This window comes from Zea mays, chromosome 5 (genome assembly GCF_902167145.1).
Source record: "Zea mays cultivar B73 chromosome 5, Zm-B73-REFERENCE-NAM-5.0, whole genome shotgun sequence".
NCBI classification, from domain to species: domain Eukaryota; kingdom Viridiplantae; phylum Streptophyta; class Magnoliopsida; order Poales; family Poaceae; genus Zea; species Zea mays.
Genome location: NC_050100.1, coordinates 54,905,984 through 54,967,358, shown reverse-complemented (window position 1 = coordinate 54,967,358; position 61,375 = coordinate 54,905,984). Strand labels below are relative to the sequence as shown.

Here is a 61,375-nt window from a genome sequence, read left to right as displayed (position 1 = left end):
GTAGACCAAACCGGGTCGGGCTAGGCTTGCTTGAAATCATGCTAGGCATCAACAGGCTTGGGTCGGACCGGTCCATTTGAACATCTATAGTTAGCTATGGTAGCGTGTCAGGTCTTCTTCAAAACCGCTCTAAGTTACCAGGCAGATAAAGAAACAGGGTCGTCCTTCAGCAAAACTTATACTAGTTCCGTAATTAGTTGCTTACCATGTCTGTCGTCCAGCAGGAAATCTAGTACTTCGGCATCACGTTGCCAAATGACACATGCCTGGTGACGACGATATGCGTTAGTTATGTTATACCTATCATGTACTAGGTGTCCAGGTCATGTTTGCCCACAGTAAGCAACCAAGGATTTGTTGTTACGAAACAAATCTTGGAGGCTATTTTGAAGAAAACTGGTTTATGATGAGGTCCTGCAGAGTGCAGACTGCAGTTTCCTCAATCCTGCTGCTAGCCTCTCTTGCCTTTAGTAAATTGTATCAGAATTTAAATGGATCGGAGAAATATAATTGTTGGACACCAAAATTAGCGGACGGTCCGGCCCTTGGGCCCGGACAGTCCGTGTGTCCCGAGATTAGATTAACTCAGATGTTTATCCTTATCTCGTGTGTGGTTATCCATCTAATCACGTGGAAGTTGTTGGCTATCTCTTAGGAACAGGTCCAAACCTACTCCCCTATAAATATAAAGGGGTACGACCGATTGAGAACCACCGAACACATCCCAATCGAACCAATTACTTTATTTACTTTTCCTGCCCTAGGAGTAGATGTAGCGTAGTTCTAGTTGTAGTCTTCCTCATATCCACCTCCACCTTTATTCGACTCTACGTCGTCTAGATCCGTCTTGGGTGGCCTGCCGACCCCAAGACGACCCTAGGATTTTACCCCTCCCGAGGGTAAGATCTATTTGTCCACTCAAGACCTCTTCCTCGAATTGATCTCTTAATTCCTAGGCGACTCCATGTCGTCTGGGGACGCCCCAGGTGACCTGTTGACCCGAAGCACCCTAAGATCTCTTTCCCGAGTGGACGAGATCTAGATTCCAACAAGGAGGAGGAAGACGACCCTGTCGCCAGGTCGCGGACCGTTCGGCCCAGAGCTGCGGACCGTCCGGTGTGACGCAGGGAAGGCACCGCTCCTGCGCCTAGGTCGTGGACCATCCGACCTAGAGCCGTGGACCGTCCGCGCCGCCGCAGAGGGCTAGCGGTACACCACCTAGTGATTGGCGCCCAAAAAAGGCACCAACACATTTTTGGCAACTAAGCTGGGGAAGAGGTTGCCGATCTACAAAATCAGGCTTACATGGCCGATTTTAAAGATATCAACAGTGCTTCTCCAAACAACAACACAAGGCTTACTAATTTATCGACCACTGAGCATAAAAGATTAGAAGATGACATGAAAAAATAGACGAGGAGGTCCAGCGACAAAAAGATTAGGTGCTTAAGGTGGCGGATAAGTGGTTCCTCTCGCACTTCAGGGTAGATTGCCACTAGAAGACCGTCCAAGAGAGGGAGATAAACGCCGAGTATATGTCAGCCGTGCTGCAACAGCTCCCCACGATAGGTGATGCCAGGTCAGCCGATGATATTCCATCTATTAAAATTTCTTTTGATAATCGGATTAAAAGTATCACAGAGGATATAGAGAAGATGGCGCATGCATTAGGAAAAACTCACATGCCTAATTTTTTATCACATAAATTAGGCGCCGAAACAATTGCGCCAAACACATCGGCAATAAATGGGTTTCCCCAGCCATATTCTGGTATGCCAATGGACTCATATCCAAGACGACCTTCGCAGCCATCTCCGCTAGATGGTAGGTCAACTCTGAGCATGGTCGGACCGTTCGCCAACGATCTCAGACCGTCCGGCACCCTACGCCGGTGTCGGTGTTTTGGGTCCGACCGCACACCCGGGGTTGCCCCTCTAGGTGCTTTTAGGAGTAGGACGGTGTCGACGACTGTAGCAAAATGGTTCGTGCCGATCGCACGAGAGACAATGGACAAGGTTTGCAGGTTCGGGCCGCTTAGAAGTGCGTAACACCCTACGTCCTGGTGAGTATATGAGCGTGGTTACGAGAGGATTCTCTGGGTAGAAGGCACAGAGAATGTTTGTGGGTGGCTAAGTAGAATAGGGTCGATCGTTCTGAAGGGGTGCCCCCTAGGCCTTATATACTCGGCCGTGGAGCATTACATGTGATACGATAACAACAAGTAGCGGAAAGATAGTAAACCTCTTGAGTTTATCCTTACGTAACCTCCGCCGACTTATCCTCGCATGGCTCCGTTGCATGGGGGCTTCAGCGCGGGAAAGTCGGGTCTCTGTTTGTGATTCATTCGTTTGATGTTGTGGGCCGCCTGTGTTTGCACTAATCAGTCCCACGTCTTCTTTATTGGTTGTCTTTCCCTAGGCCCACGAAAGAATGACCTCACGAATTATTTGGGCCCTTGGGCTTTTCGTGAGGCCTTTTACTTCTTTAGTGGACCCAGGGGATATCTATCCCCCACAAGCCCCCGATCTTTGAGTTAATTTAGAGGTAATCAACTCAAAGATCCAAGGTCCGGAAAATGACTTCCTGCTGTTTTCTCTGACTCTGATCACTCGTTCGACCAAAGTTTGGTTTTGTGCTTGTGCCTTAGAGGTCGGCATTTTGGATTGTAAGACTCTAGACTTCATTGGGTGCACCGGAGGTGCACCCAATGGGTGTAGCCCCCGACCTTTGAGTAGATTTTACAAGATAATCTACTCAAAGGTCTTCTCCAAAGATTATCTCCATTCGCGTTCCTGTATCTCAGTTGAGGATTGACCTTTCCAATCTTGTTCTATGCCTTAGAGGTCGGCACTATATTGATTTAGAATGATAATCCATGGGGTGCACCGAAGGTGCACCCAATGGGTGTAGCCCCCGACCTTCAAGTGGATTTTTGAGGATAATCCACTCGAAGGTCTTCCTTCTGTGTCCTTTTGCTGAGAATTATCCATTCTGCTTGTAAAAAATTGGCATGATGTCATCCGCGCTATGTCATCAGTTTTTATGCTTCAGAGGTCAGCATGTTTTCTGTCTTTTGCAGCCGAGTTCGCAATCCATCCATATCTCGCTAGGTAGTGTAATTTATTTGCTCTGTGACTGATTGGACATTTGATGGACGCTCTCTGTCTAGTCTTCAAGTCATTTCTGTCGACCATATTTTGCACTCCACTGGCTATATTTGGCTTCCCTCTAACTCTTGTTGATATCTCATTTTTGTCTTGAGGTATTCACTGCACGCCCTGCACGGATGTGACCGTTTGAAAAATATACTGATAATTCCTGGGCGTCCCCCCCCAATGGGTGTGGGCAAGAGATGGCTTGGTACGCTGAGTGTTTTAGCCTGGTTGCCTCTGAGTAGTAATGCGATGGGACGGCTAGTGTAATCATATCCTTTGCGCTGTTGACTGGAGTCCCAATGGGTGTAGTGTTGCATGAAACGGCGTCCGCCGCCTGACGTGTCTTCGGGTGGGTGGAAGTGCTTATTGAATGCCTTGCGACTGTTCAGTGACCGCGGTTAGAAGTGAGCGGTTGCCTTTCCCTTCTATAAATAACCCTTTTGCTCCTCTGGTTTCTTCGCATCTCTTCGTTGCTTCTTACTGCCTCTTCTCCTTCTTCTCTCCCAAAGCTCTCAACCATGGGCAAGAACAACAAGCGTAAGCGTGAGCCGACTCCTCCATCAGAGGAGTTTGGCGACTCGGAGTACTCGGAGGAGGAGTTCTCCTCCGAGCCCGAGGGGTCTCCGGCTCCCGTCTCTCCCCCGGCGTCGTCCGATGACTCGGACGACTCCCAGGGGATAGCCGCGGAGGTCTGGACATACATCCGGGCCGTCGAGCGCTCCGGGCTCGAAGGCTCGGATGAGTCGGAGTACTCCTCGGATGAGGAGGACTCGGACGGCGGCGAGGAGGGTGAAGACGACGACGACGACGACGACGACGATGACGACGACGGCGGCAGCGGTGGCGGGGGCGACGGCGACGGCAGAGGCGGCACCAAGGGCGGCAGCGGCGGCAGCGGAGACAGCACCAGGGGCAGCAGTAGGGGCAGCACCCAGGGCGGCGGCGGCGGCAGGGGCAGGGCCAGTGGCTAGGTGCCACTGGTCTTTTTAGATTTTAGTATAGTTTAGTATATAATGTAGTAGTAATTAGTGTAATTTAGTAGTAGTAGTAGTATAATGTAGTTCAGTAGTAGTAGTAGTGTAGAGTAGAATTAGGGAAGTATCAACTCATAAAGAGTTGGTTTGTAACTTGTTAACTTCCCTTCAATGAAAGTTGTCGTTTATTTCCTCTTTTTGATGACTCTTCACTGGTTTTGCTAAATGTTGAATCGATTCTTTTGATGTAGTAGAAATAACGCCGAGCAGTTGTGAAGATTGACACCAGCGTTTTAGAAGTAACACTGAGCAATCGAACACAAGACCAGCATTTTAGAAATAACGCCGAGTGATAGAATACCGGCATCAGCATTTTAGAAGTAATGCTGGGCGTGTGAACACGTGGTCGGCGTTGTAGAGGCAGCGCCGAGTGATTGAATGTCGGCGTCGGCATTTTAGAAGCAATGCCGAGCGATTGAACACATGGTCGGCGTTTAGAGACAGCGCCGAGTGGTTGAAAGTCGGCGTCGGCATTTTAGAAGCAATGCCGAGCGATTGAACACGTGGTCGGCGTTTTAGAGGCAGCGCCGAGTGATTGAATGTCGGCGTCGGCATTTTAGAAGCAATGCCGAGCGATTGAACACATGGTCGGCGTTTTAGAGACAGCGCCGAGTGGTTGAAAGTCGGCGTCGGCATTTTAGAAGTAATGCCGAGCGATTGAACACGTGGTCGGCGTTTTAGAGGCAGCGCCGAGTGGTTGAAAGTCGGCGTCGGCATTTTAGAAGTAATGCCGAGCGATTGAACCCATGGTCGGCGTTTTAGAGGCAACGCCGAGTGATAGCCAGCTTCTTCAAGTTTCTTTGAGGAAAATGGCCGAGTGATGAGGTGGCACATCGGCTTTCTTGGAAATAACTGTTAGATATCCACGTGGCGTGCTGAGATTTCGGAGATGACCGCTGGGTGATGACTGGGCACTTTTTCAAAAGGTATCTGGCTCAAGAATATCCCTTGAGTGTCGCGCTTTCAGCCGCCTTTGCTTTCCGTGCCCTAGTTCTTGCATTTCCGCATCCGAATCTTCTCTGCCACTCGCCTCCCACTCTGTTTCGCTAGCGAGAAGCAAGAATGGCGCCCAAGAGGAAAACCACGAACTCGTCTGCTGCAGTGATCCCCGCCATCGATCCCAACAGTCAGTTACCCTTCGCAGGTAACCATATGTCTGTGATTTCTGAAGTTGAGCTTCTCCGCCTTGTTTCCGTCGGGGTTCTCCCTCCACGGGAACTCTGTTCTTGGCGTTCTTGCCATGGGACTACTGTCCCAACCGAAGATACCCACGAATCAGTGGTCTATACTCCTTTCCTTCTTCGCGGCCTCGGCCTTCCCATATCTCCTTTTTTCCGTGGAATCCTTGATTTTTATCACATCAACCTGACTCACTTAAACCCTAACTCCATTCTCCAAATCTCTATTTTCGTTCACCTTTGCGAAGCTTTTCTTGGCGTGCTGCCGCATTTTGGCTTATGGAAATATTTGTATCACTGCCGTCCTGGGATGGCCGGGGGGCAACATCAATTGGTCGGAGGTGCCAGTTTAGAGATGCGCCGGGGGCGGAAGACCGAGTATCTCGAGATACCCCTCAAGGATAGCATTAAAGGCTGGCGTCTGGAGTGGTTTATAATGGACAATTATGGAAACTCTCTTCCTCCTCGTTCAGGGAGACAGGCAGACGTTCGCACTCCGAGTTGGACTGAATCTCCCACGGACCAAGAAGTAGCCGAGGCGGGCGTGTTGCTTACTGAGGTTGGATTACTGAAAGAGAGAGGTCTGACTGCCGAAGCTGTGGTCACAGATTTTGTTTTCAAAAACATTCAGCCGCTGAAGGACAGGGCCTATCCAGCATATCTTTACCGAGGGCTGGCCGACCCAACTCGAGTTACTAATAGGAGAATTCCTTCTGTTGATTTGGTGAGCCGACTCGAGATGATTCTCAGGGGTAAGGTTTCAAACGTTGGAGCTCCAGTGGCATACTCGGCTTGGAATCTGCCTTCTCCCAAAGATTTCACTCTTTTTGTGTCCAATCCGCCCGCGACAGATAGCAATTTGGGTCTTAGAGTTCGACCTTCTGCTGAAGATGTCCGTTCCTTAGTTGCTTCGCTCGGGGAGATACCTGATGATGAGCGACAGATTTATTTTGAGGTGCCCCTGAACCCTAGTGACGCAGACATAAATGACATGCTCGATCTGCTAGCTGAGGATTCGTCTGATACTGTTCCTGATGGTACACTGGCAGTGGTGCCGCCTCCGGAGGTTGATGCGACCTTGGGTGTCTCGAAACCTGTCAATGCTCGCCCGAGGCGTCCTAGCCGAACCAGTCAGCCCGAGCCTTCTGCTGATGAGCAGAAAAGGAAAAGAAGACGCCTCCGGCGAGTGTCTAGCTTTGATGAGGACGCCAGCACCTTAGCTCCTACTGTTGAAGAAATGACTGCAACTGGTCTAGCTGACGTTGATCCCAATGGGTGTGCTCCGCCTGTTGCTGACCCTAATGAGGATGCTGTCTGCGCTGCTGCTGTGGAAGATGAGGAAGAAGAGAATGAAACTCCATTAATTCGGAAAAACAGTCGGCAGCTCGTCGCTAGCGGTGGTAGTAGTGGGGTTCCTTCTCCTGCCTTGTCTGCTCTTATTGGTCTGCAAGAACTGTCCATGACCAATTTTGATCAAGCTCTAGAGGATATGGTCCCTGAGAACTTGCTGTTGGAACCTGCAGACGTTGATGCAACAGAAATTTGCGCAGCCGTGCCAGATGCAGGGTTGAGGTCGTCCCGTGCCTCGTCGACCTTAGAGCGCGATCTTGAGGGCCGGGATAATGACTTGGACCGTCCTGATCCTGTGGAAACAGCTGAAGGTCCGTCGACCTTGGAGGTGGTCACGGCAGAGAGCTTGGATCCTTTGAATGGTGCTGACATGTGCCCAGCCCCCGAGGGTGTCGCCGGGGAGGACTCAACTCAGGTGAGGAGTGTAGGCCACTTCCCAGCCCCCGAGGGTGTCGCCGGGGGTAACCCGGCTCAAGTGGGCAGTGCCAACCTTGACCCAGCCCCCGAGGGTGTCCGAGTGGGGTCTCCCTCCTGCACTTCTATGGATGTTCATGTGGGTTCACCTCCACATTCTGGCGGCATGACGATGGCTCGAACTTCAGATCAGGAGGTCGCTTTGGAGGGCAACATCCCCACTGGTCTGAAGTTGAACTCTGCTGAATGTACTGAGCTTGTTCCTGCTGGCCTACTACGAGCTGCTTCGGGTGGTGGTCTGATACCTGATTACCAGCTGATTTCTCCTGACCTGGGGATCTCTTCGTTCTTTTCCAACCTCCAGGTGCTGTGCCGTGCTTTAATTTGATCTCTATGTTGCATGAATTGCTGTCATTATACTCATCTGTTCTTCTCGTCAGGCTTTGGTGAATGGATTGGTCAGTCAACTGAAATCACAGGGTGCTTCTACCCCAGAAGTGGCATCATCTCTCGAGTGTTGGAATCCAGTGTTGCTTCGCCGTCGTGTATCTGAGTTGGAGGCCATCAATGCTGGTCAGTGTCCTTTCTTCTTCTTCTTTACTCTTGTCCGTAGGTTGTTTTACCTTCTCATATCGCTTTGTTTGAATACTTCTTGATAGGGATGACTCGGCAGATCATAGTTCTTGAAGAAAAACATTCTCAAGATCAAGCCGAGATGACTCAACGATGCGCTGACTTCGAGGAGAAGTATTCTCAAAGTCAGATCGAGTTGAGTCAGGTCTCTGCGGCTTTGGATGACGCTAACGCTCTGAGTTCTTCTCTTCATGCTCAGCTTAACTCTGAGAAGGTAGCTTACGAACCTGTGCTTCGCCTTATCACGATCTTGGATTCTGAATGAGCTTGATTTTTGCTTGTAGGAAGAGAAACGTAGCCTTGCTGCTTCTCGCGACAACTTGGACAGACTGTACCGGGATTCCAGTAATTCGCTGACCATCTTGGAGAGGAGCCACCGCTTTACGATGGAGGAACTTGACAATCAGCGCCGTCAACTTCAAGAATCTTCGGACGAAGTGGCCCGCCTTACACAGTTGCTATCAGCAAAGGATGCCTCCATCAAGGAACTCCGAGCTTCCAAGAAAACCATTGCCCGGGAGTTGGAAACTGCTCAGCAGGCTGTTAAAGTTGCTGAAGAGGCTGCTGTCACTTTCAAAACCCAGCGCGATAAGGCCCTGGACAAGGCCATTCGGGCGGGACGAATCTTGATGAGAAGACCTGGCGTGGTTGTCCCCGAGGATATAAGAGCCGATGTGGTTGCTGCCCCTGATTCCTCGAATCGCCCTTCTTCGTCAGTCGTTCCTGAAAGAGACATTGGAAGATAAAGAAACAGTTCGCGTGCTCTGAGCACGCAGTTAGCATGAGCGAGTATTTATTTAGAGGACATCAGCTTATCACTCGAATGTTATGATTTCTTTCCTATCGTATCAGAATTTATTAGTTTGCAAATTTGTGGTATGCTACGTGATAATTATGAAGTCTGTTTGTGGGATATGGAGATCATCCCTTGAACTGCATAAGCGTGAGTATGTTATACTGGTTTAAACCATCAATTACTTTTAGCCGGTAACTTCCGTTAGTAGGGCATAGTGGTCACCCCTGAGTTAAGTAAGCGTGAGCGTGTTGCACCGCCTTAAGTCGTTGCCGACTTAAGCCGATTGCTCCGTTTGTAGGGCATAGTGGTCACCCTGAATTAAGTAAGCGTGAGCATGTTGCACCGCCTTAAGTCGTTGCCGACTTAAGCCGATTGCTCCGTTTGTAGGGCATAGTGGTCACCCCGAGTTAAGTAAGCGTGAGCATGTTGCACCGCCTTAAGTCGTTGTCGACTTAAGCCGATTGCTCCGTTTGTAGGGCATAGTGGTCACCCCGAGTTAAGTAAGCGTGAGCATGTTACACCGCCTTAAGTCGTTGCCGACTTAAGCCGATTGCTCCGTTTGTAGGGCATAGTGGTCACCCCGAGTTAAGTAAGCGTGAGCATGTTACACCGCCTTAAGTCGTTGCCGACTTAAGCCGATTGCTCCGTTTGTAGGGCATAGTGGTCACCCCGAGTTAAGTAAGCGTGAGCATGTTACACCGCCTTAAGTCGTTGCCGACTTAAGCCAATTGCTCCGTTTGCAGGGCATAGTGGTCACCCCGAGTTAAGTAAGAATGCAGGTCAATCATAAATGAATCAAGTATCTTTGAAATTTCCCTTTATTGATGACATATTTCCACTTTACAGAGTACATGGCCGCTCCGGCTGTTTTGAAGTACAGCTAGGGGTAAAACTTTCTGAGGTGTTCTATGTTCCAAGAGTTCCCGACTTCTGTACCATCCATCTGGGTGAGACGATACGATCCGGGTCGAGTGACCTCTGCCACTATGAAGGGTCCTTCCCATAAGGGTGATAGCTTGTGTCGTCCCTCCCCCGTTAGAATTCGGCGGAGGACGAGGTCCCCTACTGAAAAGAACCTTTGCCGCACAGCCTTATCGTGATAGCGCCTTAAAGTCTGCTGGTATCGCGCTGACTGTATTACTGCATTCAGTCGTTCTTCCTCAAGTATATCGATATCTTCCAGCCTGGTGGCCTCAGCTTCCGCTATGCTTTCGAAAATCAATCTTGGCGCCCCAAACTTGAGATCAGCGGGTAGCACTGCTTCTGATCCATAGACCATGAAAAAAGGAGTGTTTCCATGTAGGGCCCGGCTAGGTTGAGTTCTCAAGCTCCAAACAACATAAGGCAATTCTCTTATCCATTTTCCTGCGAATTTTTCATTTTTATCAAAGACCCTCTTTCTGAGTGCCTCCAATATCATTCCGTTGGCTCGCTCAACCTGCCCATTGGCTCTCGGATGGGCTACAGATGCATACTTGATCTGAATGCTTTTCTGCTCGCAGAAGTCAAAGAATTCTGAGCTGGTAAAGTTGGATCCCAAGTCAGTGATGATACTGTTTGGTATCCCAAATCTGAATATTATGCTCTGTATGAATTCCACGGCTTTAGCAGAGGTTAAAGAGGCAATGGGCTGAAACTCTATCCATTTAGTGAACTTGTCAATTGCCACCAATACATGGGTGTATCCTCCTTGAGCTTTCTTGAAAGGTCCAATCATATCCAATCCCCAGCATGCAAAAGGCCAAGTTACTGGTATGGTTTGCAGTTGCTGTGCTGGCAGGTGCTGTTGTTTTGACAGGTACTGGCAAGCTTCGCATCTCTGAACTAGCTCGGCTGCATCATTCTTCGCTGTTGGCCAATAGAATCCCGACCTGAAAACCTTCCCAACTAATGTTCTGGATGCTGCATGTATTCCGCACTGCCCTGCATGGACTTCCTCCAGAAGTTGCTTCCCGGTGGACGGGAGAACGCACTTCGTGAGGACGCCTGACGCGCCCCTCCGATATAATACCTCCCCAATGAGTGTGTAGTGAGCTGATTGTCTGGCAATGCGCTCTGCTGAGTTCTTGTCATCCGGCTCTTCTTCATTCTTTATATACTTAATAATCGGTTGCCTCCAGTCATCAGAGTCTGGCTCGGGTTGGTCTATGATGTTGCACTCTTCCCTTTGATCCATCGAGATGCTCGGCTGAAGGATTTCTTGCACGAAGACCCCGGGCGGGACTTGAGCTCGACCAGATCCGAGCTTTGACAGTATATCAGCCGCCGTGTTCCGATCTCTTTCTATATGATGAAACTCCAGACCTTCGAATTTATCTTCTAGCTTTCGGACGGCAGCGCAGTATCTCCCCATTGAATCATTCGAACAATCCCATTCCTTGTTTATCTGACTGATGACTACCAGAGAATCCCCATATACCATCAGTCTCTTGACACCCAGTGATATGGCGATGTTTAATCCGTGTATCAAGGCTTCATACTCGGCTGCGTTGTTAGAGGCCGGGAATAGCAATTGGAGAGCGTACTTGAGGTGTTCGCCTCCCGGTGCAGTGAAGAGAATTCCTGCTCCTGCTCCCTGCAGCTTCAGCGAGCCATCAAAATACATTCGCCATACTTCTGCGGTTTCTGGATTATCCGGCACTTGCTGTTCTGTCCATTCTGATACGAAGTCGACCAGTGCTTGAGTTTTGATGGCAGTGCGAGGTCGGAACTCGATATCATGGGACCCCAACTCGCAAGCCCATTTGGCTATTCGGCCAACGGCTTCCTTGTTGTGAAGAATGTCCCCTATTGGAAAACCAGTAACTACTATGACTTTGTGGTCGTCAAAGTAGTGACGCAACTTGCGGGCAGTTAGAAGTACTGCATACAATAGCTTCTGAACTTGAGGATACTTTTTCTTCGATGGGCCTAGAACCTCACTGATGAAATAGACGGGGTGTTGAACTGGGTAGGCATGCCCTTCTTCCACTCGCTCGACTACCAACGCAGTGCTTACCACGTGAGTCGTGCAAGAGATATATAACAGCAGATCTTCAGCCGGCTGAGTCGGCGTAGCTCGCCGGGGCGGTTTCAATACTGGCGGTGTTGTCAGGAATTTCTTCAGTGCGTCTAGAGCTTCTTGTGCTTCTGAAGTCCATTGAAACTTATCCACCTTTTTCAGCAGTTTATAAAATGGCAGACCTTTTTCTCCCAGTCTGGATATGAATCTGCTCAGGGCTGCCATACATCCGGTGAGTCGCTGAACCTTCTTCTGTGACCGAGGAGCTTCCATCTTCATGATAGCTTCGATCTTATCTGGATTAGCTTCAATTCCCCGGTGGCTGACAATAAATCCGAGTAACTTCCCTGCTGGTACCCCGAAGACACATTTTTCAGGATTGAGCTTCCATCTATATCTTCTCAAACTGTTGAAAACCAGCTGTAAGTCTTCAATGAAGTTTTCTGGATTCTCCGTTTTGATCACCACATCGTCCACGTAAGCTTCCACACGCTTGCCCCAGTGATCGGCTAAGCATGTTTGAATAGCTCTCTGATAAGTCGCTCCAGCGTTTTTGAGGCCAAACGGCATGGAGGTATAACAGAAAGCACCGAATGGGGTGATAAATGCCGTTTTTTTCCTCGTCTTCTTTTGCCAAACTGATCTGATGATACCCGGAATAGCAATCTAAGAAAGACAGCATCGAACATCCAGCGGTGGAATCCACCACTTGATCTATCCTTGGGAGCCCGAAGGGATCCTTCGGACAGTGTTTGTTGAGATCGGTATAGTCGACGCACATGCGCCAATCCACTTTATTCTTTTTGAGTACAAGAACAGGGTTGGCTAACCACTCGGGGTGTAATACTTCTCTAATAAATCCGGCCGTGACCAAGCGAGCTAACTCGGCACGAATAGCCTCTCTCTTGTCGGGCGTGAAACGACGCAGCTTTTGCCGAATTGGCCTCGCCTGGGGATAGACCTTCAATTTGTGCTCGGCCAGTTCTCTTGGGACTCCCGGCATATCCGCAGGTTGCCATGCGAATACGTCTCGGTTATCTTGCAGGAACTGGACGAGCGCGCTTTCCTATTTGTCACTCAAACTGGAGCTGATGATGGCCGTCTTGCGCTCATCAGTGAAACCCAGGTTGATCCGCTTGGTGTCTTCAGTCGGCCGCATAGAGGTCGCGGTCTGAGCTTCGTTTGCCGGCACGGCGAGGTCTTCGTCTGGCTTAGAGTTCGCCGGTGTAGAAGAAATCGCTGATGGCTTGGTGGTGAGGGCCGCCTGGATGGCCACTCGGAAACACTCTGCGGCGCCTTGGAAGTCGGCGCGTACAGTTATGATTCCTCGTGGTCCTGGCATCTTCAGTATCATGTACGTGTAGTGTGGAATGGCCATGAACTTGGCCAGCCCTGGCCTCCCGACGATGGCGTTGTACCCGCAGTCGAAGTTCGCCACCTCGAACCTCAGGAACTCGGTTCTGTAATTATCCGGAGTCCCGAAGGTGACCGGCATGTAGATGTGGCCCAGCGGATACTCCCCTTCCGTCGGCACGATGCCGAAGAAAGGAGTGTCTGACTCGTGGAGCTCTTTGAGGTGAACCCCCAAGCCTTGAAGTGTGCGGGGGAAGGTGACGTTGATGCTGCTCCCCCCGTCCACTAGCACCTTCTTCACCCGGCTCTCTCGGATCACCGGATCGACGAGGAGTGGGTATTTGCCTGGGTGGTCGAAGTTGAGCCATTGATCCTCCCGGGTGAACGTGATTGGGTGCTCCGACCACCGGTACGGGGCGGGAGGGCCGGTGGTCGCCACCAGTATCTGGCGGTCGTTGAGCTTTTGTTGTCTCTTGTTCTCCTGCGACCCATGTCCGCCGAAGATGACGTTGACCTCCCTGTCAACGCGCGGGAAAGCTCCGCCTCCCCCTTCCTCCGGCTGATGGGGTTGTCGTGGTTCGTCTGGTCCTCCCCTCGGAGGAGGAGGTGGTAGAGGTTGGAAGGGTCGACCATGCCCGACGGAGTGCTTGAAGTCCCGGCAGTTGCGGAGAGTGTGGCGCATATCCTTGTGGTACGGGCACTGGGCGTCGAGGATGTCGTCCAGCGTGCGTTCGCCTCCGCGAGGTCCTCCTCGGGCGCGAGAGGCGGGTGGTCCGGCGGCGTGTACCTCTTCGCGAGGCCTCTTCTCCCAGCGCTTGTCGGGCGGCTGGTTCGCGTCGCGTCGTGGTGCCGCTGGTACGGGTTTTGTTCCTCCGATGAGGTCCTGGGCCCGCTCGTCAGCGGTGATGTAGAGGTCGGCTTCCCGGAACAGCTCCTCGGAGGTGGTTGGCGCCTTTTGTAGTATGGTTCGGACGAAAGCCGAGTCATTAGATCCTCTGTAGAAGTCCTCGATCACGGCCGCCTCCGTGACCTCGGGGATGCGGTTTCTCATGGTCTGGAACCTTTTAAGGTATGACCGGAGAGTCTCATCCCCCCGGCGCTTGATGGATTTGAGGTCCCATGGTTGCGCCGGCTTGTCGGAGAGAGATTGGAAGTTGGCGATGAAACGTCGGCTGAAGTCTCCCCAGTCGTCGATGCAGTGTCGGGGTAGATGCCGTAGCCACTGCAGTGCGTCTTGCCCGAGGACAATGGGCAGATACGCAGTCATGACGTCCTCAGATGCCCCGGCAGCCCGAGCGGCGGTGGTGTAGACGGCTAACCAGCCCCCTGGGTCCTGCTTAGGTTCATATTTGTCGACGTTGGATACCTTGAAGTTTGGAGGCCATTGGATGGCCCTAAGGCGCGGAGTAAGAGCAGATACTCCGCACGTGTCCTCCTGTCGTCGAGGATGGCGCCTGTCCTGGGGAGGGGAGTGGTGGTGGCGGTTTCTCGACCGTTCCCGGGAGGTTCCACCGGTTGAAACCGTTGCTGACTCAGTTCGGGTGGCCTGGCTTTGAGTCGGGAAGCCATGATCTCGGTCATACTCCTCCCGGCGGCGAATTTCGTTCTCGTGCCGCCGTTCGCGCGAAGCATTGATAGAGCTTCGCGCGTCTCGGCGACTGTTGATGGCGTGTCGCAGATCGTTCGGCGGATGGGCGAGCGGTAGAAGATGATTGGCTGCCTGAGTGAACAGGTGCCGGTATCCCTCGGCGTCGGGGGTCCGAGGAAGTCCGTCAGCTATCCGGGCCAGAACGCCTCCGACTTTGCTCGGCGTATTCAGAGCTCGGGCGAAGTCGGGGTTCAGGTTGCGCCCGAAGAGCGGATTCTCGCGTCGTTGCCTCGCGTCTTGCTCGGCTTGCTCCTGAGTCCGACGGCGATCTCGTCGTCGGGAGTTCCTTCGTTCCCTAAAGACGCGTTCTTCCGGAGTTTCCCCCATCTCTGAGACCTCGTCTCGCGAGACAGGCTGCTCCGGATCCCGTTCTCCAGCTGCGTGATGTCGTCGGATGTTCCTGCGTCGGTTCCTTCGTCGGCGGGACTCTCGCTGAGGCGGTTCTTCTCCGGGTGCAGTCGGTTCATCGTCAGAGACGGCGAGCGATTCTGCCCTCCCAATGAAGAGGATGTCGGGGTAGAACGGCATTGTTGCCGCGGCGGATTTCTTTCCGTTCTCCTTTGAGGTTGGAGGAACGGGAAGAATGATTGGCCTCCCTCTGATCTCCTTCTTCCTTATGACTCGTGTCCATTCTTTCGTTGGGGAAGTAGACAGCGGAGTCTTCCGGGTCAGCGAGCTTCTAGCTCCAGCCTTCCCGGAGGCGATCTTGTTCCGAAGAGCCGGAGGTAGTGCTTTTCCAGCATCCTCGGAGTTTGTTGGAGGAGACTTCTGTTCCGGTAGATCCGCGAGGCGGTGTAGAATTCCTTCTTCGTCCGCCACGGATGAGATTGTTCCGAAGCAGAAGGTGGATCCGGGGCGCATGGTAATCTTGCTATGGAAGGTGACGGCCATTGAGCTAGCTTGGATCGTCGACACACCCCCTACCTGGCGCGCCAGCTGTCGGTGTTTTGGGTCCGACCGCACACCCGGGGTTGCCCCTCTAGGTGCTTTTAGGAGTAGGACGGTGTCGACGACTGTAGCAAAATGGTTCGTGCCGATCGCACGAGAGACAATGGACAAGGTTTGCAGGTTCGGGCCGCTTAGAAGTGCGTAACACCCTACGTCCTGGTGAGTATATGAGCGTGGTTACGAGAGGATTCTCTGGGTAGAAGGCACAGAGAATGTTTGTGGGTGGCTAAGTAGAATAGGGTCGATCGTTCTGAAGGGGTGCCCCCTAGGCCTTATATACTCGGCCGTGGAGCATTACATGTGATACGATAACAACAAGTAGCGGAAAGATAGTAAACCTCTTGAGTTTATCCTTACGTAACCTCCGCCGACTTATCCTCGCATGGCTCCGTTGCATGGGGGCTTCAGCGCGGGAAAGTCGGGTCTCTGTTTGTGATTCATTCGTTTGATGTTGTGGGCCGCCTGTGTTTGCACTAATCAGTCCCACGTCTTCTTTATTGGTTGTCTTTCCCTAGGCCCACGAAAGAATGACCTCACGAATTATTTGGGCCCTTGGGCTTTTCGTGAGGCCTTTTACTTCTTTAGTGGACCCAGGGGATATCTATCCCCCACAGCCGGACAGTCCGGAATCACACGGAGCCCACCGCAAGGGTCGCAGCCGTTGCCCGACACGGCCGGACAGTCCGGGAATAATACCGGACCGTCCGGTCCACTCGCAGACCGTCCGACTACATAGGTCGGACCGTCTGAAGCACCTGAAATCACCCGTGACCCCCCCTAGTGCGGAAGGCCAGTATAAAGATAGTCGGCCACCCAATCCCCAAGAGCCGAAAAAGTCATCTATCGCTGAGCTTGTTTGGCCTGCCAAGGCCAAATCTTCTGTTGCTCTCACCCGCACTCGACACAAAAGGAGAAAGTTGAGTTCACATTTAATATTGCTAAGTGTGATAAAATATTTGATGAGTTACTTAAGCATGGTAATATTAAATTATCACATATAATTCCTCCGGTTGAAGAATTAAAAAGGGCGTATATATTGTAAATGGCATGGCTCTTTTCTTCATAACACCAATGATTGTGCTGTCTTTCGTCGGCAAATACAATCGGCTATAAACGAAGGACGGTTGAGGTTTCAAAAGAAGGTGAGGATTGACAGGCCACCTGTCCCTGCCACCACATTAGAGCCGACGAGCAAAAAAGTCATAGTTCGGCCTTGTGCGGCCGATAAAAGCAAAGATAAAAATGTCTTCATTGGTGATCCCCGCACACCAAATATGTTACGCAGAGTGGTTACTCGAAAGGCTCCGGACAAAAGAAAGACCGGAGGCGCCGGGGGGCAAGCACGATCGGACACCCGATCACGGTCACCTGTCCTGCGTACACCGGACGGTCCAGGTACTAAGGTCAGACAGTCTGAGACAGGCGCGGACAGTCCGGCTATGATGGTCGGACGGTCCGCAGATGGTCAGAAGCAGCAACCTCATACCACAACGTTCCAGCACAAGTGTTAGGAAACAAAACACTACTAAGACGTTTGGACGACTTAGTAGAGTCGACCCTACTTTTGGACAGTTGCTTGCCAAATATATGAAGAAGGTCGTTCCACACAACCGGCCAATAAAACAAACGAAGTCAAAAGGGCGATCTGTGCGAAAGCAAAAGCCGACTAAACGGACCCAAAAGGTAGCACAACCAAGATCGCCTTGTCATCCTCCTCCAGGGATAGCGTGGTGCTTCCCGGTCTATCCATCGTCGATGTGTTGTCCTACTCATGCGTGGGGTGGTACGGCGATCAATTCGTATTACTGGCCCAATTCGTTTGCTTATTTGGGCTGGGGGCACCACAAGTTTTTGCCTATTGACAGGTTGATCAGGTAGACATGGTCGAAGAGGATGCAATCCGAAACGGCCTCTGTGCATTAAAGTTCCATCAAGTATTTATATTATCTGATCGCAAGAGCCGATGACTTGCATCGAGCTGAGTCCTTACTTCGGGAACAAAGTAGCTCATGAGGTCAATTGTTTCCGAAGTTTTCGCTTGTGCTTTTGGTTCGCCAAGCTCCACCAAAAGGCAGGGGCATATGTTGGACACCAAAATGAGCGGACGGTCCGGCCCTTGGGCCCGGACAGTCCGCGTGTCCTGAGATTAGATTAACTCGGATGTTTATCCTTATCTTGTGCATGGTTATCCATCTAATCACGTGGGAGTTGTTGGCTATCTCTTAGAAACAGGTCCAGACCTCCTCCCCTATAAATATAAAGGGGTACGTCCGAGTGAGAACACACGAACACATTCCAATCGAACCAATTACTTTATTTACTTTTCCTGCCCTAGGAGTAGATGTAGCGTAGTTCTAGTTGTAGCGTTCCGCATATCCACTTCCACCTCTATTCGACTCTACGTCGTCTAGATCCGTCTTGGGTGGCCTCCGACCCTAAGACGACCCTAGGATCTTACCCCTCCAGGGGGGCAAGATCTATTTGTCCACTCAAGACCTCTTCCTCGAATTGATCTCTTAATTCCTAGGCGACTCCATGTCGTCTGGGGACGCCCCGGGTGACCTGTCGACCCGAAGCACCCTAAGATCTCTTCCCCCAAGGGACAAGATCTAGATTCCAGTAAGGAGAAGGAAGACGACCCTGTCGCCAGGTCGCGGACCGTTCGGACCAGAGCCGCGGACCGTCCGGTGTGACACAGGGAAGGCACCGCTCCTGCGCCCAGGTCGCGGACCGTCCGGCCTAGAGCCGCGGACCGTCCGCGCCGCCGTAGAGGGCACCGCCACGCGGTACACCACCTAGTGATTGGCGCCAAAAAAGACACCAACAATAATCCATAAGTGCAAACAAGCCGATTCATCCTCTGGTTTGCAAATCTGGCAACATAGTTGATAGCCCTCGCATCGATGTGCCTTCGTACTGCATAGCGTACTCTGACGAATCACACTGAAGATCATCAGACGTTTCTTTTTCTTTTTTGCTCTGACAGAACATTCAGACTTTCAGAGTCGTCAGTTAGACCTCAGCTTATCTTTCTGAATGTAGAATCGCTCATCTCTCGTCACGCAGCGCAGGTATAATGTAGGAGAGAACCAAGAACCCACAGTTTTATCATCTCACGCCCAGGCCAGGCCATGAGCTGTGATCAGACATGGATATCAACATCAGTCCTCACACTGACCAATACCACACCTGGTATGGTAAACAAGAGGCAAATTTGTGAGAGCGCGGGGACGCCACACGCCACTTCTTGTCTTCTATATAAACCCACGCTGTCATCGTTTGCGAACCACCGCGAGCTCTTGCAGCCTAACGGCCTTAGCTAATTTAAGAGAGATTAGTAAACAAACAGCAGACTTAAGAGCGAGCCTAGCTAGCGGCAGTACCATGAGGCGCCTCCAGTTCCTGGCCGCCGCCGCCGCCGCCATCTTCCTCCTCGCGCTTCCGCTGATGGCGACGGCCCAGCCGAAGCTGAGGCCGGACTACTACGCCGGCGTCTGCCCGAACCTCGAGAGCATTGTCCGCGGCGCCGTGCGGCAGTCCGTGGCGCTCTCGCCGCTCGCCGCCCCGGCCACGCTCCGGCTCTTCTTCCACGACTGCGCGGTCAGGGTACGTGCGTGCGATTATAATACGGATGATGCCGATGAGAGAACTGATGCCGTGCCGGTGCCACCACTCTCTTGTGAATTTAAGGGCTGCGACGCGTCGGTGATGCTCATCGACCCGGCCGGCGGCGACGAGTGGCGGAGCCCCGACGGCGTGATGCTGAAGCCGGAAGGGTTCAGCACGGTGATGAGCGCCAAGGCGGCGGTGGACAGCGACCCGCAGTGCCGGAACATGGTGTCCTGCGCCGACATCTTGGCCCTCGCCGCCAGGGACTCCGTGTTCCTGGTAACTACGCGAATTTGCTCGGTCGCTTTCGTTGTCGAGTTGATCGTGTGACCGTCTCTCTCGTGCCATCGTGCGTCGTACGGCCCGCAGAGCGGAGGGCCAGACTACGAAGTGGAGCTGGGCAGGTTCGACGGCAGGGTGTCGAGTGGTGGCAGCGTCGTGGTTCCTCATGGCACGTTCGACCTCGACCAGCTCAACGCCTTCTTCTCCAGCCTCGGTCTCTCCCAGACCGACATGATCGCACTGTCAGGTACGTGTCAACGCGCGCGTGTCCATATATAAATGCGTCAGCTAGTAGAACACGCCAAGAGCATGCATACCGCTGCTACTGCTACTGCGAACGAACACCTGAAGTGCAGGTGCAGCCGTGAAGCCATGCCCGTCGCTAACGGCCGTTCTTGCGCGTGGCATGCACCACTGCGTGCAACTGTGCAAGCAGGGGGTCACACGATCGGCGCGGCGTCGTGCGGCTCCTTCGCGTACCGGGTGGGCGCGGATCCGGCCATGGACCCGGCGCTCGCGCAGCAGGTCCTGGCGCGCTGCCCGGGGGGCGGGCCAGCCGGGTTCGCGTTCCTGGACGCCACGACGCCGCTGCGGTTCGACAACGAGTACTACCGGAACCTGCTCGGCGGGATGGGGATCCTGGCCTCCGACCAGGTGCTGTACGCCGACCCGAGGTCCCGCGGCGCCGTCGAGCGCTACGCCGCGGACCAGGCCGCCTTCTTCGGGGACTTTGCCGCGGCAATGACGAGGCTCGGCAGGGTCGGGGTCCGCACGGCGGCCGACGGCGAGATACGCCGCGACTGCAGGTTCCCCAACCCCAACTGATGGGTTCGCCGGCTGGCTGTGGCTTGGCTTGTGGTTGCGCACTTGCGCTTGCGCGACGGTTTTGTGTTGCTTCTATCTTCTGTGACGTCACCCGTGGACGTGGCGCGAGTGGGTGTCTGTGTTGCGTTGTTGACTTGAGTGGACGTGCAGAAGGCCGCGTGTCTTTTGGACCAGGAAGGCTCTGGGCCTGGTGGGCTGTGTCCTGTGTGGCTCCAAGATGGGTGTCATATCTGTTGTGAAGGGAAATGAAATGTAAAGATTGGTGGTTGGCCTATACTGGTGTTCCAGCTGCATTTGACTCGAGGGTTTGTTTAGTTCAGGCGTAGATTTTTTGAAAATCTGATTTTAGATGTAAATAAGTTATGATAAATTTACTGTGAGCTAATAATTATGAAAAAAACTAAAATTTGTTTGGTTGAAACAACTATCAACTATAAGTGACTCGAGGGTTTGTTTAATTTAGTTGTAGAGTTTTTTTGAAAATCTGATTTTAGATGTAAATAAGCTATGATAAACTTGCAGTGAGCCAATAATTATGAAAAAACTGAAATTTGTTTGGTTTAAACAACTATCAACTATAAGTTCTATAGGAGCATGACATCTTGTAACATGGATGACAAGAATTTAAAAATCTAGGGTAGAAGGTGATTCTGAATTGAACTATAGGAATCTTTTCCATGGAACAAACACACCTGCAAGTAGCGTCAAAATCAAAAACCTTGTCTAGTCCAACAAACATTTGGCCTATTCTCAGCTTCTATCTCCTCATTGCTAATGTCAATGAAGTACTTTATGTTTGCATCATCCCACACAACCTTATAAACCACACTTAAATAAAAAATGTTCACAAACATCAATACATTTGCCATGAATTAGGAAATAACATTTTCAATGACTTGTGCAACCATTTAGGTACTAGAACACTGATGCATTCTCAATAAAATTTACCCCATATTGTATTCTAACGCAATTTAGGTACCATTTGGATCATGAATGCAACAATTTACCTATATGGAACAAATCAAAAAATGAAAGAAAGCCATATTGTTGTGCTCCTACCATGGAGGGATGCCTAGGGAGGGGCGAACAACCAAGGAAGCCGATCAGGGGACGATCGGTCTAGAGAGGTGTTTGGGAGAACACCACAGTGCAACAATCTTCCTCGAGAGGGGGGTCACGCCTAGGGATGCTAATAAGGTTACTGTGTAGGACATTAGTTTGGAGAGTTGGATCTAGCACTATGATGGCCGACAAACAGTGGTGGGAGGGCCAGCGGCCAAAACATAACTTTTCTCCGGGTTTTGTTCGATCATGCTCGATGTGTGGGGAGAGATAGAAGAGGTGGAAAAGGGAGGAGGAATGTGAAATAACGGTCTAGTACCTCTTAACCGATGGCAAGTGGGTAATTTCTTTGACTTTGTTCGCAGCCAATGTTGAAAAACCAGGGGTCTTCCTACTTCGTGAGTTGAACTATGAAAAATCATCTACGGTGTGAAACATAGGGGTTGGGTGGGAGCATTTGAGTTTATCTTTCTACTTTTTTGAAACAGAAGCAGGTTCAAAAAGCATAATAAAATGCACCCTTATACACTTTGCAATGTATCCTTTGGTTTTGCATTCTAACACATGTTCAAAGGTTTCTAATTAAAATCAAAGGTAAAAGTATTTTAATAATAGTTTCAAAGAATGCATATCAACTTGCAAAAGTGAAAGTCGCCTAGAGGAGGGGGGTGAATAGACAAATTTGAAATTTATAAACTTTAAGCACAATCTACAAGTCGGGTTAGCGTTAGAAATAAAAGCGAGTCCGAAAGAGAGGGCGAAAACAAATCAACCAAAGAAATAGAGCGGATGACACGTGTTTTACCGAGGTTCGGTTCTTGCAAACCTACTCCCCGTTGAGGTGGTCACAAAGACAGGGTCTCTTTCAACCCCTTCCCTCTCTCAAACGGTTACCTAGACCGAGTGAGCTTTTCTCCTTAATCAACGGGTCACTTAGACCCCTTATAAGGACCACCATAACTTGGTGTCTCCTACTTGATTACAAGTTGCTTGAGAATAAGAATGGAGGAAGAAGAAAAGCGATCCAAGCGACAAGAACTCAAATGAACACAAATATCTCTCTCTCACTAGTCACTAATTGTTTGGAGTGATTCCGGACTTGGGAGAGGATTTGATCTCTTGTTTGTCTCTTAGAGTGAAGTATAGAGCTCTTGTATTGAATGCAATGGCTGAAAACTTGGATGCCTTGAAGTGTGGTGGTTGGGGGGTATTTGTAGCCCCAACCACCAAAGTGGCCGTTTGGGAGGCTGTCTGACGATGGGCGCACCGGACAGTCCGGTGCGCCAGCCACGTCCCCCAACCGTTAGGTTTTGACCGTTGGAGCTCTGACAGGTGGGACCACCGGACAGTCCGGTGGTGCACCGGACAGTCACTGTTCACTGTCCGGTGCGCCTTCTGGCGCCTGCTCTGACTCTGCGCGCACTGTTCGCGCACTGTAGCGCTTTTACAGGTTTCCGTTGGAGTCGACCGTTGCGCTGTAGCCGTTGCTCCGCTGGCACACCAGACAGTCCGATGAATTATAGTGGAGTGGCTTTTCCAGAAACCCGAAGGTGGCGAGTTTGAGTTGATCCACCGTGGTGCACCGGACAGTCCGGTGCGCCAGACCAGGGCAGCCTTCGGTTTCTTTTGCTCCTTTCTTTTTGAACCCTATCTTGGACTTTTTATTGGTTTGTGTTGAACCTTTGGCACCTGTAGAACTTATAATCTAGAGCAAACTAGTTAGTCCAATTATTTGTGTTGGGCAATTCAACCACCAAAATCATTTGGGAAAAGGTTTGACCCTATTTCCCTTTCAAAAAGGCAACTTTAAACTACATTCCGAAGATTCAATTTCTACTCGAGTTAATTGACCATCACTCCCATAGCAAATGAGTTCAGAACACTTGGGCATAGGGCAGATGTTGAAGAATTCTCACATAATCTCTTGTGGTGTCTCCTCTCTAAGATCAAGATCATTATCACCGTGATATCGAGAGAAGGATTGAAGGGCCATTCAGAAAATATACTAGAAACAAAGGGCATCTATCAAATGGATTACTGATGGGGATATTTGTTCAAGATTTTTTCATGCACATGCAACGATAAAGCATAGGCGAAACACAATCGCCTCACTCACTGATGATAATGGGACAAGTTTCTCGGAGCATGATCAAAAGGCAAATCTTCCGTGGAATGCTTTCAAAACTCGTCTGGGCACTTCTGATTTCTTGGAGAATGTTTTTGATCTGTCAAATCTTATAAATATGCAGGATGGTTTACAATGGTTGGATTCGCCATTCACCAAGCAAGAAATCGATAGCATTATTGCAACACTACCCTCACATAAATCCCCGGGTCCTTATGGCTTCAACACCAATTTTATCAAAAAATGCCGGCATATCATTTCTCAGGATTTCTACGATTTATGTGAGTAGTTTTATCAAGAAGATGTTTGTCTACGAAGCATAAATGGGTCCTTTATCGTTCTGGTTCCGAAGAAGGAAAATCCACAAATGGTGGGAGATTTTAGGCCAATTTCGCTCCTAAATAATAGTGTGAAAATTATCACAAAGCTTCTGGCCAATCGCCTGCAGACAATGATGACCTCTTTAGTTCACAAGAATCAATATGGATTCATACAAGGAAGAACCATTCAAGACTGCTTGGCCTGGGCCTATGAATATATTCATTTATGCCATACTTCAAAAAAAGAAATTATTGTGCTTAAGCTTGACTTTGAAAAAGCTTTTGATACATTGGAGCATGAACTTATCCTTTAGGTGTTGTTTCATAGAGGATTTGGACCTAAATGGCTTAGCTGGACTCGAAATATCCTTCAAACTGGCACGTCATCGGTTTTACTTAATGGAGTACCAGGGAAAACCTTTCATTGCAAGCGAGGGGTCAGGTAGGGAGATATGCTCTCAGCTTTGTTGTTTGTCTTGGCGGCAGATCTACTTCAGAGTATTATCAATAAAGCAAGGCACCAAAATTTGCTTCAGTTACCTTTGACTGAAAATTGTGGTCAAGATTTTCCGATTGTTCAATATGCTGATGACACACTACTGACAATGGAAGCCTGCCCAAAACAATTATTTTTTTCTAAAAGCAGTTCTCAATTCCTTTGCAACTTCAACGAGGCTCAGGGTGAATTACAATAAATCAAGTATGTATCCGATCAATGTTAGCCCAGAGAAAATGAAGATTCTTTCAAGAACGTTTAACTGTCAGATAGGATCAATGCCTTTCACTTACCTTGGACTTCCTCTGGGATTATCAAAACCCCGAATTCAACATTTTTACCCCTTATCCAAAGAATTGAAAAGAGACTGTCCTGTACCTCTACTTTCCTTTCTCAAGCTGGGAGATTGGAGTTGGTTAACTCGGTTTTCTCAGCTTTACCAACATTTCTTATGTGCACGCTTAAAATCCCTGTTTCTATAATCAAGCAGATAGACTCATATAGAAAGCATCGCCTTTGGAGAGGAAATGACGTGAACTCAAAAAAACCGCCGCTGGCTGCATGGAACATGATTACTCAGCCAAAAAGTAGTGGGGGTCTCGGGGTGGTCAGATTGGAGACCCACAATGAAGCGTTACTCCTGAAATATTTGCACAAGTTCTTCAACAATTATGACTTACCTTGGGTGAATCTCATCTGGAATAATTAATACAAGACAGGCAGACTTCCTAGTTGTAGAAGAATTGGATCCTTTTGGTGGAGAAGTTTACTAAGCCTTTTACAAAATTTCAAGGGAATGGCATCTCCAACCATCGGCAATGGAAGAACCGTCCTTTTCTGGGACGATCTGTGGAATAGGGGCATTCTAGCACAACAATATCCTGAACTATTCTCCTTTGCTTGCAACACTAAACTTTCTATCAAAGAGGCTAAACAAAAAGAACACCTTTTTCACATTTTTCAGCTACCCCTGTCTGAACAAGCTTATGAGCAATATCTGGAGTTAAATGAAGCCTGGGAGCAAATTACTATAATCAATTCAAAGGACAAATGGAAATATATTTGGGGTTCAGAGATTTTCACTAAAAAAGACTTACAAGCATCTTATGGGACATACCCAGGCTCATCACATCTACAAATCGCTATGAAAAAATAAATGTCAACCAAAGCATAAAGTTTTCTTCTGGTTATGGCTGAAAAACAGACTGAACACAAGGAATATGCTGAGGAGGAAAACATGACACTTGAGTCATACTCGTGCGAAAACTATATCTGGCAAAAAGAGGAAACACTCTACCATCTTTTCCTCAGATGTAACTTTGCCAAGGCCTGCTGGAATTCCATTGGTATGACGCCTCCCAAAATTACTAATCCCGAGGAGGCTTCGGCAAATCTCAAACAGCAACTCAACGTTCCCTTCTCTATGGAGATAGTTATCCTCATGACATGGAACATATGGAAGTGTTGAAATGTATGGTTATTTGAGAACAAAGACCCAACGGTGCAGCAATGCAAGCATGACTTCACAAAGGAATTACTTTTGGTCATCCACAGAGCGCGGGGAAGATACGATTCCTCCATTCCTAACTGGCTTCAGCAATGGCAGCCTTAATTAGATATTTCTTGTGTAATTTGCTCATTGTATTTTTATGAACTGTAATTTTCCAGTAATAATAAAAAATCTACAGTAGGGGTTCCCCTCCTGATCTTTCAAAAACCGAGACCATCACTCATGACACCTATGATTAAGAGGAGAGTGATGAGTAAGAGAAGGAGAATGAAAAGAAGAACAATGTTACATTCAAGGATAAATCATTAAGATTAAGAAGAGGAGTGAAGAGGAGAGTATTGTGTTCTTCTTCTTCCTTGTTTCCATGTTCTCCTTCATGTCCATTGCCCTTATACATGTCCAATGGGTCGGGCCGGGCTGGCCCGGTACGAGAGGCACCATTCCAAGCCCGGCACGGTTCACCCATCGTGCCGGGTCGGGCTGGCCCGTGGGCTGTTGGGGTTGCCCAGACCCGACACGCTAGCTATTAGATGGGCCGGGCCAGGCTTAAAGCACGGTAGGCCCATCAGTTCGTGCCGGGCCCGTGCTAGAAATACATAGATCACATAAAAACATCTTGAATACACATATAGAGAATCTTATACATAGATCACAATTCACATAAAAACATATTCAAAACATCACAGAACTCAGAACATCACAGAACATAAGATAAATAGGTAATATAAAATTTAATCGGAGCCTTAGTGCAATGCCGCCTCATTAAAAACCTTCCTAGGTAAAAACTCACACCTCGTGAGAAAACCCTAGGAAGGAAAAGAGTACAGCCAGCTCCTTATAAAGTTTATAGTCTAGTTCATAGTCCATGTTTATTACAAAACAACATACATTGATACAAAACCAAAAGAATTTCAAGCTTTTTCCTTCCTTCTTGATCCTTTCTTGATCCTTTCTCTTGCTCCCAGGTGATAATTAATGCTCATCATCGAGATACATAGCTTCAAAAGCTGCCTCAAGGTCCTTGGTTTCCTTCTCCGCAGTATGTTGCATTATCAAGCACAATAGCAAAGATTTTATTAGTAATTCCATAATCAAGAGCAACCATTTCAACACGCTCAGCAATGTTAAGACCTGTATGAGCTACCTCAATTGGTCTAAGACCGAGCAACCTCTTTTCTAAACACCAATCAGAGTTCACAAAATGAGCAACAACACTGATGTAATCCTCTTTTGCCTTTCCAAACCAAATGTCTGATGTAAGTGCAACAGATGAAACAGATTTGAGTACATTAATAAGTTGTTCAGCATGATTATTAAAAAGCCTAATCAAGTCTCTAGCAGTGCTTTGCCTAGAGGACTTAACAAACCGAGGATTATGAGCACGAGTAATGTATTCTTGAAATGCTCTAGATTCACCAAAACAAAGAGGTAGGTCTAGTCTAGCAATCATACGACAAAGCTCAGTTCTTGCAACAGATGGAGAGTACTGCCAATGCATAACAGATCCATCATCGTTAAACTTAAGCAGGGATTGAGATCTACCAGTTCTTTCTTAGCAGGGCAAAGTTCTATGTGGTGGATCAAATGTCCAGTTCTAGAAGTAGATTTAGCAGACAGTGTGTGCTTGCAGTGAAGGCAAATGGCGGAAATCCTTACCTCCTTACCTCCCTGCTTCTCAGTAACTTCCTCAAAATGCAACCAAACCTTGGAGGTCGGTCCCCTCCTCCTGGAGCACTTACCAGAGGCAAGCGCAGATGTGCTAGCATCGGTCGTCGTCGTTGGGCTGGTGGATCCGGTGCGTGTATCTGCCATGCCCGTTGTTCCAGCAGCGGCACCGGTGCCATCAACCTCAATGGCAGCAGCTGAACTGCTACCAAGGAGGAAACATCGGGCATCATCTTGCTCATTCTAAGCTTCAAGTAGCCGTTCCTCAACCTCTGCGGCTTTAACAAACTCGTCATCCATGGAATTATCATCCATGGACATTGGAACACCCACGCAGTCGGCGTCTCCGGCTCCCTCACGGTAAGCGCTGACCTAAGATATTCATCTAAAAACAATGTATACAAATGAGAGGGACACCAGATCTACCTACTATGGTTCAGTGAATCGAATTATTACCACCTTACCTGCACTACCGGAGCACCAGATCCACCGACTGTGTGGTTGGGACTTGGGAGCAGCGAGCTTTAGCAACACGACATACCAGATCCACACCGGTACCGGAAGGCGAGGCGAAGGGGATCCAGAATGGGACGCCTGAAAGTCGCCTAGAGGGGGGTGAATAGGGCGAATCTGAAATTTACAAACTTAAGCACAACTACAAGCCGGGGTTAGCGTTAGAAATAAAAACGAGTCCGAGAGAGAGGGCGAAAAACAAATCGTGAGCAAACAAAGAGTGAGACACGATGATTTGTTTTACCGAGTTTCGGTTCTTGCAAACCTACTCCCCGTTGAGATGGTCACAAAGACCGGGTCTCTTTCAACCCTTTCCCTCTCTTAAACGATCACTTAGACCGAGTGAGCTTCTCTTCTCAATCAAACGGGACACTAAGTCCCCGCAAGGACCACCACACAATTGGTGTCTCTTGCCTCGGTTACAATTGAGTTGATCACAAGAAAGAATGAAGAAGAAAAGAAGCAATCCAAGCGCAAGAGCTCAAATGAACACAAGTCACTCTCTCACTAGTCACTAATTGATTGGGAATGATCTTTGGACTTGGGAGAGGATTTGATCTCTTTGGTGTGTCTTGTATTGAATGCTATAGCTCTTGTAAGGTGTAGAAAGTCTGAAAACTTGGATTCCATGAATGGTGGGTGGTTGGGGGTATTTATAGCCCCAACCACCAAACTAGCCGTTTGGTGAAGGCTGCTGTCGCATGGCGCACCGGACAGTCCGGTGCGCCACCGGACACTGTCCGGTGCGCCTGCCACGTCACCCGACCGTTAGATTCTGACCATTGGAGCTTCTGTCTTCTGGGCCACCGGACAGTCCGGTGGTGCACCGGACAGGTCCTGTAGACTGTCCGGTGCGCCTTCTGGCACGTGCCTGACTTATGTGCGCACTGTAGCGCATTTAATGCAGTTGCAGGCGACCGTTGGCGCTGAAGTAGCCGTTGCTCCGCTGGCACACCGGACAGTCCGGTGTGCCACCGGACACTGTCCGGTGAATTATAGCGGAGTGGCTCCCAGAATTCCCGAAGGTGAGCAGTTCGGAGTTGCAGTCCCTGGTGCACCGGACAGTCCGGTGCGCCAGACCAGGACACACTTCGGCTGACTTTTGCTCTCTATATTTGAATCCTTTCTCGGTCTTTTTATTGGTTTGTTGTGAACCTTCGGCACCTGTAGAACTCATAATCTAGAGCAAACTAGTTAGTCCAATTATTTGTGTTGGGCAATTCAACCACCAAAATTAACTAGGAAAATGTGTAAGCCTATTTCCCTTTCAATCTCCCCGTTTTTGGTGATTGATGCCAACACAAACCAAAGCAAATATAGAAGTGCATAATTGAACTAGTTTGCATAATGTAAGTGCAAAGGTTACTTAGAATTGAACCAATATCTTTTCATAAGATGTGCATGGATTGATTTCTTCATTTTTAATATTTTGGACCACGCTTGCACCACATGTTTTGTTTTTGCAAGTTCTTTTGTAAATTCTTTTCAAAGTCCTGCAAATGATCAAAGGTAAATGAGTAGGATTTTGAGAAGCATTTTCAAGATTTGAAAATTTTCTCCCCTTGTTTCAAATGCTTTTTCCTTTGACTAAACAAAACTCCCCCTTAATAAAATCCTCCTCTTAGTGTTCAAGAGGGTTTGAGATATTAGTTTTGAAAGGGTTGTAATAATTTGAAATTATATAAAAAATAAGGATACTAATTGGAAAATCACCATTTGAAAAATCTTTTCTTAACACAACTTTGAATTTTGAAATTGGTGGTGGTGCGGTCCTTTTGCTTTGGGCTAATACTTTCTCCCCCTTTGGCATAAATCGCCAAAAACGGATACTTGAGTGAAATATAAGCCCTTATTACTTTTTCTCCTTATGGTAAAAAACATATGAGTGAAGATTATACCAAAGTAGGAGAGTGGCGTGAAGTGACGGCGAAGGATAGAGTGGAGTGGAAGCCGTTGTCTTCGCCGAAGACTCCTTTTCCCTTTCAATCTATGACTTAGTTTGAAATACACTTGAAAACTCATTAGTCATAGCACATGAAAGAGATATGATCAAAGGTATATTAATGAGCTATGTGTGCAAAGCATCAAAACAAATTTCTAGAATCAAGAATATTTAGCTCATGCCTAAGTTTGGTAAATGTTTGTTCATCTAATGGCTTGGTAAAGATATCGGCTAATTGTTCTTTGGTGTTAATATATGAAATCTCGATATCCCCTTTCGTTGGTGATCCCTTAAGAAATGATACCGAATGACTATGTGTTTGGTGCGGCTATGCTCAACGGGATTATCCGCCATGCGGATTGCACTCTCATTATCACATAGAAGAGGAACTTTGGTTAATTTGTAACCATAGTCCCTAAGGGTTTGCCTCATCCAAAGCAATTGCGCGCAACAATGGCCTGTGGCAATATACTCGGCTTCGGTTGTAGAAAGAGCTACGGAATTTTGCTTCTTTGAAGCCCAAGACACCAGAGACCTTCCCAAGAACTGGCAAGTCCTCGATGTGCTCTTTCTATTAATTTTACACCCTGCCCAATCAGCATCGAAATAACCAATTAAATCAAATGTGGATCCCCTGGGGTACCAAAGGCCAAACTTAGAAGTATAAACTAAATATCTCAAGATTCGTTTTTCGGCCCTAAGGTGAACTTCCTTAGGATCGGCTTGGAATCTTGCACATATGTATACGGAAAGCATAATGTCCGGTCGAGATGCACATAAGTAGTGTAAGGAACCTATCATCGACCGGTATACCTTTTGATCTATGGATTTACCTCCCGTGTCGAGGTCGAGATGCCCATTGGTTCCCATGGGTGTCTTGATGGGCTTGGCATCCTTCATCCCAAACTTGTTGAGTATATCTTGAATGTACTTCGTTTGGCTAATGAAGGTGCCCTCTTGGAGTTGCTTCACTTGAAATCCTAAGAAGTACTTTAACTCCCCCATCATAGACATCTCAAATTTTTGTGTCATGATCCTACTAAACTCTTCACATGTAGATTCGTTAGTAGACCCAAAAATGATATCATCAACATAAATTTGGCATACAAACAAATCATTTTCAAGTGTTTTGGTAAAGAGTGTAGGATCGGCCTTTCCGACTTTGAAACCATTAGTGATAAGAAAATCTCTTAGGCATTCATACCATGCTCTTGGGGCTTGTTTGAGCCCATAAAGCGCCTTAGAGAGTTTGTAAACATGGTTAGGGTACTCACTATCTTCAAAGCCGAGAGGTTGCTCAACATAGACCTCTTCCTTGATTGGTCCATTGAGGAAGACACTTTTCACGTCCATTTGATAAAGCTTAAAGCCATGGTAAGTAGCATAGGCAAGTAAAATGCGAATTGACTCAAGCCTAGCTACGGGTGCATAGGTTTCACCGAAATCCAAACCTTCGACTTGTGAATATCCCTTGGCCACAAGTCGGGCTTTGTTCCTTGTCACCACACCATGCTCATCTTGCTTGTTGCGGAAGACCCACTTGGTTCCTACAAAATTTTGATTAGGACGTGGAACTAAATGCCATACCTCATTCCTAGTGAAGTTGTTGAGCTCCTCTTGCATCGCCACCACCCAATCCGAATCTTGAAGTGCTTCCTCTACCTTATGTGGCTCAATAGAGGAAACAAAAGAGTAATGTTCACAAAAATGAGCAACACGAGATCGAGTAGTTACCCCCTTTTGAATATCACCGAGGATGGTGTTCACGGGGTGATCTCGTTGAATTGCTCGGTGGACTCTTGGGTGTGGCGGTCTTTGATCTTGTTCATCTTCCTTGTCTTGATCATGGGCATCTCCCCCTTGATCATTGCCCTCCTCTTGAGGTGGCTCATCTTCTTGATCTTCTCCTTCAACATCTTGAGCATCATCCTCATCTTGAGTTGGTGGAGATGCTTGCATGGAGGAAGATGGTTGATCTTGTGCTTGTGGAGGCTCTTCGGATTCCTTAGGACACACATCCCCAATGGACATGTTCCTTAGCGCGACGCACGGGGCCTCTTCATCATCTAGCTCATCAAGATCAACTTGCTCTACTTGAGAGCCGTTAGTCTCATCAAACACAATGTCACAAGGAACTTCAACTAGTCCAGTGGAATTGTTAAAGACTCTATATGCCCTTGTGTTTGAATCATATCCTAGTAAAAAGCCTTCTACAGCCTTAGGAGCAAATTTAGATTTTCTACCTCTTTTAAGAAGAATAAAGCATTTGCTACCAAAGACTCTAAAATATGAAACATTTGGCTTTTTATCAGTTAGGAGTTCGTATGATGTCTTCTTGAGGATTCGGTGTAGATATAATCGGTTGATGGCGTAGCAGGCGGTGTTGACCGCCCCGGCCCAAAACCGATCCAAAGTCTTGTATTCATCAAGCATGGTTCTTGCCATGTCTAATAGAGTTTGATTCTTCCTCTCCACTACACCATTTTGTTGTGGCGTGTAGGGAGAAGAGAACTCATGCTTGATGCCCTCCTCCTCAAGGAAGCCTTCGATTTGTGAGTTCATGAACTCCGTCCCGTTATCGCTTCTAATCTTTTTGATCCTTAAGCCGAACTCATTTTAAGCCCGTCTCAAGAATCCCTTTAAGGTCTCTTGGGTATGAGATTTTTCCTGCAAAAAGAACACCCAAGTGAAGCGAGAATAGTCATCCACAATAACTAGGCAGTACTTACTCCCGCCGATGCTTATGTAAGCTATCGGGCCGAATAGGTCCATGTGTAGGAGCTCGAGTGGCCTGTCAGTCGTCATGATGTTCTTGTGTGGATGATGAACGCCGACTTGTTTCCCTGCCTGACATGCGCTACAAACCCTGTTTTTCTCAAAATGAACATTTGTTAGTCCCAAAATGTGTTCTCCCTTTAGAAGCTTGTGAAGATTCTTCATTCCAACATGTGCTAGTCGGCGATGCCAGAGCCAGCCCATGTTAGTCTTAGCAATTAAGCAAGTGTCGAGTTCAGCTCTATCAAAATCTACTAAGTATAGCTGACCCTCTAACACTCCCTTAAATGCTACTGAATCATCACTTCTTCTAAAGACAGTAACACCTACATCAGTAAAAAGACAGTTGTAGCCCATTTTGCATAATTGAGAAATGGAAAGCAAATTGTAATCTAAAGGATCTACAAGAAAAACATTGGAAATGGAATGGTCAGGAGATATAGCAATTTTACCCAATCCTTTGACCAACCCTTGGTTTCCATCCCCGAATGTGATAGCTCGTTGGGGATCTTGGTTTTTCTCGTAGGAGGAGAACATCTTCTTCTCCCCTGTCATTTGGTTTGTGCACCCACTGTCGATGATCCAACTTGAGCCCCGGATGCATAAACCTACAAAACAAATTTAGTTCTTGATTTTAGGTACCCAAACGGTTTTGGGTCCTTTGACATTAGATACAAGAACTTTGGGTACCCAAACACAAGTCTTTGACCCCTTGTGTTTGCCCCCAACATATTTGGCAACTACTTTGCCGGATTTGTTAGTCAAAACATAAGATGCATCAAAAGTCTTAAATGAAATGTTAGGTTCATTTGATGCAATAGGAGTTATCCTTTTAGGCAATTTAGCACGGGTTGATTGCCTAGAACTGGATGCCTCACTCTTATACATAAATGCATGATTAGAACCAGAGTGAGACTTCCTAGAGTGAATTCTCCTAATCTTGTGCTCGGGATAACCGTCAGGGTACAAAATGTAACCCTCGTTATCCTGAGGCATGGGAGCCTTGCCCTTAACAAAGTTAGACAATCTTTTAGGAGGGGCATTAAGTTTGACATTGCCTCCCTGTTGGAAGCCAATGCCATCCTTGATGCCAGAGCGTCTCCCACTATAAAGCATGCTACGAGCAAATTTAAATTTTTCATTTTCTAATTCATGCTCGGCAATTTTAGCATCCAACTTTGCTATATGATCATTTTGTTGTTTAATCATAGCCATGTGATCATGAATAGCATCAATGTTAACATCTCTACATCTAGTGCAAATTGTAACATGCTCAACAGTAGATGTAGAGGGTTTGCAAGATTTTAGTTCAACAATCTTAGCATGTAAAATGTCATTTTCACTTCTAAGATTGGAAATGGAAGCATTGCAAACATCTAAGTCTTTAGCCTTAGCAATCAATTTTTTATTTTCAATCCTAAGGCTAGCAAGAGAAGCATTCAGTTTTTCAATCTTAGCAAGTAAACTAGCATTATCATCTCTAAGATTGGAAATTGAATCATCACATACATTTGAATCAACCTTAGCAATTAATCTAGCATTCTCATTTCTAAGGTTGACAATAACATCATGGCAGGTGCTTAGCTCACTAGATAATTTTTCACATTTCTCTACCTCTAGAGCATAAGCATTTTTAACCTTAACATGCTTCTTGTTTTCCTTAATTAGGAAGTCCTCTTGGGTGTCCAAGATTCATCCTTCTCATGAATAACACTAATTAGCTCATTTAATTTTTCCTTTTGTTGCATGTTTAGGCTGGCAAAAAGGGTGAGCAAGTTATCCTCCTCATCACTAGAATTATCTTCATCACTAGAGGATGCATATTTAGTGGAGGATCTTGATTTTACCTTCTTCCTTTTGCCATCCTTTGCCATGAGGCACTTGTGGCCGACGTTGGGGAAGAGGAGCCCTTTGGTGACGGCGATGTTGGCGGCGTCCTCATCGGAGGAGGAGTCGGTGGAGCTCTCGTCGGAGTTCCACTCGCGGCGCACATGGGCATCACCGCCCTTCTTCTTGTAGTACCTCTTCTTTTCCCTCCTCTTTCCCTTCTTGTCGTCGCCCCTGTCACTATCACTTGATAATGGACATTTTGCAATAAAATGACCGGGCTTACCACACTTGTAGCACACTTTCTTGGAGCGGGACTTGTAGTCCTTCCCCCTCCTTTGCTTGAGGATTTGGCGGAAGCTCTTGATGATTAGTGCCATCTCCTCATTGTCGAGCTTGGAGGCGTCGATTGGAAGTCTACTTGATGTAGACTCTTGCTTCTTCTCCTCCGTCGCTTTGAATGCGACCGGTTGTGCCTCGAGCGTGGAGGAGTCGCCTTGCTCGATGATTTTCTTTGAGCCTTTGATCATCAACTCAAAGCTCACGAATTTACCTATAACTTCCTCGGGAGACATAAGCTTATATCTAGGATCACCACGAATTAATTGTACTTGAGTAGGATTAAGAAATACTAGTGATCTTAGAATAACCTTGACCATTTCATGGTCATCCCATTTGGAGCTCCCGAGGTTGCGCACTTGGTTGACCAAGGTCTTTAGCCGGTTGTACATGGCTTGAGGGTCCTCGCCTTGGTTGAGCCTGAATCGACCGAGCTCCCCCTCGATTGTCTCTCACTTGGTGATTTTGGTCACCTCATCTCCTTCGTGCGCGGTCTTGAGCACGTCCCAAATCTCCTTGGCGCTTTTCAACCCTTGCACCTTATTATACTCCTCTCTACTTAGAGAGGTGAGGAGTATAGTGGTGGCCTGTGAGTTGAAGTGCTCGATTTGGGCCACCTCGTCCTCATCGTAATCTTCATCCCCTACGGATGGTACCTGTACACCAAACTCAACAACATCCCATATACTTTTGTGGAGTGAGCTTAGGTGATATCTCATCATATCACTCCACCTAGAATAATCTTCACCGTCAAACATCGGTGGTTTGCCTAATGGGACGGAAAGTAATGGAGTAATGTTTTGGAATGCGAGGGTAGCGTAGGGGGATCTTACTATACTTCTTGCACTCTTGGCGCTTAGAAGTGACGGACGCGGCGTCGGATCCGGATGTAGAGGGCGATGAAGAGTCGGTCTCGTAGTAGACCACTTTCTTCATTTTCTTCTTCTTCTCGCCACTCTTGTGCGATCGAATGCGTGAAGGGGATCCATCCTTCTTGTTGTTGGCGGACTCCCTTGATGGAGCCATCCCGTGGCTTGTAGCGGTCTTCTCACCACCGATCACCATCTTCTTGGCGTGATCTCCCGACATCACTTCGAGCGGTTAAGCTCTAATGAAGCACCGGGCTTTGATACCAATTGAAAGTCACCTAGAGGGGGGTGAATAGGGCGAATTTGAAATTTACAAACTTAAGCACAACTATAAGTCGGGGTTAGCGTTAGAAATAAAAACGAGTCCGAGAGAGAGGGCGAAAAACAAATCGTGAGCAAACAAAGAGTGAGACACGATGATTTGTTTTACCGATGTTCGGTTCTTGCAAACCTACTCCCAGTTGAGATGGTCACAAAGGCCGGGTCTCTTTCAACCCTTTCCCTCTCTCAAACGATCACTTAGACCGAGTGGGCTTCTCTTCTCAATCAAACGGGACACTAAGTCCCCGCAAGGACCACCACACAATTGGTGTCTCTTGCCTCGGTTACAATTGAGTTGATCACAAGAAAGAATGAAGAAGAAAAGAAGCAATTCAAGCGCAAGAGCTCAAATGAACACAAGTCACTCTCTCACTAGTCACTAATTGATTGGGAATGATCTTTGGACTTGGGAGAGGATTTGATCTCTTTGGTGTGTCTTGTATTGAATGCTATAGCTCTTGTAAGGTGTAGAAAGTCTGAAAACTTGGATTCCATGAATGGTGGGTGGTTGGGGGTATTTATAGCCCCAACCACCAAACTAGCCGTTTGGTGAAGGCTGCTGTCGCATGGCGCACCGGACAGTCCGGTGCGCCTGCCACGTCACCCGCCCGTTGGATTCTGACCGTTGGAGCTTCTGTCTTCTGGGCCACCGGACAGTCCGGTGGTGCACCAGACAGGTCCTGTAGACTGTCCGGTGCGCCTTCTGGTGCGTGCCTGACTTCTGTGCGCACTGTAGCGCATTTAATGCGGTTGCAGACGACCATTGGCGCTGAAGTAGCCGTTGCTCCGCTGGCACACCAGACAGTCCGGTGCGCCACCGGACACTGTCCGGTGCAACACCGGACAGTCCGGTGAATTATAGCGGAGTGGCTCCCAGAATTCCCGAAGGTGAGCAGTTCGGAGTTGGAGTCCCTGGTGCACCAGACACTGTCCGGTGGCACACCGGACAGTCCGTTGCGCCAGACCAGGACACACTTCGGCTGACTTTTGCTCTCTATATTTGAATCCTTTCTCGGTCTTTTTATTGGTTTGTTGTAAACCTTTGGCACCTGTAGAACTCATAATCTAGAGCAAACTAGTTAGTCCAATTATTTGTGTTGGGCAATTCAACCACCAAAATTAACTAGGAAAAGGTGTAAGCCTATTTCTCTTTCAACGCCGGTACCGGAAGACGAGGGGAGCGGGAGGGAGGGAGACGAGGTGTGTGAAATACCTGAGGCGGTGAGGCCCGTTGGAGCAGAGACGCGGCGATGGAGATGGAGCAGAGACCGGAAGACGAAGGGAGCCGGGAGGGAGACGAGGTGGGTGAAATACCTGAGGGCTGAGGCCAGCCCGTGGAGCAGCGAGCCAGCGACACGGCGTCGGCGATGGAGCAGAGACCGAAAGACGAGGGGAGCCGGGAGGGAGACGAGGTGGGTCGTGGGTGAAATACCTGAGGCCCGTGGAGCAGAGACGCGGCGATGGAGCAGAGACCGGAAGCCGAGGGGAACCGGGAGGGAGACACGCCGATGGAGCAGAGACCAGACGACGGCGATGGAGCAGAGACCAGGCGGCGACGATGTAATCTAGGGTTTTCTGAAATCACCGTGAGCGCCAGGCAGCCAGCCGCCAGGCGGTTTCTAGAATCGTCGTAGCCCGTCGTAAGCCGTAAGGGTTTTCTGGAATCGCCGTGAGCCAACGTCTAGGTTTTCTCCCACTCGAGTCGTGCCCGAGTCGGGCCTGCCCGTTTAACGGGCCCGTGCTTGTGCCAGCACCGTGGGCCGTCCTATTGGCCCAAGCACGACACGGGGTGTGTGCCGGGCTGGCACGAACATTGTCGTGCCGGGCCGGGTTTGGATCGTGCCGACGCGTGCCGGGCCTCGTGCCGCCCAACGGGCTGGCCCAATATGGACATGTATAATTGCCCTATCGCGCTAGAGCCAACCTTCATCTACCGGGAGTGCATGAGAGGATATGTGGACCCTACATATGAGTCCCACATCTCAATCTATGTTAAGACAGAGTTAGCAAGTTACATTGTCATGTCAATTGAGAAATAGCTCAGAATCTGCTTGGGCTCCAATGGCACCCGAACACAAGTTTAAGGACATGGACATAATAATGAGCTGGAAACCAGGATGACATCCGACGCCAAGTTTAAGGACTTTAAAATAATGTGTTGCGAGTAATATGACCGAAATATCATTCATGCCAAATTTAAGGATATCTCATAAATTTTACTACCACGAATAATGCTTCACGCGTGTGAAAAATCACTGGCCAGGCAAAAACACATGACAACATCAATTTGAGCACCGGACGGAGCCGTGCCATGCAACCTTGTTCAGACATCGGAGCAACTTGAGCTAGAGAACAAAGGAGCGCCCGAAAGATCTCTCCCGGCTCCCCTCCAGAAGCTTTCACCATCCACTCCAATTCGGCCAAGTGGCGTCTTCGCCATCTCAGGATAAGCCCTCCTTTCCTACCACTACCACCGGCACCGCCGCCTCTTGTTTCTCTTCCTCTTCCTACTCGGCAATCACCACACGAGAGAAGAGAAGCTAGCGTTCAACAGAGGAAGAAGCGAGAGAGCTGACAAGAATCGACTGCCATCAATGGCTCTGGCGCCGGCGCCTCTCCAGTGCTTCCTCACGAGCAGCAGACCGGCCGTATGCACGGCGACGCCGCCCAATAAGCGCGCGAGGAGGCCGTCGAGGATCTCGTGCAGGGCGTCCGGCGATGACAAGGACAAGGTCCCGTCGTCGGGAGGGAGCGATCTTGGGGTCAAGCAGCTCGGGAAGCTGGCCATGGTCGCGCTGGCCGCCGGCGTGCTGGTGCTCGGCCCCGTCGACGGTGCCGTGGCGGCCAAGTCCGGCGGCAGGGTCGGCGGGCAGGCGTTCCGGTCCGCGCCCCGGTCGTCCGGCCCTCGGATCAACAACTCCAGGTAACCTTTAGCGCCTTCTAGCTTGATTTGAATCGGCGTGTAATCTGTTATCTGTCTGAACTGAATATAAGTAGATAGATCACTTTCGTCAAGGTTCAGTTCTACATGTCGGCATGCATGTAGCCGTGTGTTCAGTTCAAAGCTCAGACTTAGAATAGATGACGTCGTCTTCATTCCTCTCACCGATTACGGGCTCTGGATGTCTGTGAACTGTTGTGAAGCTATAGATAGATTTCGTTCGTCCTTCTTGTGGCAACCTTCATGGATGCACATGATGCTGCGTCTGTCTGTCTGTCTGCTGAATGCGAAACGTTATCTTGTTTGTGTGGTGCGCATGCCGCAGGACCAACATCTACATCAACCCGCCGGTGGCGCCGCCGCTGGGCGGATACGGGTACGGGAGCCCGTTCTTCGGCGGCTACGGCTACGGCTGGTCGCCGTTCAGCTTCTTCGCCCCCGGGCCGAGCGTCGCCGTCGGGGTCGGCGGCGGCTTCGACACGCTCGTCCTCTTCTTGGTGCTGGGCGCCGTCGTCGGAGCTGTCAGGCGGTTCCTCAACAGGAACAACGACGATTACGACGACTACTGATTATCAGTGCCAGGCTCCTGCTACGTACTTCACCTTCGTGTGTAATATATATATGACGAAATTTTTCCCGTGCGGAATTCTAGGAACGGAGTGTACTGACGATGCATCAGGAGATGTATGTAATAATTTTGTCCACAGTGAAATGTAATGAGCATAGCGTCTATAGTTAGGGTCAGTTGCAAACAGCCAAATACTGCATAACATCGATCGAGCCACCGACTACAAAGTGCATGATGAAAATACTTGCATTGCTGCTTGTTCGAACCCAAAAATGACCGTGCGGACGGTCCGGACCGTCCGCGGTGGTGGCGCGGACGGTCCGCGCGTGCGCAGAGTCAGTTAGGGTTCCTAGTTTCTCGCGGGATTTGTTACCTAAAACCGCGGGATTAACTCGGAAATCAGTTGGAAGCGGATCCAGACCTCCCCCTTTATATAGATGAAGGGCTACGGCCGATTAAAACCCCCAACAATCGAACAAATCAAGTCTATTACTCGTTTTTACCTTATGCATTAGGAGTAGTTCTAGTCTAGTTCTAGTTTAGCCCTAGTTTAGTATTCCAATCCTCAAATTCTCCGCCTCTCCTCGACTCTACGTCGATTAGAGGAGTCTAGGTCGGCCTGCCCGAGCCTAGACAACTCCTAGGATCTCTCCTCCCCGACGGGGTCCCTCCCGGGAGCGAGATCCAGGCGCCGTCGGCGATCTACCGCCGCCCCTGCGCACGCGCGGACCGTCCGGCCCTAGGGCGCGGACCGTCCGGCCGTCAGGCAGGGAACCCGAGCTCCTGCACCAGGTCGCGGACCGTCCGGCCCTGTGCCGCGGACCGTCCGCGTCTGACCAGAGAGCGCCGCCGCCTCGCACCAGGCCGCGGACCGTCCGGCCCCTGCGCGCGGACCGTCCGCCCCTGTGCAGAGGGCACCGCCGCCGGTTCTTCTTGAGTGATTGGCGCTCCGAAAAAGCGTCAACATACTTTTGGCGACTCCGCTGGGGACTAGGTGTCTAGATCTGCTAAAAATCGGCTCATAAATGGCCGGTTCTAAGGATCACACCAAGATCTCCACTACCAACATCATCAAGCCGGCCATGGAGGCGCTCCCGGCTGATGACCAAAGGCCCTTTGAAGACCTCGTAATGCACGATGAGAAGGAGGTAATGCGGCAATGGAACGAACAACGCGACAAGGAAGAGGCGGAACTGCTGCATAAACTCTCCGAACGGCGCAAGGAGGCGGCGGACAAGTATTTGTCACACTTCACGGTGGATCGCCACCAGAAGATCGTCCGTCAAGGGGAGATCGATATGGAATCTCTCCTACCTCCACTGCAGGGTCCCGCTGTAAGTACTCCAGATCTATCTCTTACGACTTTCATGGATCAACGAGGAGATCAGTTAAAGCGATATGTAGATGAATCTATTAAAATGCATTTACGTGCATACGAGAAATCAGCTGCTCCTAATTTTCCATCGCGAGAGTCTAATACAGTGCCACCCACGTCAAACACATCGGCTATAAACGGGTCACCTTTGACCCAGCCATCATATGGTATGCCGATGCACGCTTTCGTGTCACCATCACAGCCGCAACCACTAGGCACGCGGCAGGTACTGGACGCGACCGGACCGTCCGAGCATCATCTCAGACAGTCCGGTTATACCGCGGACCGTCCGGCGTATTTCGCCGGACCGTCCGACCAGATGCAGGCCCGCACACAAAACACTCAGGTCGCACCGTACATGGCCGGACCATCAGGGTACAACCCTGAACACTTCGGCCCCATCACGGACCGTCCGGTGCATCACGCCGGACCGTCCGGATATGTTGCGGACCGTCCGCCATCTTACATCGGACCGTTCGGATATGGCATGAACCGGCCGACGTATTACGCTGGACCATCCGACTCTACACGAGTCCATGCGCAGACTGCCCAAGTCACGCCATATATGGCCGATCCATCCGGGCACAGCCCTGGACCATTCGGCCCGATCGCAGACCGTCCAGTTCTTTACGACAGACGGTCTGGGTACGAGACTACCCACGTAGCACCATATACGGTTGGACAATCCGGATATACCTTCAGACCATTTGGCCAGGTCGCGGACCATTCGGCCTCTTACGCCGGACCGTCCGGATATGCATACGCAGAGCCGAGAGCTGCGCAATACGCACAGTTCCCACATTCATCGCAGCAACATTATGGTGCCCCACCAGCAACACATTATAATCATGCCATACCACCTCATGGACATAGGGATGAATACTATTCGGCCACAAGAGAGCCTGAGGGGTATAGGGCAGGAGCTGGTGACATTAATAGGACACCTAACACACACCTCAAACATACCTGGGAGGAAAGCCGACAGAGTAATGTCAGGCAACCTGAAATCTCCACCCACAAACTCAATGGATGGTCGCCAGACATGGAAGAGAGGGTCAGAGACGAGGTAGCCGGGATGTTCAGGGACAAACTCGGTGTTAGTGTGTCAGGTACAGGGCAATCGTATCGGAAGCCTTATAGCCACCGATTCGACACCGTGCCATACCCACAAGGAACTAGAATACCAGACTTCTCTAAGTTTTCTGGTGAAAGTGGGAAAAGCACACACGAACATATAAGCCAATTCATAGCACACTTGGGAGAATTGGCTGATGGGGAAGCCTACCGCGTTCGTTTATTCTCGTTGTCCCTTACTGATACTGCATTTGCATGGTACGCTGCTTTGCCACCAAATTCTATTAACTCTTGGGAAGAATTAGAGCAGAAATTTCATGAGCACTTCTTCTCAGGAGAACATGAGTTAGAATTGGCTGACTTAGCTTCAGTCCGACAGGGGCCTGAAGAATCAGTTAATGACTATATCCAGAGATTCCGGGACACTAGAAACCGATGCTTTCAGATTCATGTCGCGGAAAAACAACTAACAGGGCTAGCTTTCAATGGGTTGCGACCCTACTTAAAAGAAAAATTAGATGGCACTCAATTCTTTTCGCTAGTGCACTTGCACCAGCGGGCTATGACATGTGAAAGCCGAAGTAAGGAAACATCAAAATCGGCTAGCCATAAGATGCATCTAGTGGGATACGATAACTCGGACGATGAATCCACGGATGTATACACCGCCGAACTGGTTTGGCCAGGGCAGGCTAAACCTTCACCATGTTCTGCTTTACAGTCGAATCGAAAGAATCGACAAGAAGAAGTTAAGTTTACGTTTAATGTTGCCAAATGCGATAAAATATTTGACGAGTTACTGAAAAACGGCAACATTAAATTAACTCATACTATTCCTCCTCCTGATGAATTAAAGAGGCGTGCTTATTGTAAGTGGCATAATTCCTTTTCTCATGCCACCAATGATTGTAATGTTTTTCGTCGACAGATACAATCGGCCATAAATGAGGGTCGATTGGCTTTTCAGGAGATGCAAGTAGACACACAACCCTTTTCTGTTAATACAATAGAACTCACATGCAAAAAGGTCTTGGTTCGGCCCGAAATGGCCGATAAAGGCAAAGGCAAGGGTATCGTCATTGGCGATCCCCGCATGTCAGATATATCACAAAAGGAGATTGCTCGAAAGGCTTCGGACGAGAAGGCTAAAAAGTCCGAAGACACTGGGGGGCAGGCACAGTTAATGAACCAAACACATCAGCCTAGCCCGAACATCGTAGATGGTCCGGCACCTACGTGCGGACGATCCGGTGTTCAGACAAACGGTCCGGCTAACTCAGCCGGACAGTCCCCCTATGACCAAAGGCGTCAACCTCTACATAAAGCAAGAAAAAAGACGCAAGGTCAAAGCACATATAATCGGCTGATCAAAGCCGATCCTACTTTTGATCAGTTGCTCTCCAAAAATGCTAGCAAAAAGACTGTTCCACGTGATCGGTCAACAAAGAAACCCTGGCCACCTGCTAAAACAAAACGGTTAAACAAAACGGCCCAAAAGGCGACACAACAAGCATCGCCTATTCATTCTATGAGACCCGGGTACTTTCCACCTATTTACTCATCGTCGGTATATTATCCTGTTCAAACATGGAATGGCACGATGATGAATCCATGGTACATGTATAATCCCTTCGTCTATCCAGACTGGGGGGGGCACCTCCATTCTATTCCTTTTGATCCATTGATCAAATGGTCATGGCCGAGAAAGATAGAATCCGAAACGGCCTTTATATTGGTGCTTTATTGAATAATCTCCATATCGAAAAGCCGGTGACTTACATCAGGTTTAGTTCATATGCTTTTGGTTCGTCAACCTTCACCAAAAGGCAGGGGGGCATATGTTCGAACCCAAAAATGACCGTGCGGACGGTCCGGCCCGGAGGCCGGACGGTCCGCGGTCCGGACCGTCCGCGGTGGTGGCGCGGACGGTCCGCGCGTGCGCAGAGTCAGTTAGGGTTCCTAGTTTCTCGCGGGATTTGTTACCTAAAACCACGGGATTAACTCGGAAATCAGTTGGAAGCGGATCCAGACCTCCCCCTTTATATAGATGAAGGGCTACGGCCGATTAAAACCCCCAACAATCGAACAAATCAAGTCTATTACTCGTTTTTACCTTATGCATTAGGAGTAGTTCTAGTCTAGTTCTAGTTTAGCCCTAGTTTAGTATTCCAATCCTCAAATTCTCCGCCTCTCCTCGACTCTACGTCGATTAGAGGAGTCTAGGTCGGCCTGCCCGAGCCTAGACAACTCCTAGGATCTCTCCTCCCCGACGGGGTCCCTCCCGGGAGCGAGATCCAGGCGCCGTCGGCGATCTACCGCCGCCCCGGCGCACGCGCGGACCGTCCGGCCCTAGGGCGCGGACCGTCCGGCCGTCAGGCAGGGAACCCGAGCTCCTGCACCAGGTCGCGGACCGTCCGGCCCTGTGCCGCGGACCGTCCGCGTCTGACCAGAGAGCGCCGCCGCCTCGCACCAGGCCGCGGACCGTCCGGCCCCTGCGCGCGGACCGTCCGCCCCTGTGCAGAGGGCACCGCCGCCGGTTCTTCTTGAGTGATTGGCGCTCCGAAAAAGCGTCAACACTGCTATTGCATAGCTTGACAAATTGTTAGACACAAATATACATTTTCGGCATAGTACATCACAGTGCGTCAGGCTGCTCAACGCTAGCCTCATTTCTACAACCTTTAATAGCTGCATCCTACTAATAAACTAGTGCCATCCTGAGCGTACCACAAGCACACAGATCGACTACGTCTCAATCTACCTGTTACAACTATCAGATTCATTGTTCTTCCACCTGAAAATGTGTTTTGGTAACAAAACTGTGCAGGTACAAAGTTAGTCTATCTCCAGCAACCTATCCATCTCCACACCTATATTAAAACTCCACGGTGTGTCCACAGTGTAAAACAGTTTTTAGGAGATCATGTGGATGAACTGCAGGACATGGTATTACGGGTCCATATTTCTCCAAACCTCCTCAAATGTTGCATCAGCAAGAGAAGAAGACCAGATTAGGATTTTAGCACTCCTCGCATCGCTGGATATGCAGGTCAGCTAGAAGTTTGATGAGTTCATTCAGTGTAGGCAATCCTGTACCTGCATTCACATGCTGCCTTCAGCAACAAGAGGCAATTCAGTACCTACTGGCTGTCAGGATCGACGAGTGAACACCGACGACGAACACAATCGTAGATGAACTCACACGCACAGACAAACTCGAGTACAGTGGATTTGGTGCTGCCTGAAAGCGCAACGTTTTCTGTTTATCTCTGCTCTTTTTATTGCCATGAACTGAAAGAGAGAACGAACGTCGCTGAGAGTTTCGCGCCACGCCCTTGGTCGTGTCCATCCCCACGCCCGCATTGCGCGCACTGATCCGCGAGTTCAGCTAAGACCGAGCGATTCTCGGCATGATCTCCTAAGCGCTCGGCCACCACACAACGGCGCTCGGCGCATGCAAACTAAGTGCAGATAACTGAAAAGTAAACATGTAGTCCTACTGAAGTGCAAGACTTAATCAACAGATAACAATTCTCCCCCTTAAGTCTTGCACAGCAGCCTTGTGTCGACGATCCCAAGCCTGGAACGCAGATGGACGAACCGACCGCGCCCCAATGCCTTCGTCAATATGTCAGCCAATTGATTATTAGTGTCAATCGGCTCAATCCTCATCCTGTTTTCCTCAACACACTCCCTGATATAATGGTACCTTGTATCAATGTGTTTACTTCGCTCATGAAACACAGAATTCTTGGACAATTCTATTGCCGATCTGTTGTCGATGAAGAGCATCACCAGTTCAGCTTCTTCTCCTCGCAGTTCAGCAAGCAACCGTGCCAGCCAAACACCCTGACAGGAGGCGACAGCTGCTGCAATATATTCAGCTTCGCAGCTTGACAAGGCCACTATTTTCTGCTTCTGTGATTGCCAAGTAATGAGACTGTCACCAAGGAAGAAGACCACCCCTGTCGTGCTCTTGCGAGTATCAACACCCGCATGGTCACTGTCACTGTACCCGGTCAAGCCTGCTGGTTTCTTCCTTCTCTGATAGTAGCAGCCATAGTCCGAAGTACCTGCTACGTACCGCAGCACTCGCTTCACAGCAAGCAGATGCTCGGTAGTAGGCTTCTCCATAAAACGTGAGACAAATCCCACAGCAAATGCTATGTCCGGTCTTGTGTTCACCAGGTACCGAAGAGCACCAACTATGCGCCTGTATGCAGTAGAATCAATAGCTGGACAGGTACTCGACTTACTCAGTCCTGGGCGTGTCTCCATGGGCGTGGCACTTGGATTACAATTCTTCAGGCCTGCTTCTTCAACAATCTTCCGAGCGAACGCCCCTTGGCTGATGGCGATCCCGCCCTTGCATTGCTTTACTTCCAGCCCGAGGTAGTAACTGAGCAATCCCAGGTCGCTCATTTGAAATGTGCTCTTCATCTCCTGCTTGAAGTGCTTGATCACGGCCACATCTCCACTAGTGATGACAAGATCATCAACATACACACCGACGATCAGCCGGTGTTGGCCTTTCCCTCGAGTGTACACAGCATGTTCATTGATATTGCGCCGAAAACCAAGAGATGCCAGAGAAGCATCCAGCTTGGCGTACCACGCGCACGGTGCCTGACGAAGACCGTAGAGCGCCTTGACAAGGCGCAGAACCTTCCCTTCTCCGCCGGAGACGACGAACCCCGGAGGCTGAGCGACGTACACCTCTTCCTTCAGCACGCCGTTGAGAAAGACTGACTTCACGTCCATATGGTGGACAGTCCATCCTTCGCTCGCCGCCAGCGCTAACAAGAGTCTTACGGACTCAAGTCGTACCACTGGGGCAAACGCATCTTCAAAGTCAATGCCTTGACGCTGCACATACCCCTTTGCGACGAGACGAGCCTTGTGCTTCGTGACAATCCCCATGGCATTCTTCTTTGCCTTGTACACCCACTTGAGCCCGATCGGACGGTGATGTGGTGGCGAATCCACCAGTTCCCAGGTGCCATTCGCCTCGATGGATGTCATCTCATCGACTCATCCAGCATGGCGAGCCTCCAGCAGTCATGTTGCTGCGCTGCGCCTGCTCGAAGGTCCTCGGCTCATCCTCTTCAGCCAGCAGTAGATCCTCGTCTTCATCCACAAACCGGTGAACGAGCCCTCGGGACGTTGCCGGTCCTGCGATCTTGTCTAGGAGACGGAACCGAATGGGTACGTCATCTTCATGATCCGCGTCCAAATCCTCCACATCCACGGTTGGCGGTGTAGCATACTCGACCGTCGGTCCTGCGGGCGTTGCTGACGTCGAAGCCGCCGTAGAGGATGGAGACGCTGTTGCCAAAGATGATGGAGCCGCAGTCACTGGAGGAGATGGAGTCGTAGCATCCATTGGAGAAATAGGCGACGCCAGCGTAGCTGCGTGTCGTGGTCGGAGCGTGGTCACCACCTCTGGGTGTGACACCGAGGTGTACTGGATCGTGAACTCGCCATCATCCTCCTTTTGTTCATTGTCGGACCAGCTCCAGTGCGCCTCCTCGTTGAAAACAATGTCCCGACTCAAGTGTACACGACGAGAGGTCGGGTCGTACACCCGGTTATAGATGGCCAGTAGTACCGCTGTAATCGGGCCGGCACGAGGCACGACACGACACGACTGTGGCGGGCCCGTGCCGGCACGGCCCGACCTCTAGTGCCGTGCTTGGGCCGAGTGTGGGGCACGGTGGGCCGGCACGGGCACGGCACAATTAGGGTTTAGGCACGGTTAGGCACGACGCGTAATAACACATACCCCCTCCCCCGCGTCACTCTCTCTCACACTCTCACAGCTCACTCACTCTCTCTCGAACGCTCCGCGACTCCTCGGCTCCTCCGCTCCTGGCGACTCTCCGGCGATTTGGAAAGCGACGCCTCCATCCTCTCCCTCACGGCCTCACCGCCTCTCCACCGCCTCATCTGGTCCTCTCCCTCTCTGGCGCCTCTGCTGGTAACACAATCCTCTGGTCAGGTGGTGCTCTCTTGCTCGTGTCGCCTCTGGATCTAGTTCGAAACCCTAAATTTGGTGCTCTAATCTTGAACTTCTGTTCTTCTTCTGGTCTCTCTCCCGGTCTCCCCTCTACGGCTCCCTCTCCCTGTAACGCTGCGTCGGTGCGTAACCCTAACCGTGCTTTAACCCTAATCATCGTGCCGTCGGGGTTGGATCTGGTGCTCCGGCTTTGGTAAGTTGCAGTCGCCGGAGGAGATGGAGTCGTAGCATCCATTGGAGAAATAGGCGATGCCAGCGTAGCTGCGTGTCGTGGTCAGAGCGTGGTCACCACCTCTGGGTGTGACACCAAGGTGTACTGGATCGTGAACTCGCCATCATCCTCCTTTTGTTCATTGTCGGACCAGCTCCAGTGCGTCTCCTCGTCGAAAACAATGTCCCGACTCAGGTGTACACGACGAGAGGTCGGGTCGTACACCCGGTGACCCAGTATGCCTTCGTGCCAGGTTCATACCCGACAAAAATCATCGGCTTGCTTCGGCCGTCCAGCTTCTTGACCCTGGGGCCTGTGCTCTTGACATGAGCCACACAACCGAAGGTGCGCAGGTGATGGACTGCCGGCGTCCTCCCATGCCACAGCTCATATGGCGTCTTGCCGCCATTTCCCTTCGTCATGGTCTAGTTCAGCAGGTAGACGGCGGTGGAGACCGCCTCCCCCCAAAACGTGTCGGGGAGGCCGCTAGCCTTGAGCATGCTCCTGGCGGTGCCAACCACCGTCTGGTTCCTACGCTCGACGACGCCATTTTGCTGGGGTGTATATGGCGCGGTCAGTTCACGCCTTACGCCGAGCTCGGCGCAATAGTCGTTGAAGTGACCCGTCGTGAACTCTTCCCCGTGATCGGTACGCAGGGCACGCAACTTCCTTCCGCTGCTGCGCTCGACCACCGCTTGTACACGCTTGATGGCGCCGGGTGCTGCATCCTTGGACGCCAGAAGTGGCAGCCACATGTACCTGCTGTAATCATCAACGAGCAAGAGAAAATATCGATTCCCGCTCGGTGTGGTTGGAGTAATTGGACCGCACAGATCACCGTGGAGCAGCTCCAAAGGTTCAGTTGAACGCCGAAGGAGATTGCCGGAGAAAGGTGCCCGACGGTGCTTGCCGGCGAGACAGGCTTCACACAGTTGCTCCACTTGCGACAGCGCAGGTAACCCCCGCACTAGGCCTTCCTTCTTCATTTTCCTTAGCGCGGTGAAGTTCGCGTGTCCGAATCTGGCGTGCCACCTCCACGCATCCTCCCCGGCATGTGCTGCCAGGCAGACCGGCCGGGCGATGGTGAGGTCGAGCACGTACAGTCGACTCGGGCCCCTGTCGATTTTGGCGAGGAGACCTCCCTGTCCATCACGCACCTGCATCACTCCGCCTTTGATTAGGATCTCAAAGTCGTTCTCGTCGAGCTGCCCACAGCTAACGATGTTGGCAGTCAGCTGCGAGATGTAGTACGTGTTGGTGAGCGCATGGTGCTCGCCGTTCCTGCAGTCGAACAGCACGGCGCCACAGCCTTCGATCTGCACCAGAGAGCTGTCACCGAACCGCACCGTGCCCGCCACTGATGTGTCCAGGTTGGAGAAGACCGCCCGGGCACCCGTCATGTGGTTTGAGGCGCCGGTGTCGAAGATCCACCAGCGCGTGTCGTGCTCTGGATTGGAGTCCAGAATGGCGAACACCTTTTCCTCCACCAGTTCGACGTGTCTGTGTGGAGGACTTGATGTCGTCATGGTCGCGGTGCGAGCAGTTGTCGATGTTTCCTCAGCAGCTGGCTTTTCCCGTGTCTAGAACTTGATGTCGTCGCTGACCTCGAGAAGGAGCAGGGTGGACTCCTCCTCCTGAGCCACATGAGCCTGCCCTTCTGCCTTCGGCTTGCTGCGACACTCTCGTGCCTAGTGGCCCACTTTGCCACACTTGTTGCACACGTCGTCGCCGCGGCCTGACGAAGATCCCGAGCCATCGCGTGCGCTCGGATTCCAGCCGCCGCGAGGCCTCCCCCAGCCACCACGGCGTCGCCCACGATACCCGGTGCCACCGGAACTGCGCTAACCTGAGCCCTCCTCCTTCCTCTGCTTGTAGCGCTCAAGCCACTGCTCCTCAGTGAGGTAGAGCTTGCCGCCAGCGAGAACGGACGATGGAGGCTTCGGGTCATCTTCCGAGGCCATGAGACGGCCCATGATTTCTTCAACAGAGAGCGTCGAGACATCTAGCAGAGTTTCAATTGAAATTACCAACTGCTTGTACCTCGAGCGTGCAATCCGGAGATACTTCTCCATGACCTTGTCGTCGGGCTCTGGATCTCCGAGCGTGGCGAGCTTGTTGACGATGCCCGTGAGCCGAAGCGCGAAATCTTCAACGCTCTCGCCCTCCCGGAACGCAAGGAGTTCATACTCCCGTCGCACTCGTTGTGCCCTCGTCTTCCGGATGCGGTCGTCCCCGGCGCGCATTGTGCGAACGCCCTCCTACGCGGCCTTCGCCGAGGGCTTGACCGCGAGCACAGGGACCATCTCCTCTGGGACAGCACTGCAGATGGCGTCTAGAGCCATCCAGTCCTCGTGCTCCGGGATGTCTGCTCCTCCTGGGTCAATGGCGCCCCAGATGCAGCGCGCCTGCATCTTGATCTTCATGAGCAGCGACCAACTGGTGTAGTTCGTCTTGTTGAGCCCGGGGTAGTTCGCTGGTCCGCCGCCACCTCCTTCCCTTACGCGGTGGATCACCAGCTCGCGATTGTTCCCGCCGCTACCATCGCCATGCGGCTGTCCGAACGGAGGCGTGTGGGGGAGCTCGAACGCCGCCGCGGCATGTCGTCTTGTACTTTCGCGTTCGTCACTGATGAACGAAGCTCCGGTACCACTTGTCAGGATCGACGAGTGAACACCGACGATGAACACAATCGCAGATGAACTCACACGCTCAGACAAACTCGAGTACAGTGGATTTGGTGCTGCCTGAAAGCGCAGCAGCGTTTTCTGTTTATCTCTGCTCCTTTTATTGCCATGAACTGAAAGAGAGAACGAACGTCGCTGAGAGTTTCGCGTCACGCCCTTGGTCGTGTCCATCCCCACGCCCGCATGGCGCGCACTGATCCGCGAGTTCAGCTAAGACCGAGCGATTTTCGGCATGATCTCCTAAGCGCTCGGCCACCACACAACGGCACTCGGCGCATGCAAACTAAGTGTAGATAACTGAAAAGTAAACATGCAGTCCTACTAAAGTGCAAGACTTAATCAATAGATAACACTGGCTGCTGCATATGCTGAATCTACTGCTTCGGTGAAAGGCAATTCGATACCTGCATTCGTTCCGAGTCGAAAAATCACCTCGCGGTTGAACATCTAGCTAGATGATGCATGCATGAGCTGCTGCTCATCAGCGCCTCCTCCTTCATGTAGTCGTCCTTCCCTCGTGTGATATGATCATGGTCGGCGCCGGCGTCAAAGGCTTCTACCATGTGCTCCTCCACCGTCGTGTCACCTCCACGACAATGATATCCTACCCAGGTGATGAGTTCGACATGTGTACCTACAGATCTCTAGCGGCGCCTCATCGATCCATGTCCCACGTACGTCGCGATAGCAACTAGCGTTCCCGCGGCCGAAGCATCCCAGACCTCCCTCCACGAGATGCACTGATGCATATGCAGGGTGGCAAATAACTCCATTTTTAGTCTCTATTCCTCTAAAAATAACTCCGGCTTCGACTCTTCTACACAATCAGCAACTCCTCAGTAAGAGTGTTGACACCTTTTTAAGACGCCAATCACTCAACACAAACCGTGGCGATGCTCTCTGCACGGGGGCGAACGGTCGTCCACGGCAAGGGCCGGACGGTCCGCGACCTGGCACAGGGCTAGGATTTCCTGCCTAACGGCTGAACGGTCCCCGCACTGGGTCCGGACGGTCCGCGCGTGCGTAGGAAGCGGCGAAGGTCACCGGCGGCACCTGGATCTCGCTCCCGAGAGGGACCCCATCGGGGAGGAGAGGTCCTAGGTGATGTCTAGGCTCGAGCAGACCGACCTAGACTCCTCTAATTGACGTAGAGTCGAAGAGAAGCAAATAATTTGGGGATTGAGAGGCTAAACTAGAACTACTCTTAATTGTATAGGAAATAAATGCGAGATAAAAGTGTTATTGATTCGATTGATGATTACAAATCGGCCGTATACCTCTGTATTTATAGAGGAGGGGGCTAGACCCTTTACAAACTAATCTCCCGAGCTAATTCCGCGAATTTAGCTAACAACCGTAGCACAAAACTCGGAACCCTAATCTGCTCTGCGCACGCGCGAACCGTCCGACCCCAGTGCGCGGACCGTAATTTTGGTACTCAACATATGCCCCCCTGCCTTTTGGTGGAGCTGAGCAAACCAAAAGCAACTAACTCGATGTGATCACATCGGTTTTCTTAGACATCTTGCCACCTACTAGGATAGTACACAAGGGTCTTGGTCCCGATGGTTAACTCAACGGACGTGACCCATTTAGCTTTGATCGGACTGTCACTCCCAATATCGTCGAGTGTCGTACTGGTATTGACCAATTCATCATCTTGCTTTCCTAATTTTCTTAGTGTTCTGGCGTAGCTCCGTAGTCAACCAGGTCTTCTCCTTGTAGGTCGTCTTCCTCCATGGGTGTCGGTACGTTGTTGGAGGTGTCCTGGTGTAGTGCAGACGGTCCGTCCTTAGGGGTTGTACGGTTCGCGCCCTGTACGGTTGGTCTGGTCTTTATAGCCAGACTGTCTGCCATACTTGCAAAGAGCTGCACAATTGTTGTTTTATTTTTTGTTTGTGTGGTCGTTTGATTTTCCTCAACAGCCTTTGGTCTCCATCTCTTTTGTGGTGGCGGATACTGCGGATGCGTGTCATTGAATATTTTTTCTGCCTCCTTTTCCTGGTTCTCCTTTGCTCTTAGGCGCTGTAATTTTTGCTTTTGCGACCGCGTCAATCCCGATGGGCACCATCGGGGCATGGAGTATTTTGAATCGGTCGTTTTGTTGACAGCTATATCTTCTTTTTTGTTTGTATTGGCCGATTTACCAAAAATCATCGGCCCTTCATTATTTTATTGTACGATGACATCTGTTGTTCCTATTTCAATGACGTCCCCTTTTATCGTACTGTTGGAGGCCGTAGCTATATATCCCCTGCCGGATTAGTCAGCCTTTAGGGCCGAGTGGTTCGGCAATCTTGCTGGGCCTGTGCTCGTGGACCAGATTGAGGGGCTCTCAATCGGTCTTGTACTCGAGGCGTCAACTTGGCAAAGACAGATGACTCAAGCAGAGTATTGTGGTGTCCCAAAATGATATGGTGGCACACCCCACATCTGATTCGGGATATAGGGTGATGGTGGTATGTATGTATAATGATATGACATAGGTGTGTATGGGAGTGGAGGTGTCCATGCATGTACGTTAGGTCTTAGTTGGACATTATGACCTCCTGTCCTTTCCAATTGGTGAGGTGGTCCAATCGGCCTAACCTGCTGTCGCTCCTGGGTGGGTAAGCGAGACCGCTTTGGCGGCCGATCACTGGGGTCAGCCTTCTTTTTCACATATTTAGACAATAATTGATCAAAGTTCAGGCTGGATTTTACCAACTGACCAGCGGCCTTGAACGTGTTAGTTTTCCACGTACCTATTTCTGGTCGTCGTGGTTTGAAGGTACGTGGTCGCCGTGGCTCCTCGTCGTTGCCGGACCGTCCAATGATGTTACGGACCATACGCGCCTAGGCACCAGACTGTCCGTGATGCATAGTATGGGTTCTCGCGCATGTCCCCTTGTCTGCGCTTGCCCTCCAGTGCTGAAGGTTGTGATGGTCACCTTCAGTGTCTCCCCTCCATCAGGAGTCTTCTCGGCCACCATTTCATGCAAGAGATTTTGTCGTTTCCATCGGCCTCCCGTGTGTTGCCAATGATGACTTCTTTGTCTTTGCCCTTATCGGCTGTGCTGGGCCGAATTAGGATCTTTTTTCCATTGAAGTCGATCACATTCATTAGGAAGGGCTCCATGTCCTCCTGAAATTTCAATCGTCCCTCGTTAATGGCCGATTGGATTAGTCGTCGAAACACATTACAATCATTAGTGGCATGGGAAAATGAGTTGTGCCACTTGCAATATGCGCGACGCTTTAGTTCGTCGGCGGGTGGAACGGTATAATCGATCTTAATGTTACCATTTTTTAGTAATTCATCGAATATCTTATCACACTTGCCGACATTAAATGTAAACTTAACCTCCTCCTGTCGTTTCTTTTGAACTGAGTGCAAGGACGAGCAAGCCGAAGATTTGGCCTGCTCGGGCCAAACTATTTCGGCAGTGTAAACTTTCTTTGGTTCATTGTCTGAACTACTTTGATTGTGTTCTGCTATATGGACACTATGATGAACTGTTTTGACTAGTTCTTTGCTTCGGCTTTCACAAGCCAAAGCTCTCTGATGTAATTGTGCTAGCGTAAAGAACTGGATGCCTTCTAATTTCTCTTTTAAATAATAGCGCAATCCATCAAAGGCTATTCCCGCCAGTTGTTTATCTGTTAAACGAATTTGAAAGCATCAGTTTCTCGTATCCCGGATTCTCCGAATGTAATCACTAACCGATTCATATTTTTCTTGTCGTAGGGCCACTAAGTCTACTAAATCTGGCTCGTAATCGCCAGAGAAGAAATGTTCATGAAATTTTTGTTCTAAGTCTCCCCATGACAAAATGGAATTAGGAGGGAGCGTGGCATACCATGTGAATGCAGTCCATGTTAAAGATAATGAAAATAAACGTACACGGAATGCTTCGGTGTCAGCCAACTCTCCTAACTGTGCTAAGAACAGGTCTATGTGCTCACGTGTGCTCTTTCCTTGGTCATCCGAAAACTTTGCGAATTCGGGTATTCTGGTCCCCTGTGGGTATGGGAGACGGTCAAACTAGCTATTATAAGGTCTCCAATATGAATGCCCCCCGGGGACTATACTAACTCCGAGCTTATATCGGAACGCCCCAGCTATTTCCTCTCTTACTATATCGATGGCAGTCGGTGGGAGGCCACCGGCTCTTTGGTCCAATATGGGTGAGTTTGTTTGGATGTTGGTATGTTGTTTTCGTCCCCATTGGTTTGGGTTTTGCAGCGCATTAATACATGCCCTATGAGGCTCATAGGACTGGCCATTCCTTTCTGGCCTTCTGGGGGTTGGAAAGTACTCACTCTCACGGGTTTGGTAGATTATATTATGGTGTTGGTGTGTCGTATGGTGAGATGAGGAGTCTAGCTGGGACGGATACGGAGTTGGATATCCATCCTTCTCAAAAAAACTCTATACGCGGACTGTTCGGCTCCGTGCGTGGACTGTCCAGCCATGTGGTCGGACCGTCCGACATTATATTCAAACTATCTAGCGTCATACGCGGACGGTCCGAATGGGTTATCTAGGGTTTGCACGGTATGTGGCGGCTTGGGTGCAAGCCTCGGTGATTCGCTTCTAAAAATGGGATCGGCCGCCGCTGGCCCGGACGGTCCGCGCTCACGTGCGGACGGTCCAGACATGTGCATATTGGCAAATTTATCGCCGATGTGCATGGGAGGCTGTTGTTGCCCAAGGTACATGTCTATCGGCATCCCATAAAGGGGTTGTGACTAGTCGTGACAACCTGTAGCCGATGAATTACGTGTGTATTCCCTCAGTTCAACCTCATGCGAAGGAAGATTTGCAATAGTAGACTTATCAAGCGCATGCACTAGCCTTTTATGATCATTTTGTATATCCCCTACGATACGTTGCATCTGCTCTCGTTGTTCGTCTATGTAAGCTTTAAGAGATTGGAGTTCATTGGTGCTACTTACATTGGGGGTATTCGTAGTAGGTCAGAGCGAAGCCAGATCTGTCGCCCATTGCCGAACGACTTTGTTGTTCCTGTCCATCTTGAAGTCGGCCAGGAATTTCGCCTTTGCTTCTTGGATCAGTTGCTCCTGGCGCTCCTCGAATAGGAGATGTTCTTCAGCTGGCAAGGTTTCCCATGTCGACTTGATGATATTGCTAGTGGAAACTTCAGAGCTATCCTTTGAACCGACCATTGAGGGCCGATCTCGATAGGTATGTATGAAATCTCCCCCAGCGGAGTCGCCAAAAGTATGTTGACACCTTTTTCGAGCGCCAATCACTCAACACGAACCGTGGTGGTGCTCTCTGCACAGGGGTGGATGGTCCGCGGCCAGGGGCCGGACGGTCCGCGACCTGGCACAGGGCTAGGGTTTCCTGCCTGATGTCCGGACGGTCCGCGCGTGCGCAGGAAGCAGCGAAGGTCACCGACGGTGCCTGGATCTCGCTCCCGGGAGGGACCCCGTCGGAGAGGAGAGGTTCTAAGTGATGTCTAGGCTCGGGCAAACCGACCTAGACTCCTCTAATCGGCATAGAGTCGAAGAGAAGCGAAGAATTTGGAGATTGAGAGGCTAAACTAGAACTAGACTGGAACTACTCCTAATTCTACAGGAAATAAATGTGAGATAAAAGTGTTATTGATTCGATTTTGATGATTACAAATCAGCCGTATACCTCTGTATTTATAGAGGAGGGGGCTGGACCTTTTACAAACTAATCTCCCGAGCTAATTTCGTGAATTTAGCTAACAACCGTAGCACAAAACTCGGAACCCTAATCTGCTCTGCGCACGTGCGGACCGTCCGGCCCCAGGGTCCGGACTGTCCGGTCCTCATTTTGGTAATCAACAAAGAGCCTATGACTTTTTGTAAGTGCAATCAACCCCAAGTGAGGGTTTTGGTGATTTAATGACAAAACAAATAAGGGTACTAACAATTTTTGTTCCCAATGTATGATTAGAAAGAAACAAGAACTTAAGAAAGCACCAAGGACTTCATGCAACATACGTATAAAATTTTATGTAAATCTTGAGTTGCATGATGTAATTCTTCCTTATTCTTTTCCGCACAGGTAAAGGTGTTTGCTATAGCTCAAGTCCCCAAATTCAAAAGCTATTTTTGAAAACCAAAAATCACTTTAACATTCTTTGGTTGACCATGGTTAGGTTTGAGAAACCTAGAGTGTTCTTGCTGAAAAGCAGCTGAACTTCTTCAAATGCAGCTGAGCTCTCCAGCTGAACTTGTCTTCAGCTGAGTTAAGCTTCTTCAGCTGCAGCTGAGATTTTCAGCTGAGCTGGACTTCAGCTGAGTTGAGCTTTCAACTCCAGCTGAACTTCAAATTCAGCTGTGGACCTCTTTGACCATACACCAGCTGAACTTGCCCCCGGGCAGTTGAGCTGGGGTTTTCTCTCCTAAACTCTTTGGTCTAGACCAGCTGAACTGGTCCTGGGGGGCAGTTCAACTGGTCTTTGACCCCTCTAACTTCTGACCTGCAGTCTACCAGTCAGACTGGCAGTCAGGTCACCAGAGTTGTTAGGGGGCGGTTCAACCGGTCCTGTCATGCCTGACCAGCCTGCAGGTCAGTCTGCCAGTCAGTCTGCTGACCTGTCAGGGGGCGGTTCAACCGGTTTTCTGCGAGGTTTCTGGTCAAACGGCTAGTTTTTGAGCCATGACTATAAATAGAACCCTTCACCCCCTTCTTCAATGCAGCTGTACACTTACACATTTATTGCTCACATAACTTGAGACAAAGCACTCCTTTCTCCCATCTCTCTCACACTTAAATCTTCCTCAAGATTCAACCTTGTTGGAGGAGCTCTTGGGTATGAGGTTTGTGCTTGTGCTCATGATTTGGCTTTCCTCTCCCATCTTTTTTAAAGACTTGAGCTTGTGCAAACCCCTCTTGTGCTTTCTTGGTGTTCTTGAAACCCTAGGTTTCAAGATATTTTGAGGTTGCTTGGGAGTCCCCAAATTTGTGGACGACCCTAAGAAGTTTGTATCACCCGCTCTTTGAGCTAAGATAAGAAGAGATTGCCTTGACCTTTGTGGTCGGCTTTTGGAGGATTAGGGTTGAAAAAGACCCGGCCCTTTGTGGGCTCCTCAACGGGGAGTAGGACACCATTGTGGTGTGGCCGAACCTCGGATTAAATCTTGTGTCTTGTGTTCTTGCTTGTCTTTAACTTAAGATATTTTTACTTGCAAGATTGACATATAGATTTTTCCGAAAAGTATATCTAGAAGTGAAATAGCCTTTACATATTCATCTTCTTATTCTAACTTAGTTATACTTTACTTCTCAAAAGGACTCACAAAATACTTTTTCGAGTAGATTATAGTCTAAAGTTTATAAAACAGTTGGATTGGTTCAGAGTGGTTCAACTTGCGCACATAGCTGTTGAACCGGCCTGCACCAGTCGAACTGTGTATTTAACAATCTTTCGAAGTTTGTTGTGAAAATTTTCAGATTAGCCTATTCACCCCCTCTAGGCTACTTTCAATTGGTATCAGAGCTTCGTACCTCGTTTTACGCTTAACTGTGTGAGGAAACGATCATGTCTACTCAAAGAGACCATGTGGATCCTCTCCTCGAGGAAATCCCCATCACATCCTCCGGTGAGGAAGTGGACCCCAAGATCCTCGACCTCGCCATGAAAATTGCTGAGAAGATGTTCCTCAAAATGAAAGAGGAAGATGCTAAGAAAAGGGCCGAAGAAGAAGAATCAAGAAGAAAGGCCGAATAAGATAAAGGTAAGGGAAAATTTGAATACAATGATGACTTGGTAGAACTTTTGGTGTCAAGGGTGATGAGCAAGGTAAGTATCACCACTGAAGGATCATCCACCAAAAGTAAAGGTAACGAGTTCAATAAAGTTCAATTTGATTATTCTAGAAATTTTATTCCCAACTTCTCTTCCGCCCCACTTGGAAAGTTACCAACTCTTAGTGAGTTGAACTATGATGAGTGGGCCGATAAGATGAAGTCGCATCTAATCGGTGTTCATCCTAGTATTTGGGAGATTGTCAATATAGGTATGCATAAGCCCGCCCAAGGAGAAGAGATGACTCCAGAAATGATGCAAGAAGTGCACAACATAATAAAAGGAAGCCTTTGTCCGAAAGAGTACCGGAAAGTCCAAGGAAGAGAGGATGCTCGTGACATTTGGAACATTCTAAAAATGTCACATGAAGGAGACCCCAAAGCTAAGAGACATAGAATTGAAGCTTTGGAGAGTGAGCTTGCCCGATATGATTGGACTAAGGGTGAATCACTTCAATCACTCTTTGATAGGTTAATGGTGTTGGTAAACAAAATAAGAGTGCTTGGAAGTGAAGATTGGAGTGACTCCAAGGTCACTAGACTATTCATGAGAGCATACAAAGAAAAGGACAAGAGTCTAGCAAGGATGATAAGAGACCGTGATGACTATGAGGAAATGACGCCTCACCAACTATTTGCAAAGATTCAACAACATGAATCTGAAGAAGCCCCAATCAAGACAAGAGACTCTCATGCCTTGATCTCAAATGAACAAGACAACCCCAAGAAGAACAAAGACCACAAGGCAAAAAAAGTGGTCAAGACATCAAGTGATGAAGATAGCTCAAGTGATGAAGACATAGCTATGTTCATCAAAACCTTCAAGAAGTTTGTAAGGAAAAATGATAAGTTTCAAAGGAAAGGAAAGAAGAGGGCATGCTATGAATGTGGCCAAACCGATCATTTCATAGCGGATTGTCCTAACAAAAAGGAACAAGAAGCAAAGAAGGAATACAAAAAGGACAAGTTCAAAAAGGGAGGCAAGAACAAGGGATATTTCAAGAAGAAGAAATATGGTCAAGCCCATATTGGTGAAGAATGGAACTCCGATGAATAGAGTTCTAGCTCCGAAGAAGAGGAAGTGGTGGCAAACGTTGCCATCCAATCTACTTCAAGCTCGCAACTCTTCACCAACCTCCATGACGACTCCTACACTCCAACTTGCCTCATGGCAAAAGGAGACAAGGTACATTTATTTAATGATGACTTTATTAATGATGATGAAGAACAACTTGCAATGAAAAATAAGATGATTAAAGAATTTGGTTTAAATGGATACAATGTAATTACTAAACTAATGGAGAAGCTAGATAAAAGAAAAGCAACTCTTGATGCTCAAGAAGACTTGGTCATCCTTGAAAATGAGAGAAACCTAGAGCTTCAAGAATTGCTACTCAATAAAGATGAAATGCTAGAAGCCTTAACTAAGGAAGTATCTTTAGTCAAGATAACTATAGAGGATAAAGAAAAAGAAATGACAAATATGAAAACCTCTATAGCTAATCTTGCAAATGAAAAGGATGCACTTGAATCAAGCATGTTAAGCTTGACTGTCCAAAATCAAGAACTTCAAGTGCAACTTGAAAATTGCAAGAACATCAATGCCTCATATTTATTGATTGAATATAAGTCTAGCTCCTCAAATAATACTATTTGCAAACATTGTGTCAAATATCATGCTTCTTGTTGTTTGACTAACCATGCAAGGAAGAAAAGCCCACTGGTTAAGGTCAAAGAAATATTGAAGAGATTCTCTAGCAATGATGGGTTAAAGAAAGTTGAACTCAAGTACAAGTCCTTGAAGCCCAACAATGGAAAAGGGGGCTTGGGTTCAACTCATTTAAAGAAAACCCTAGCATAGTGCATAAGGGGCGGAGATCCCCCAAGTTCATAGAGGGAACTGTCGGTGTTTTGGGTCCGACCACACACCCGGGGTTGCCCCTCAAGGTGTTTTTAGGAGTAGGACGGTGTCGACGACTGTAGCAAAATGGTTCGTGCCAGTTGCACGAGGGACAATGGACAATGTTTACAGGTTCGGGCCGCTTAGAGATGCGTAACACCCTACGTCCTGGTGAGTATGTTGGGTGAATGAGGTTACAAGAGAGCTCTCTGAATTGAGAATGCAGAGAATTGAAGTGGGTGGCTAAGTAATAGGGTCGATCGTTCTGAAGGGGTGCCCCCTAGGCCTTATATATTCGACCGTGGGGCAATACACGTGGATATGATAACAATGCGTAGCTAAAGGATAGTGAACTGTTTGAGTTTATCTCCCTGTAGTTCTGCCGACCTATCCTCGCATGGCTCCGTTGCATGGGGGCTCCAGCGTAGGAAAGTCGGATCTCTGCTGTGGTCGCTCGCTCGACGTTGTGGGCCGTCCGGGTTTGCACCAATCCGGCCTCGTGTCAACCTGCTTTGCTGATTGTTCCTCCCCAGGCCCACGAAAGAGTGACCTTACGATTTATTGGGCCCTTGGGCCTTTCGTGAGGTCTTTTACTCTTTTAGTGGACCCGGGGGATATCTGTCCCCCACAAGCCCCCGATCTTTGGGTTAATTTAGAGGTAATCAGCCCAAAGATCCCAGGTCCAGCTTGCAGGCGATTTGAAGAAAACGACTTCTTACTGTCTCCTCCTACTTTAATCACTCGTAAAACGAAGCTTTGTTTCGTGCTTGTGCCTTAGAGGTCGGCATTTCGTTTTGTAGGACCCTGAACTTCATTGGGTGGGTGTA

At 49.4% G+C, this 61,375-nt stretch overlaps 2 protein-coding genes across 3 annotated transcripts; both read left to right on the top strand.

Annotated features, from left to right (window-relative positions):
• Positions 1-18,822: 18,822 nt before the first annotated feature.
• LOC100285457 (peroxidase 16) lies at positions 18,823-20,500 on the top strand. Its single transcript, NM_001158350.2, has 4 exons — positions 18,823-19,116; positions 19,201-19,398; positions 19,489-19,648; positions 19,838-20,500. Exons 1-4 carry the CDS (start codon positions 18,895-18,897, stop codon positions 20,224-20,226), a joined length of 969 nt encoding a protein of 322 aa, NP_001151822.2. The 5' UTR covers positions 18,823-18,894; the 3' UTR covers positions 20,227-20,500.
• Positions 20,501-38,282: 17,782 nt separating this feature from the next.
• On the top strand, positions 38,283-39,723 carry LOC100273378 (uncharacterized). 2 transcript variants are annotated; one of them, XM_008683209.3, is made up of 2 exons: positions 38,283-38,913; positions 39,257-39,716. In XM_008683209.3, exons 1-2 carry the CDS (start codon positions 38,585-38,587, stop codon positions 39,498-39,500), a joined length of 573 nt encoding a protein of 190 aa, XP_008681431.1. In that variant the 5' UTR covers positions 38,283-38,584; the 3' UTR covers positions 39,501-39,716. The 2 variants fall into 2 exon arrangements, with proteins under 2 accessions (XP_008681431.1, NP_001141288.1); NM_001147816.1 differs by having other exon boundaries at positions 38,536-38,913; positions 39,257-39,723.
• Positions 39,724-61,375: the final 21,652 nt, after the last annotated feature.

Coding starts and splice junctions, on each gene's coding strand:
- LOC100285457 (NM_001158350.2), top strand. CDS start 18,895: ATGAGGCGCCTCCAGTTCCTGGCCGCCGCCGCCGCCGCCATCTTCCTC. Junction 19,117..19,200: donor TCCACGACTGCGCGGTCAGG/GTACGTGCGTGC, acceptor TGTGAATTTAAG/GGCTGCGACGCGTCGGTGAT. Junction 19,649..19,837: donor CGACATGATCGCACTGTCAG/GTACGTGTCAAC, acceptor CTGTGCAAGCAG/GGGGTCACACGATCGGCGCG.
- LOC100273378 (NM_001147816.1), top strand. CDS start 38,709: ATGACAAGGACAAGGTCCCGTCGTCGGGAGGGAGCGATCTTGGGGTCA. Junction 38,914..39,256: donor CCTCGGATCAACAACTCCAG/GTAACCTTTAGC, acceptor CGCATGCCGCAG/GACCAACATCTACATCAACC.